This window comes from Vicugna pacos, unplaced genomic scaffold (genome assembly GCF_048564905.1).
Source record: "Vicugna pacos unplaced genomic scaffold, VicPac4 scaffold_20, whole genome shotgun sequence".
Taxonomy (NCBI): Eukaryota; Metazoa; Chordata; class Mammalia; order Artiodactyla; family Camelidae; genus Vicugna; species Vicugna pacos.
In genome coordinates this window covers 4545349-4617437 of record NW_027328741.1, presented here as the reverse complement: position 1 = coordinate 4617437, position 72089 = coordinate 4545349, and positions in this window count along the sequence as shown.

Here is a 72089-nt window from a genome sequence, read left to right as displayed (position 1 = left end):
AATCTGACCGAGGGATTTCTGTTCCCCTGTCTTCACAGTCATTCACGCGTCCCTCTGCAATATCTAGTCCGCTAAGGACTGAATTTTAGCCCTGATATTATCACATCCACTGAGTTTTCTGATATATTTTGGCTCATCTTTAGACTTTCTCTTCCCCTTTTCTGGTATTCTGCCTTTTGTGATTCTGAGACCCTTTTGTTCTTCAGTGTTTCCCTGACCTCCATTTTCAACACTTGAACTGCAAAGGGTTTTGCAGTCTAGTTGTTTGGAAGCTTATCTTTTGGGCCTTCAATATCTTTGGAACTGAAAATGGTACTTCCTATTTCTTTTACTGTACTTCTTCATCTCTACTGGTCAGGTAATATCAGGTATCTAATGTAGATTTTTAGGGCTATGTTAAGTGAAAATTTTAGACTCTTGTCTCTACGCAATTTCAAGGGATTTCTGTGAGGACAATTTCTCCTAGACATTGATGCCATATTCTGTTCCTGTGTGTGTTGTCTGGTATATCTCCAATTGCTGGTGTTGAATTTGATGTGATGAACATCCCATACTATTTCGATTAGCATAACTTCATTTTGATTACGCTTATCTCACAATTCTGAAAGTGCGCAGGACACGGCCTCTTGTGGAAATGAGGATTCTAAAGGTTCTCAGCTCTGCATTCTGCTCTATGTCATTTTGGAGTGTTTCCAAAACAGCAAACTGAGAGTGCGCTTGTGCTTTGTAGTGCCACGGGAATGTCCCAATGAAAGCAGTTCTTCCCAGAGCTTCTCTGTCTACTGAAACACCAGTGGAAGCACATCCATGGATGTCACAAATCAGGCCCTGCTGGAATGATCCCGCAGACCGACCTTGGTGTCCTCGCTGCCGTACCGTGCCGGTGCCATCCAAAATGTAGCATCCGATTTTGGGAGATAGTGCTGAAGGAAATGCTTCCTCTTCTCACGCTGTGGACTAGGACCACTCTACCTTGTCCTATCATCCTTGTGGCAAGGGTGCACGAAGGCCACCACAGAGCTGTTGCGCATCCTGTGCCTCAAACCAAACCATAATCCCAGCCCAGGTTATGAATGTAGCAGATCCTAAGTCTTTTCATTCTGATTTCAAACCCAAGGCCCCCTGGATCCCTCAGACCAGATGCACGATAGCTCTGATTCAGCCCCACACGTGCTCTATTGGCAAAATGCCCAATTGGTCCCTGGTCCTGCAGATGCACTGGGTGTGGCCATGGGACAGATCGGTAATCTCAACCGCGCGACCAGTGTGGTTGATTTATCATTGGTACACTGTTCGGTTTGCTCTCTTGATTAGACCCACCACATCCCACAACGCACTCTAGATCCCTGAGACTCAGCGTATGCCATCAACCGTAGCCCTATTCCTCACTTACCGATGCCCCTGCTGACTTTAATTTGGCATCACGGATCTTGGTCTCAGAATCAACTGTGGGGATATTTTGCGCTGGTTTCTTTGAGTTCTGTCAGCCAAGCATCTGCTGTGCACTCTTGTAAATCTCAGCACATCACCTTCAATCTCATGTCTCCTGTCCGCTTGAGAGGGTGCGTCCAAGTTAAACAGGGTTTCACCCTTGTTGGTCAGACCCTGCACTGGTTTCCATTCCCTGCATTGCCTTCTCCTGCTTCCAGGTGTCCTGAGGCCTCATCCTGTCTTTGGAAGTAACAGACCTCTCTTCGGCAAGTGTCCTGTGCCAAAGGCTGGGTGAGTGGACTTTTACATTTCTCTGTACTAAGGAGCGTGTGAGTGCAGGTTGCACTTCTTCTCTGCAAACTGGGCATCGATGAATCAACACTATCCAGATACGTTTCACAGAAATGTGATATTTGCTTAGCTCTTTGTTTCTATACAGCCGTGGTGGGAGGGGTTGTCCAAAGAAAACTCTTTTCACATTGTGTTGATATCTCATTTGCAGTCTTTAAGAATTTTAACAGAATTCATTTCCATGTTTTGGGAGTTATACGAAAATTAAGTTATTTTTTGAAACACACTAAATCGACCTAGAAGCCAGACTTGTCAATTTTGGTAAAATTTTGTCAGCTCTACGGAAAACCTAGACAGATAGAATGCAAACTAGCAGTCCAAACTGTTAAAGGGTTCATGTCAGCTCTTTACGGTTGAAGCCTCCGAGACCAACAGGAACCATGAAATAACTATTGGAAGCATGAAATAACCCCCAACCTTGGATACACTTGGGCATGTGGTGCCCTTTAGCCCTATTTGTCACCTACTGGCCAATGTTGGCATTTCAAGGGGTAACATCCCTCTCTAGGAAAATACAAGAGGAAACAAACCAAATATATACATTTAGGTTTGAATCCAAAAGCACCTAGTGGCATTATAGCTAGGAGAACCCTGCTGCACTTATGCTTGTCTATGGAGAACCAGGTGTTCTTCTATCAGTGATGAGAACAGTTAATCTTCCGATCATGTTGGGTAAAGCCATTTAACGCAACCAAGTCTGCACCCACATGATATAGTGCCCCCGGGGGCTTGACTCAAGTGAAAGACGATCCACATAAGCTGTGTCTTTAATGTCATTGGCGACTTTTACAGTACACTTCACTTTCTGACTTGTACTATTTACCTATGCTGTCTTGAAAAACTGAGGCCTAATACAGATTCAAGTTCAGTCAAAGATTCCCCTCACTTACCACACTCCCTTCACCCCAGGGAAGACATAAACACAACATTTGCTGAATCTAGTGGAAGGCCATCTTTTCTAGGTGTGAGCTAACTATTCAATTCCTATCTATTTCAGCCGAGAGTATTTGACTTTTAAGGAGCTCACTGTTGTTCACAGAGTGTGAAGCTGGAGGAAGTCTGATTCTAGGAGGGACTTGCCCTTCTCCTAATGGCTTCATTGCCGCTCAGGTACTGAACCTTCAAAATGGATGTGTGAGTGGAGGGGAGGGAAGGGCAAGTGCTTGCTAGCTAGGCCCAAACCTGGGAAAAGGCTTACCTGGGCTTGGTGAATTTTGGTCTGAATGGCTTGGGAAGGCCCCTTGGGACGTGTGGATCCTCACGACCTCTTCCAAGAACAGGAGCGTTTTGATCATCTCTGCCATCTCTTCTCTTGCACACGTCAGGGTCCTTGGACCCGTTCTTGGAGAAGAGAATTGAGGAATTTCCTCAAGTCCACGTTGGCACTCCGTATGTCTCTGCCAGTATCAGCGAGGTTCAATATGTCTCCTGAATGTCTTTTGAGCCTGGTATCCTCTACAGCTGTTTCCACGCCAGTATTCTCCATTGTAGCAGAACATCTTTCATCCATGTGTTCGCATCTCCCCTCAATCCGTGCAGCCAGCTCTTCGGCCAGCTTCTCTTCGTGACTCCCCTAAAGTCGACTTCACCAGGACTGGGCAAGTCTGAAAGTACCTCAGAGCCTCACCAGTAAGCTGATGAAAGGCAGATCTTCCACTGTCTGCCCTTTCAGGTTCTGGAAACTGACCTGTGAACTCAGGTCTTTGGGCAGCAGAAGTATCTCGAACTTACACAGCTTCCCGGACCAAACACCTAAGCCAAGCTCCACAGAGGCCTGCAGCCCCTCCATCACACTGATCCACCCACAGAACTCGGCCCGGTTACCTAGGATCCAACAGCCACAACAAGCCTCGTGGAACACACCAACATTCCACCTGGAATCCAACCGGTAACTGCCATCCCCAATGGCTGCTGCATCTTGTCAGTGTTTGGGGCGGGGCTGCATCCGACGAGAGGTTCCTAAAGTAAATGTGGTTCTGCCCACTAGCGTCCCATGGGCCTTTCTTCTTCCCTCTTTCCTTTTGTTCAGATCTGTATGCACAGTACCAATGGAGAGAAGTGTGTCCCTTTTCAGTTGAAGGTTTCACACGTCTTTAAACTTTCTAAGAGTTCACAGTACACAGAGACCCAGTAAAGGAGACTTATGTTCCTATAATATCCGTACAACCGGAATATATAGGCGTCGCATGATTTCTGCTGAAAAACCCACACTCTCAGGACATGGATCTATTGGTTTCATGGGGGCTGAATTTCCAAGAAATGAAACCAACCCCAATGTGCACTTTACTGTCTGTCTCTTTTGCTCTTAGTACACTTTGGCAGAGCTACTTGCCTTTGTTATAGGCTTCTTACAATTCTTCTCTACGTAGCATAGAATATGGCATTCCTTCATCCTGTTGGAAGACATACAAGACTACATCACGGACTAGGAATCCATTGGATTCCAAATCGGCATTTGGGTGAGGTCACGATATGCTCTTATGAATCTATATTTACGAATATGAATGCACGCCTCTGATTTCCGAATACAAGTGTGCTGAGTTCATGCAAGCCGCAATACTGGGTCGATGCGTGCTGAATGATCCTTGACATCACCTTGAGTATTTTCTTTTGAATAATCATGTTTCCCATGGTATATGTCAGCCAACCGTACCATTTTGGTGCATGTTTGTTGGTTTGATTCTTTGTTGGTCTGCTTCTCGCTTGTTTTGCAAACACGTCAGGACATGCATCTCTCCTTTCGCTTCAAACAGAGAGTCAAATAAGCTGATTCACTTAAGAGAGTGCTTCCAATCACCTATGATTTCCTGCTTCCCTCTCCAATCTTTAAGGTTTTGATGTCCTCCTTGCCTTCTTCTTGTTTCTTCTTTGCCACTCATGCTCTTCTTGCATTTCCAATAATGGTTTTCTTCTTTCCATTTCATCTTGCTGCTTTTCTATTCCGGGGAGTATTCTCAACCTTCCTTTTAGAAGAAGTTTTGAACTGCTGAATTCTTTTATGATATGCCGGTCTGTGGATTGCTCTAGCTCTGCCGTTATTAGAAATGGTGGTCATGTGGCATAGGCTACCCTAGGTGGCAGCATTTGGCCATTCAGGATATGGTCTGTGTCCTGGCACTCCTCCCTGTCCTGCAATATTGCTGCCGAGTTATAAGCTGAAACCCCTCTGGAGGTTCCCTTGTGACTATGTTGTTTCCTCCAGGTGCATTTTAAATCACTGTGATATTCGTGAACTTTGTTGATTGGAATCATACAGCTGCTGGTAGGTCTATTGGGATTCCACCTCCTTTGGATACTGTGTAATTCCTGAATTCGCATAGATGATTTTTTCTTGGCTTTCAACAAGTTTCAGTCTGATATTTCTACAGATAAATTTTCAGACACATTTTATTTCTTTATCTCTTGCTTTTCCATCTGGGACTCTTATGAATTCTAGTCTTTCATGCCCTGTCTTAACCAAGGATACAACAGCAATATTTTCATTGTTTTGCACTTGCTTTCCTATGTCCGAATCTGACCGAGGGATTTCTGTTCCCCTGACTTCACAGTCATTCACGCGTCCCTCTGCATTATCTAGTCTGCTAAGGACTGAATATTAGCCCGGATATTATCACATACACTGAGTTTTCTGATATCTTTTGGCTCGTCTTTAGACTTTCTCTTCCCCTTTTCTGGTATTCTGCCTTTTGTGATTCTGAGACCCTTTTGTTCTTCAGTGTTTTCCTGACCTCCATTTTCAACACTTGGACTGCATAGCGTTTTGCAGTCTAGTTGTTTGAAAGCTTATCTTTTGGGCCTTCAATATCTTTGGAACTGAAATTGGTACTTCCTATTTCTTTTACTGTACTTCTTCATCTCTACTTGTCAGGTAATATCAGGTATCTAATGTAGATTTTTAGGGCTATGTTAAGTGAAAATTTTAGACTCTTGTCTCTACGCAATTCCAAGGGATTGCTGTGAGGACAATTTCTCCTAGACATTGATGCCATATTCTGTTCCTGTGTGTGTTGTCTGGTATATCTCCAATTGCTGGTGTTGCATTTGTTGTGATGAACAACCCATACTATTTCGATTAGCATAACTTCATTTTGATTACGCTTATCTCACAATTCTGAAAGTGCGCAGGACACGGCCTCTTGTGGAAATGAGGATTCTAAAGGTTCTCAGCTCTGCATTCTGCTCTATGTCATTTTGGAGTGTTTCCAAAACAGCAAACTGAGAGTGCGCTTGTGCTTTGTAGTGCCACGGGAATGTCCCAATGAAAGCAGTTCTTCCCAGAGTATCTCTGTCTACTGAAACAACAGTGGAAGCACATCCATGGATGTCACACATCAGGGCCTGCTGGAATGATCCCGCAGACCGACCTTGGTGTCCTCGCTGCCGTACCGTGCCGGTGCCATCCAAAATGTAGCATCCGATTTTGGGAGATAGTGCTGAAGGAAATGCTTCCTCTTCTCACGCTGTGGACTTGGACCACTCTAATTTGTCCTATCATCCTTGTGGCACGGGTGCACGAAGGCCACCACAGAGCTGTTGCGCATCCTGTGCCTCAAACCAAACCATAATCCCAGCCCAGGTTATGAATGTAGCAGATCCTAAGGCTTTTCATTCTGATTTCAAACCCAAGGCCCCCTGGATCCCTCAGACGAGATGCAAGATAGCTCTGATTCAGCCCCACAAGTGCTCTATTGGCAAAATGCCCAATTGGTCATTGGTCCTGCAGATGCACTGTGTTTGGCCATGGGAAAGATCGGTAATCTCAACCGTGCGACCAGTGTGGTTGATTTATCATTGGTAAACTGTTCGGTTTGCTCTCTTGATTAGACCCACCACATCCCACAGCGCACTCCAGATCCCTGAGACTCAGCGTATGCCATCAACCGTAGCCCTATACCTCACTTACCGATGCTCCTGCTAACTGTAATTTGGCATCACGGATCTTGGTCTAAGAATCAACTGTGGGGATATTTTGCGCTGGTTTCTTTGAGTACTATCAGCCAAGCATCTGCTGTGCACTCTTGTAAATCTCAGCACATCACCTTCAATCACATGTTTCCTGTCCTCTTGAGATTTTGCGACCAAGTTAAACAGGGTTTCACCCTTGTTGGTCAGACCCTGCACTGGTTTCCATTCCCTGCTTTGCCTTCTCCTGCTTCCAGGTGTCCTGAGGCCTCATCCTGTCTTTGGAAGTAACAGACCTCTCTTCGGCAAGTGTTCTGTGCCAAAGGCTGGGTGAGTGGAGTTTTACATTTCTCTGTACAAGGGAGGGCGTGAGTGCAGGTTGCACTTCTTCTCTGCCAACTGGGCATCGATGAATCAACACTATCCAGATACATTTCACAGAAATGTGGTATTTGCTTAGCTCTTTGTTTCTATACAGCCGTGGTGGGAGGGGTTGTCCAAAGAAACCTGTTTTGACATTGTGTTGATATCTCATTTGCAGTCTTTAAGAATTTTAACAGAATTCATTTCCATGTTTTGGGAGTTATACGAAAATGAAGTTATTTTTTGAAACACACTAAATCGACCTAGAAGCCAGACTTGTCAATTTTGGTAACATTTTGTCAGCTCTACGGAAAACCTAGACAGATAGAATGCAAACTAGCAGTCCAAACTGTTAAAGGGGTCATGTCAGCTCTTTACGGTTGAAGCCTCCGAGACCAACAGGAACCATGAAATAACTATTGGAAACATGAAATAACCCCCAACCTTGGATACACTTGGGCATGTGGTGCCCTTTAGTCCTATTTGTCACCTACTGGCCAATGTTGGCATTTCAAGGGGTAACATCCCTCTCTAGGAAAATACAAGAGGAAACAAACCAAATATATACATTTAGGTTTGACTCCAAAAGCACATAGAGGCATTATAGCTAGGAGAACCCTGCTGCAGTTATGCTTGTCGATGGAGAACCAGGTGTTCTTCTATCAGTGATGAGAACAGTTAATCTTCCGATCATGTTGGGTAAAGCCATTTAACGCAACCAAGTCTGCACCCACATGATATAGTGCCCCCGGGGGCTTGACTCAAGTGAAAGACGATCCACATAAGCTGTGACTTTAATGTCATTGGTGACTTTTACAGTACACTTCACTTTCTGACTTGTACTATTTACCTATACTGTCTTGAAAAACTGAGGCCTAATACAGATTCAAGTTCAGTCAAAGATTCCCCTCACTTACCACACTCCCTTCACCCCAGGGAAGACATAAACACAACATTTGCTGAATCTAGCAGAAGGCCATCTTTTCTAGGTGTGAGCTAACTATTCAATTCCTATCTATTTCAGCCGAGACTATTTGACCTTTAAGGAGTTCACTGTTGTTCACAGAGTGTGAAGCTGGAGGAAATCTGATTCTAGGAGGGACTTGCCCTTCTCCTAATGGCTTCATTGCCACTCAGGTACTGAACCTTCAAAATGGATGCGTGAGTGGAGGGGAGGGAAGGGCAAGTGCTTGCTAGCTAGGCCCAAACCTGGGAAAAGGCTTACCTGGGCTTGGTGAATTTTGGTCTGAATGGCTTGGGAAGGCCCCTTGGGACGTGTGGATCCTCAAGACCTCTTCCAAGAACAGGAGCGTTTTGATCATCTCTGCCATCTCTTCTCTTGCACACGTCAGGGACCTTGGACCCGTTCTTGGAGAAGAGAATTGAGGAACTTCCTCAAGTCCACGTTGGCACTCCGTATGTTTCTGCCAGTATCAGCGAGGTTCAATATGTCTCCTGAATGTCTTTTGAGCCTGGTATCCTCTACAGCTGTCTCCAGGCCAGTATTCTCCATTGGAGCAGAACATCTCTCATCCATGTGTTCGCATCTCTCCTCAATAAGTGCAGCCAGCTTTTCGGCCAGCTTCTCCTCGTGACTCCCCTAAAGTCGACTTCACCAGGACTGGGCAAGTCTGAAAGTAACTCGGAGCCTCACCAGTAAGCTGATGACAGGCAGATCTTCCACTGTCTGCCCTTTCAGTTTCTGGAAACTGACCTGTGAACTCAGGTCTTTGGGCAGCAGAAGTATCTCGAACTTACACAGCTTCCCGGACCAAACACCTAAGCCAAGCTCCACAGAGGCCTGCAGTCCCTCCATCACACTGATTTACCCACAGAACTCGGCCCGGTTACCTAGGATCCAACAGCCACAACAAGCCTCGTGGAACACACCAACATTCCACCTGGAATCCAACCGGTAACTGCCATCCCCAATGGCTGCTGCATCTTGTCAGTGTTGGGGGAGGGGCTGCATCCGACGAGAGGTTCCTAAAGTTAATGTGGTTCTGCCCACTAGCGTCCCATGGGCCTTTCTTCTTCCCTCTTTCCTTTTGTTCAGATCTGAATGAACAGTACCAATGGAGAGAAGTGTGTCACTTTTCAGTTGAAGGTTTCACACGTCTTTAAACTTTCTAAGAGTTCACAGTACACAGAGACCCAGTAAAGGAGACTTATGTTCCTATAATATCCGTACAACCGGAATACATATGCGTCGCATGATTTCTGCTGAAAAACCCACACTCTCAGGACATGGATCTATAGGTTTCTTGGGGGCTGAATTTCCAAGAAATGAAACCAACCCCAATGTGCACTTTACTGTCTGTCTCTTTTGCTCTTAGTACACTTTGGCAGAGCTACTTGCCTTTGTTATAGGCTTCTTACAATTCTTCTCTACGTAGCGTAGAATATGGCATTCCTTCATCCTGTTGGAAGACATACAAGACTACATCACGGACTAGGAATCCAGTGGATTCCAAATCGGCATTTGGGTGAGGTCACGATATGCTCTTATGAATCTATATTTACGAATATGAATGCACGCCTCTGATTTCCGAATACAAGTGTGCTGAGTACATGCAAGCCGCAATACTGGGTCGATGCGTGCTGAATGATCCTTGACATCACCTTGAGTATTTTCTTTTGAATAATCATGTTTCCCATGGTATATGTCAGCCAACCGTACCATTTTGGTGCATGTTTGTTGGTTTGATTCTTTGTTGGTCTGCTTCTCGCTTGTTTTGCAAACACGTCACGACATGCATCTCTCCTTTCGCTTCAAACAGAGAGTCAAATAAGCTGATTCACTTAAGAGAGTGCTTCCAATCACCTATGATTTCCTGCTTCCCTCTCCAATCTTTAAGGTTTTGATGTCCTCCTTGCCTTCTTCTTGTTTCTTCTTTGCCACTCATGCTCTTCTTGCATTTCCAATAATGGTTTTCTTCTTTCCATTTCATCTTGCTGCTTTTCTATTCCGGGGAGTATTCTCAACCTTCCTTTTAGAAGAAGTTTTGAACTGCTGAATTCTTTTATGATTTGCCGGTCTGTGGATTGCTCTAGCTCTGCCGTTATTAGAAATGGTGGTCATGTGGCATAGGCTACCCTAGGTGGCAGCCTTTGGCCATTCAGGATATGGTCTGTGTCCTGGCACTCCTCCCTGTCCTGCAATATTGCTGCCGAGTTATAAGCTGAAACCCCTCTGGAGGTTCCCTTGTGACTATGTTGTTTCCTCCAGGTGCATTTTAAATCACTGTGATATTCGTGAACTTTGTTGATTGGAATCATACAGCTGCTGGTAGGTCTATTGGGATTCCACCTCCTTTGGATGCTGTGTAATTCCTGAATTCGCTTAGATGATTTTTTCTTGGCTTTCAACAAGTTTCAGTCTGATATTTCTACAGATAAATTTTCAGACATATTTTATTTCTTTGTCTCTTGCATTTCCATCTGGGACTCTTATGAATTCTAGTCTTTCATGCCCTGTCTTAACACAGGATACAACAGCAATATTTTCATTGTTTTGCACTTGCTTTCCTATGTCCGAATCTGACCGAGAGATTTCTGTTCCCCTGTCTTCACAGTCATTCACGCGTCCCTCTGCATTATCTAGTCTGCTAAGGACTGAATTTTAGCCCTGATATTATCACATCCACTGAGTTTTCTGATATCTTTTGGCTCGTCTTTAGACTTTCTCTTCCCCTTTTCTGGTATTCTGCCTTTTGTGATTCTGAGACCCTTTTGTTCTTCAGTGTTTTCCTGACCTCCATTTTCAACACTTGGACTGCATAGCGTTTTGCAGTCTAGTTGTTTGAAAGCTTATCTTTTGGGCCTTCAATATCTTTGGAACTGAAAATGGTACTTCCTATTTCTTTTACTGTACTTCTTCATCTCTACTGGTCAGGTAATATCAGGTATCTAATGTAGATTTTTAGGGCTATGTTAAGTGAAAATTTTAGACTCTTGACTCTACGCAATTCCAACGGATTTCTGTGAGGACAATTTCTCCTAGACATTGATGCCTTATTCTGTTCCTGTGTGTGTTGTCTGGTATATCTCCAATTGCTGGTGTTGCATTTGTTGTGATGAACAACACATACTATTTCGATTAGCATAACTTCATTTTGATTACGCTTATCTCACAATTCTGAAAGTGCGCAGGACACGGCCTCTTGTGGAAATGAGGATTCTAAAGGTTCTCAGCTCTGCATTCTGCTCTATGTCATTTTGGAGTGTTTCCAAAACAGCAAACTGAGAGTGCGCTTGTGCTTTGTAGTGCCACGGGAATGTCCCAATGAAAGTAGTTCTTCCCAGAGCTTCTCTGTCTACTGAAACACCAGTGGAAGCACATCCATGGATGTCACACATCAGGGCTTGCTTGAATGATCCCGCAGACCGACCTTGGTGTCCTCGCTGCCGTACCGTGCCGGTGCCATCCAAAATGTAGCATCCGATTTTGGGAGATAGTGCTGAAGGAAATGCTTCCTCTTCTCACGCTGTGGACTTGGACCACTCTACCTTGTCCTATCATCCTTGTGGCATGGGTGCACGAAGGCCACCACAGAGCTTTTGCGCATCCTGTGCCCCAAACCAAACCATAATCCCAGCCCAGGTTATGTATGTAGCAGGTCCTAAGGCTTTTCATTCTGATTTCAAACCCAAGGCCCCCTGGATCCCTCAGACCAGATGCACGATAGCTCTGATTCAGCCCCACATGTGCTCTATTGGCAAAATGCCCAATTGGTCCCTGGTCCTGCAGATGCACTGGGTGTGGCCATGGGACATATCGGTAATCTCAACCACGCGACAAGTGTGGTTGATTTATCATTGGTACACTGTTCGGTTTGCTCTCTTGATTAGACGCACCACATCCCACAACGCACTCCAGATCCCTGAGACTCAGCGTATGCCATCAACCGTAGCCCTATACATCACATACCGATGCTCCTGCTAACTGTAATTTGGCATCACGGAACTTGGTCTCAGAATCAACTGTGGGGATATTTTGCTCTGGTTTCTTTGAGTTCTGTCAGCCAAGCATCTGCTGTGCACTCTTGTAAATCTCAGCACATCACCTTCAATCTCATGTCTCCTGTCCGCTTGAGAGGGTGCGTCCAAGTTAAACAGGGTTTCACCCTTGTTGGTCAGACCCTGCCCTGGTTTCCATTCCCTGCTTTGCCTTCTCCTGCTTCCAGGTGTCCTGAGGCCTCATCCTGTCTTTGGAAGTAACAGACCTCTCTTCGGCAAGTGTCCTGTGCCAAAGGCTGGGTGAGTGGAGTTTTACATTTCTCTGTACAAGGGAGCACGTGAGTGCAGGTTGCACTTCTCCTCTGCCAACTGGGCATCGATGAATCAACACTATCCAGATACATTTCACAGAAATGTGATATTTGCTTAGCTCTTGGTTTCTATACAGCCGTGGTGGGAGGGGTTGTCCAAAGAAACCTGTTTTGACATTGTGTTGATATCTCATTTGCAGTCTTTAAGAATTTTAACAGAATTCATTTCCATGTTTTGGGAGTTATACGAAAATGAAGTTATTTTTTGAAACACACTAAATCGACCAAGAAGCCAGACTTGTCAATTTTGGTAACATTTTTTCAGCTCTACGGAAAACCTAGACAGATAGAATGCAAACTAGCAGTCCAAACTGTTAAAGGGGTCATGTCAGTTCTTTACGGTTGAAGACTCCGAGACCAACAGGAACCATGAAATAACTATTGGAAACATGAAATAACCCCCAACCTTGGATACACTTGGGCATGTGGTGCCCTTTATTCCTATTTGTCACCTACTGGCCAATGTTGGCATTTCAAGGGGTAACATCCCTCTCTAGGAAAATACAAGAGGAAACAAACCAAATATATACATTTAGGTTTGAATCCAAAAGCACCTAGAGGCATTATAGCTAGGAGAACCCTGCTGCACTTCTGCTTGTCTATGGAGAACCAGGTGTTCTTCTATCAGTGATGAGAACAGTTAATCTTCCGATCATGTTGGGTAAAGCCATTTAACGCAACCAAGTCTGCACCCACATGATATAGTGCCCCCGGGGGCTTGACTCAAGTGAAAGACGATCCACATAAGCTGTGTCTTTAATATCATTGGCGACTTTTACAGTACACTTCACTTTCTGACTTTTACTATTTACCTATACTGTCTTGAAAAACTGAGGCCTAATACAGATTCAAGTTCAGTCAAAGATTCCCCTCACTTACCACACTCCCTTCACCCCAGGGAAGACATAAACACAACATTTGCTGAATCTAGCGGAAGGCCATCGTTTCTAGGTGTGAGCTAAGTATTCAATTCCTATCTATTTCAGCCGAGACTATTTGACCTTTAAGGAGTTCACTGTTGTTCACAGAGTGTGAAGCTGGAGGAACTCTGATTCTAGGAGGGACTTGCCCTTCTCCTAATGGCTTCATTGCCGCTCAGGAACTGAACCTTCAAAATGGATGCGTGAGTGGAGGGGAGGGAAGGGCAAGTGCTTGCTAACTAGGCCCAAACCTGGGAAAAGGCTTACCTGGGCTTGGTGAATTTTGGTCTGAATGGCTTGGGAAGGCCACTTGGGACGTGTGGATTCTCACGACCTCTTCCAAGAACAGGAGCGTTTTGATCATCTCTGCCATCTCTTCTCTTGCACACGTCAGGGACCTTGGACCCGTTCTTGGAGAAGAGAATTGAGGAACTTCCTCAAGTCCACGTTGGCACTCCGTATGTTTCTGCCAGTATCAGCGAGGTTCAATATGTCTCCTGAATGTCTTTTGAGCCTGGTATCCTCTACAGCTGTCTCCACGCCAGTATTCTCCATTGTAGCAGAACATCTCTCATCCATGTGTTCGCATCTCTCCTCAATCCGTGCAGCCAGATTTTCGGCCAGCTTCTCTTCGTGACTCCCCTAAAGTCGACTTCACCAGGACTGGGCAAGTCTGAAAGTACCTCGGAGCCTCACCAGTAAGCTGATGACAGGCAGATCTTCCACTGTCTGCCCTTTCAGGTTCTGGAAACTGACCTGTGAACTCAGGTCTTTGGGCAGCAGAAGTATCTCGAACTTACACAGCTTCCCGGACCAAACACCTAAGCCAAGCTCCACAGAGGCCTGCAGCCCCTCCATCACACTGATCCACCCACAGAACTCGGCCCGGTTACCTAGGATCCAACAGCCACAACAAGCCTCGTGGAACACACCAACATTCCACCTGGAATCCAACCGGTAACTGCCATCCCCAATGGCTGCTGCATCTTGTCAGTGTTGGGGGAGGGGCTGCATCCGACGAGAGGTTCCTAAAGTAAATGTGGTTCTGCCCACTAGCATCCCATGGGGCTTTCTTCTTCCCTCTTTCCTTTTGTTCAGATCTGTATGCACAGTACCAATGGAGAGAAGTGTGTCCCTTTTCAGTTGAAGGTTTCACACGTCTTTAAACTTTCTAAGAGTTCACAGTACACAGAGACCCAGTAAAGGAGACTTATGTTCCTATAATATCCGTACAACCGGAATACATATGCGTCGCATGATTTCTGCTGAAAAACCCACACTCTCAGGACATGGATCTATTGGTTTCATGGGGGCTGAATTTCCAAGAAATGAAACCAACCCCAATGTGCACTTTACTGTCTGTCTCTTTTGCTCTTAGTACACTTTGGCAGAGCTACTTGCCTTTGTTATAGGCTTCTTACAATTCTTCTCTATGAAGCGTAGAATATGGCATTCCTTCATCCTGTTGGAAGACATACAAGACTACATCACGGAATAGGAAACCATTGGATTCCAAATCGGCATTTGGGTGAGGTCACGATATGCTCTTATGAATCTATATTTACGAATATGAATGCACGCCTCTGATTTCCGAATACAAGTGTGCTGAGTACATGCAAGCCGCAATACTGGGTCGATGCGTGCTGAATGATCCTTGACATCACCTTGAGTATTTTCTTTTGAATAATCATGTTTCCCATGGTATATGTCAGCCAACCGTACCATTTTGGTGCATGTTTGTTGGTTTGATTCTTTGTTGGTCTGCTTCTCGCTTGTTTTGCAAACACATCAGGACATGCATCTCTCCTTTCGCTTCAAACAGAGAGTCAAATAAGCTGATTCACTTAAGAGAGTGCTTCCAATCACCTATGATTTCCTGCTTCCCTCTCCAATCCTTAAGGTTTTGATGTCCTCCTTGCCTTCTTCTTGTTTCTTCTTTGCCACTCATGCTCTTCTTGCATTTCCAATAATGGTTTTCTTCTTTCCATTTCATCTTGCTGCTTTTCTATTCCGGGGAGTATTCTCAACCTTCCTTTTAGAAGAAGTTTTGAACTGCTGAATTCTTTTATGATTTGCCGGTCTGTGGATTGCTCTAGCTCTGCCGTTATTAGAAATGGTGGTCATGTGGCATAGGCTACCCTAGGTGGCAGCATTTGGCCATTCAGGATATGGTCTGTGTCCTGGCACTCCTCCCTGTCCTGCAATATTGCTGCCGAGTTATAAGCTGAAACCCCTCTGGAGGTTCCCTTGTGACTATGTTGTTTCCTCCAGGTGCATTTTAAATCACTGTGATATTCGTGAACTTTGTTGATTGGAATCATACAGCTGCTGGTAGGTCTATTGGGATTCCACCTCCTTTGGATGCTGTGTAATTCCTGAATTCGCATAGATGATTTTTTCTTGGCTTTCAACAAGTTTCAGTCTGATATTTCTACAGATAAATTTTCAGACATATTTTATTTCTTTATCTCTTGCTTTTCCATCTGGGACTCTTATGAATTCTAGTCTTTCATGCCCTGTCTTAACCCAGGATACAACAGCAATATTTTCATTGTTTTGCACTTGCTTTCCTATGTCCGAATCTGACCGAGGGATTTCTGTTCCCCTGTCTTCACAGTCATTCACGCGTCCCTCTGCATTATCTAGTCTGCTAAGGACTGAAATTTAGCCCTGATATTATCACATCCACTGAGTTTTCTGATATCTTTTGGCTCGTCTTTAGACTTTCTCTTCCCCTTTTCTGGTATTCTGCCTTTTGTGATTCTGAGACCCTTTTGTTCTTCAGTGTTTTCCTGACCTCCATTTTCAACACTTGGACTGCATAGCGTTTTGCAGTCTAGTTGTTTGAAAGCTTATCTTTTGGGCCTTCAATATCTTTGGAACTGAAAATGGTACTTCCTTTTTCTTTTACTGTACTTCTTCATCTCTACTGATCAGGTAATATCAGGTATGTAATGTAGATTTTTAGGGCTATGTTAAGTGAAAATTTTAGACTCTTGTCTCTACACAATTCCAAGGGATTTCTGTGAGGACAATTTCTCCTAGACATTGATGCCATATTCTGTTCCTGTGTGTTGTCTGGTATATCTCCAATTGCTGGTGTTGCATTTGTTGTGATGAACAACACATACTATTTCGATTAGCATAACTTCATTTTGATTACGCTTATCTCACAATTCTGAAAGTGCGCAGGACACGTCCTCTTGTGGAAATGAGGATTCTAAAGGTTCTCAGCTCTGCATTCTGCTCTATGTCATTTTGGAGTGTTTCCAAAACAGCAAACTGAGAGTGCGCTTGTGCTTTGTAGTGCCACGGGAATGTCCCAATGAAAGCAGTACTTCCCAGAGCTTCTCTGTCTACTGAAACACCAGTGGAAGCACATCCATGGATGTCACAAATCAGGGCCTGCTGGAATGATCCCGCAGACCGACCTTGGTGTCCTCGCTGCCGTACCGTGCCGGTGCCATCCAAAATGTAGCATCCGATTTTGGGAGATAGTGCTGAAGGAAATGCTTCCTCTTCTCACGCTGTGGACTTGGACCACTCTACCTTGTCCTATCATCCTTGTGGCACGGTTGCACGAAGGCCACCACAGAGCTGTTGCGCATCCTGTGCCTCAAACCAAACCATAATCCCAGCCCAGGTTATGAATGTAGCAGATCCTAAGGCTTTTCATTCTGATTTCAAACCCAAGGCCCCTGGATCCCTCAGACCAGATGCACGATAGCTCTGATTCAGCCCCACACGTGCTCTATTGGCAAAATGCCCAATTGGTCCCTGGTCCTGCAGATGCACTGGGTGTGGCCATGGGACATATCGGTATTCTCAACCGCGCGACCAGTGTGGTTGATTTATCATTGGTACACTGTTCGGTTTGCTCTCTTGATTAGACCCACCACATCCCACAATGCACTCCAGATCCCTGAGACTCAGCGTATGCCATCAACCGTAGCCCTATACCTCACTTTCCGATGCTCCTGCTAACTGTAATTTGGCATCACGGATCTTGGTCTCAGAATCAACTGTGGGGATATTTTGCGCTGGTTTCTTTGAGTTCTGTCAGCCAAGCATCTGCTGTGCACTCTTGTAAATCTCAGCACATCACCTTCAATCTCATGTCTCCTGTCCGCTTGAGAGGGTGCGTCCAAGTTAAACAGGGTTTCACAATTGTTGGTCAGACCCTGCACTGGTTTACATTCCCTGCTTTGCCTTCTCCTGCTTCCAGGTGTCCTGAGGCCTCATCCTGTCTTTGGAAGTAACAGACCTCTCTTCGGCAAGTGTCCTGTGCCAAAGGCTGGGTGAGTGGGGTTTTACATTTCTCTGTACAAGGGAGCGCGTGAGTGCAGGTTGCACTTCTTCTCTGCCAACTGGGCATCGATGAATCAACACTATCCAGATACATTTCACAGAAATGTGATATTTGCTTAGCTCTTGGTTTCTATACAGCCGTGGTGGGAGGGGTTGTCCAAAGAAACCTGTTTTGACATTGTGTTGATATCTCATTTGCAGTCTTTAAGAATTTTAACAGAATTCATTTCCATGTTTTGGGAGTTATACGAAAATGAAGTTATTTTTTGAAACACACTAAATCGACCTAGAAGCCAGACTTGTCAATTTTGGTAACATTGTGTCAGCTCTACGGAAAACCTAGACAGATAGAATGCAAACTAGCAGTCCAAACCTTTAAAGGGGTCATGTCAGCTCTTTACGGTTGAAGCCTCCGAGACCAACAGGAACCATGAAATAACTATTGGAAACATGAAATAACCCCCAACCTTGGATACACTTGGGCATGTGGTGCCCTTTAGTCCTATTTGTCACCGACTGGCCAATGTTGGCATTTCAAGGGGTAACATCCCTCTCTAGGAAAATACAAGAGGAAACAAACCAAATATATACATTTAGGTTTGAATCCAAAAGCACCTAGAGGCATTATAGCTAGGAGAACCCTGCTGCAGTTATGCTTGTCTATGGAGAACCAGGTGTTCTTCTATCAGTGATGAGAACAGTTAATCTTCCTATCATGTTGGGTAAAGCCATTTAACGCAACCAAGTCTGCACCCACATGATATAGTGCCCCCGGGGGCTTGACTCAAGTGAAAGACGATCCACATAAGCTGTGTCTTTAATGTCATTGGCGACTTTTACAGTACACTTCACTTTCTGACTTGTACTATTTACCTATACTGTCTTGAAAAACTGAGGCCTAATACAGATTCAAGTTCAGTCAAAGATTCCCCGCACTTACCACACTCCCTTCACCCCAGGGAAGACATAAACACAACATTTGCTGAATCTAGCGGAAGGCCATCGTTTCTAGGTGTGAGCTAAGTATTCAATTCCTATCTAATTCAGCCGAGACTATTTGACCTTTAAGGAGTTCACTGTTGTTCACAGAGTGTGAAGCTGGAGGAACTCTGATTCTAGGAGGGACTTGCCCTTCTCCTAATGGCTTCATTGCCGCTCAGGTACTGAACCTTCCAAATGGATGCGTGAGTGGAGGGGAGGGAAGGGCAAGTGCTTGCTAGCTAGGCCCAAACCTGGGAAAAGGCTTACCTGGGCTTGGTGAATTTTGGTCTGAATGGCTTGGGAAGGCCCCTTGGGACGTGTGGATCCTCAAGACCTCTTCCAAGAACAGGAGCGTTTTGATCATCTCTGCCATCTCTTCTCTTGCACACGTCAGGGACCTTGGACCCGTTCTTGGAGAAGAGAATTGAGGAACTTCCTCAAGTCCACGTTGGCACTCCGTATGTTTCTGCCAGTATCAGCGAGGTTCAATATGTCTCCTGAATGTCTTTTGAGCCTGGTATCCTCTACAGCTGTCTCCACGCCAGTATTCTCCATTGTAGCAGAACGTCTCTCATCCATGTGTTCGCATCTTTCCTCAATCCGTGCAGCCAGCTTTTCGGCCAGCTTCTCTTCGTGACTCCCCTAAAGTCGACTTCACCAGGACTGGGCAAGTCTGAAAGTACCTCGGAGCCTCACCAGTAAGCTGATGACAGGCAGATCTTCCACTGTCTGCCCTTTCAGGTTCTGGAAACTGACCTGTGAACTCAGGTCTTTGGGCAGCAGAAGTATCTCGAACTTACACAGCTTCCCAGACCAAACACCTAAGCCAAGCTCCACAGAGGCCTGCAGCCCCTCCATCACACTGATCCACCCACAGAACTCGGCCCAGTTACCTAGGATCCAACAGCCACAACAAGCCTCGTGGAACACACCAACATTCCACCTGGAATCCAACCGGTAACTGCCATCCCCAATGGCTGCTGCATCTTGTCAGTGTTGGGGGCGGGGCTGCATCCGACGAGAGGTTCCTAAAGTAAATGTGGTTCTGCCCACTAGCGTCCCATGGGCCTTTCTTCTTCCCTCTTTCCTTTTGTTCAGATCTGTATGCACAGTACCAATGGAGAGAAGTGTGTCCCTTTTCAGTTGAAGGTTTCACACGTCTTTAAACTTTCTAAGAGTTCACAGTACACAGAGACCCAGTAAAGGAGACTTATGTTCCTATAATATCCGTACAACCAGAATACATATGCGTCGCATGATTTCTGCTGAAAAACCCACACTCTCAGGACATGGATCTATTGGTTTCATGGGGGCTGAATTTCCAAGAAATTAAACCAACTCCAATGTGCACGTTACTGTCTGTCTCTTTTGTTCTTAGTACACTTTGGCAGAGCTACTTGCCTTTGTTATAGGCTTCTTACAATTCTTCTCTACGTAGCGTAGAATATGGCATTCCTTCATCCTGTTGGAAGACATACAAGACTACATCACGGACTAGGAATCCATTGGATTCCAAATCGGCATTTGGGTGAGGTCACGATATGCTCTTATGAATCTATATTTACGAATATGAATGCACGCCTCTGATTTCCGAATACAAGTGTGCTGAATACATGCAAGCCGCAATACTGGGTCGATGCGTGCTGAATGATCCTTGACATCACCTTGAGTATTTTCTTTTGAATAATCATGTTTCCCATGGTATATGTCAGCCAACCGTACCATTTTGGTGCATGTTTGTTGGTTTGATTCTTTGTTGGTCTGCTTCTCGCTTGTTTTGCAAACACGTCAGGACATGCATCTCTCCTTTCGCTTCATACAGAGAGTCAAATAAGCTGATTCACTTAAGAGAGTGCTTCCAATCACCTATGATTTCCTGCTTCCCTCTCCAATCTTTAAGGTTTTGATGTCCTCCTTGCCTTCTTCTTGTTTCTTCTTTGACACTCATGCTCTTCTTGCATTTCCAATAATGGTTTTCTTCTTTCCATTTCATCTTGCTGCTTTTCTATTCCGGGGAGTATTCTCAACCTTCCTTTTAGAAGAACTTTTAAACTGCTGAATTCTTTTATGATTTGCCGGTCTGTGGATTGCTCTAGCTCTGCCGTTATTAGAAATGGTGGTCATGTGGCATAGGCTACCCTAGGTGGCAGCATTTGGCCATTCAGGATATGGTTTTTGTCCTGGCACTCCTCCCTGTCCTGCAATATTGCTGCCGAGTTATAAGCTGAAACCCCTCTGGAGGTTCCCTTGTGACTATGTTGTTTCCTCCAGGTGCATTTTAAATCAATGTGATATTCGTGAACTTTGTTGAATGGAATCATACAGCTGCTGGTAAGTCTATTGGGATTCCACCTCCTTTGGATGCTGTGTAATTCCTGAATTCGCATACATGATTTTTTCTTGGATTTCAACAAGTTTCAGACTGATATTTCTACAGATAAATTTTCAGACATATTTTATTTCTTTATCTCTTGCTTTTCCATCTAGGACTGTTGTGAATTCTTGTCTTTCATGCCCTGTCTTAACCCAGGATACAACAGCAATATTTTCATTGTTTTGCACTTGCTTTCCTATGTCCGAATCTGACCGAGGGATTTCTGTTCCCCTGTCTTCACAGTCATTCACGCGTCCCTCTGCATTATCTAGTCTGCTAAGGACTGAATTTTAGCCCTGATATTATCACATCCACTGAGTGTTCTGATATTTTTTGGCTCGACTTTAGACTTTCTCTTCCCCTTTTCTGGTATTCTGCCTTTTGTGATTCTGAGACCCTTTTGTATTTCAGTGATTTCCTGACCTCCATTTTCAACACTTGTACTGCATAGCGTTTTGCAGTCTACTTGTTTGAAAGCTTATCTTTTGTGCCTTCAATATCTTTGGAACTGAAAATGGTACTTCCTATTTCTTTTACTGTACTTCTTCATCTCTACTTGTCAGGTAATATCAGGTATCTAATGTAGATTTTTAGGGCTATGTTAAGTGAAAATTTTAGACCCTTTTCTCTACAAAATTCCAAGGGATTTCTGTGAGGACAATTTCTCCTAGACATTGATGCCACATTCTGTTCCTGTGTGTGTTGTCTTGTATATCACCAATTGCTGGTGTTGCATTTGTTGTGATGAACAAACTATACTACTTCGATTAGCATAACTTCATTTTGATTACGCTTATCTCACAATTCTGAAAGTGCGCAGGACACGGCCTCTTGTGGAAATGAGGATTCTAAAGGTTCTCAGCTCTGCATTCTGCTCTATGTCATTTTGGAGTGTTTCCAAAACAGCAAACTGAGAGTGCGCTTGTGCTTTGTAGTGCCACGGGAATGTCCCAATGAAAGCAGTTCTTCCCAGAGCTTCTCTGTCTACTGAAACACCAGTGGAAGCACATCCATGGATGTCACACATCAGGGCCTGCTGGAATGATCCCGCAGACCGACCTTGGTGTCCTCGCTGCCGTACTGTGCCGGTGCCATCCAAAATGTAGCATCCGATTTTGGGAGATAGTGCTGAAGGAAATGCTTCCTCTTCTCACGCTGTGGACTTGGACCACTCTACCTTGTCCTATCATCCTTGTGGCACGGGTGCACGAAGGCCACCACAGAGCTGTTGCGCATCCTGTGCCTCAAACCAAACCATAATCCCAGCCCAGGTTTTGAATGTAGCAGATCCTAAGGCTTTTCATTCTGATTTCAAACCCAAGGCCCCCTGGATCCCTCAGACCAGATGCACGATAGCTCTGATTCAGCCCCACACGTGCTCTATTGGCAAAATGCCCAATTGGTCCCTGGTCCTGCAGATGCACTGGGTGTGGCCATGGGACATATCGGTAATCTCAACCGCGCGACCAGTGTGGTTGATTTATCATTGGTACACTGTACGGTTTGCTCTCTTGATTAGACCCACCACATCCCACAACGCACTCTAGATCCCTGAGACTCAGCGTATGCCATCAACCGTAGCCCTATACCTCACTTACCGATGCCCCTTCTAACTGTAATTTGGCATCACGGATCTTGGTCTCAGAATCAACTGTGGGGATATTTTTCGCTGGTTTCTTTGAGTTCTGTCAGCCAAGCATGTGCTGTGCACTCTTGTAAATCTCAGCACATCACCTTCAATCTCATGTCTCCTGTCCGCTTGAGAGGGTGCGTCCAAGTTAAACAGGGTTTCACCCTTGTTGGTCAGACCCTTCACTGGTTTACATTCCCTGATTTGCCTTCTCCTGCTTCCAGGTGTCCTGAGGCCTCATCATGTCTTTGGAAGTAACAGACCTCTCTTCGGCAAGTGTCCTGTGCCAAAGGCTGGGTGAGTGGAGTTTTACATTTCTCTGTACAAGGGAGTGCGTGAGTGCAGGTTGCACTACTTCTCTGCCAACTGGGCATCGATGAATCAACACTATCCAGATACATTTCACAGAAATGTGATATTTGCTTAGCTCTTGGTTTCTATACAGCCGTGGTGGGAGGGGTTGTCCAAAGAAACCTGTTTTGACATTGTGTTGATATCTCATTTGCAGTCTGTAAGAATTTTAACAGAATTCATTTCCATGTTTTGGGAGTTATACGAAAATGAAGTTATTTTTTGAAACACACTAAATCGACCTAGAAACCAGACTTGTCAATTTTGGTAACATTGTGTCAGCTCTACGGAAAACCTAGACAGATAGAATGCAAACTAGCAGTCCAAACTGTTAAAGGGGTCATGTCAGCTCTTTACGTTTGAAGCCTCCGAGACCAACATGAACCATGAAATAACTATTGGAAACATGAAATAACCCCCAAACTTGGATACACTTGGGCATGTGGTGCCCTTTAGTCCTATTTGTCACCTACTGGCCAATGTTGGCATTTCAAGGGGTAACATCCCTCTCTAGGAAAATACAAGAGGAAACAAACCAAATATATACATTAAGGTTTGAATCCAAAAGCACCTAGAGGCATTATAGCTAGGAGAACCCTGCTGCACTTATGCTTGTCTATGGAGAACCAGGTGTTCTTCTATCAGTGATGAGAACAGTTAATCTTCCGATCATGTTGGGTAAAGCCATTTAACGCAACCAAATCTGCACCCACATGATATTGTGCCCCCGGGGGCTTGACTCAAGTGAAAGACGATCCACATAAGCTATGTCTTTAATGTCATTGGCGACTTTTACAGTACACTTCACTTTCTGACTTGTACTATTTACCTATATTGTCTTGAAAAACTGAGGCCTAATACAGATTCAAGTTCAGTCAAAGATTCCCCTCACTTACCACACTCCCTTCACCCCAGGGAATACATAAACACAACATCTGCTGAATCTAGCGGAAGGCCATCGTTTCAAGGTTTGAGCTAAGTATTCAATTCCTATCTATTTCAGCCGAGACTATTTGACCTTTAAGGAGTTCACTGTTGTTCACAGAGTGTGAAGCTGGAGGAACTCTGATTCTAGGAGGGACTTGCCCTTCTCCTAATGGCTTCTTTGCCGCTCAGGTACTGAACCATCAAAATTGATGCGTGAGTGGAAGGGAGGGAAGGGCAAGTGCTTACTAGCAAGGCCCAAACCTGGGAAAAGGCTTACCTGGGCTTGGTGAATTTTGGTCTGAATGGCTTGGGAAGGCCCCTTGGGACGTGTGGATTCTCACGACCTCTTCCAAGAACAGGAGCGTTTTGATCATCTCTGCCATCTCTTCTCTTGCACACGTCAGGGACCTTGGACCCGTTCTTGTAGAAGAGAATTGAGGAACTTCCTCAAGTCCACGTTGGCACTCCGTATGTTTCTGCCAGTATCAGCGAGGTTCAATATGTCTCCTGAATGTCTTTTGAGCCTGGTATCCACTACAGCTGTCTCCACGCCAGTATTCTCCATTGTAGCAGAACATCTCTCATCCTTGTGTTCGCATCTCTCCTCAATCCGTGCAGCCAGATTTTCGGCCAGCTTCTCTTCGTGTCTCCCCTAAAGACGACTTCACCAGGACTGGGCAAGTCTGAAAGTACCTCGGAGCATCACCAGTAAGCTGATGACAGGCAAATCTTCCACTGTCTGCCCTTTCAGGTTCTGGAAACTGACCTGTGAACTCAGGTCTTTGGGCAGCAGAAGTATCTCGAACTTACACAGCTTCCCGGACCAAACACCTAAGCCAAGCTCCACAGAGGCCTGCAGCCCCTCCATCACACTGATCCACCCACAGAACTCGGCCCGGTTACCTAGGATCCAACAGCCACAACAAGCCTCGTGGAACACACCAACATTCCACCTGGAATCCAACCGGTAACTGCCATCCCCAATGGCTGCTGCATCTTGTCAGTGTTGGGGGAGGGACTGCATCCGACGAGAGGTTCCTAAAGTAAATGTGGTTCTGCCCACTAGCGTCCCATGGGCCTTTCTTCTTCCCTCTTTCCTTTTGTTCAGATCTGTATGCACAGTACCAATGGAGAGAAGTGTGTCCCTTTTCAGTTGAAGGTTTCACACGTCTTTAAACTTTCTAAGAGTTCACAGTACACAGAGACCCAGTAAAGGAGACTTATGTTCCTATAATATCCGTACAACCGGAATACATATGCGTCGCATGATTTCTGCTGAAAAACCCACACTCTCAGGACATGGATCTATTGGTTTCATGGGGGCTGAATTTCCAAGAAATGAAACCAACCCCAATGTGCACTTTACTGTCTGTCTCTTTTGCTCTTAGTACACTTTGGCAGAGCTACTTGCCTTTGTTATAGGCTTCTTACAGTTCTTCTCTACGTAGCGTAGAATATGGCATTCCTTCATCCTGTTGGAAGACATACAAGACTACATCACGGACTAGGAATCCAGTGGATTCCAAATCGGCATTTGGGTGAGGTCACGATATGCTCTTATGAATCTATATTTACGAATATGAATGCACGCCTCTGATTTCCGAATACAAGTGTGCTGAGTACATGCAAGCCGCAATACTGGGACGATGCGTGCTGAATGATCCTTGACATCACCTTGAGTATTTTCTTTTGAATAATCATGTTTCCCATGGTATATGTCAGCCAACCGTACCATTTTGTTGCATGTTTGTTGGTTTGATTCTTTGTTGGTCTGCTTCTCGCTTGTTTTGCAAACACGTCAGGACATGCATCTCTCCTTTCGCTTCAAACAGAGAGTCAAATAAGCTGATTCACTTAAGAGAGTGCTTCCAATCACCTATGATTTCCTGCTTCCCTCTCCAATCTTTAAGGTTTTGATGTCCTCCTTGCCTTCTTCTTGTTTCTTCTTTGCCACTCATGCTCTTCTTGCATTTCCAATAATGGTTTTCTTCTTTCCATTTCATCTTGCTGCTTTTCTATTCCGGGGAGTATTCTCAACCTTCCTTTTAGAAGAAGTTTTGAACTGCTGAATTCTTTTATGATTTGCCGGTCTGTGGATTGCTCTAGCTCTGCCATTATTAGAAATGGTGGTCATGTGACATAGGCTACCCTAGGTGGCAGCATTTGGCCATTCAGGGTATGGTCTGTGTCCTGGCACTCCTCCCTGTCCTGCAATATTGCTGCCGAGTTATAAGCTGAAACCCCTCTGGAGGTTCCCTTGTGACTATGTTGTTTCCTCCAGGTGCATTTTAAATCACTGTGATATTCGTGAACTTTGTTGATTGGAATCATACAGCTGCTTGTAGGTCTCTTGGGATTCCACCTCCTTTGGATGCTGTGTAATTCCTGAATTCGCATAGATGATTTTTTCTTGGCTTTCAACAAGTTTCAGTCTGATATTTCTACAGATAAATTTTCAGACATATTTTATTTCTTTATCTCTTGCTTTTCCATCTGGGACTCTTATGAATTCTAGTCTTTCATGCCCTGTCTTAACCCAGGATACAACAGCAATATTTTCATTGTTTTGCACTTGCTTTCCTATGTCCGAATCTGACCGAGGGATTTCTGTTCCCCTGTCTTCACAGTCATTCACGCGTCCCTCAGCATTATCTAGTCTGCTAAGGACTGAATTTTAGCCCTGATATTATCACATCCACTGAGTGTTCTGATATCTTTTGGCTCGTCTTTAGACTTTCTCTTCCCCTTTTCTGGTATTCTGCCTTTTGTGATTCTGAGACCCTTTGGTTCTTCAGTGTTTTCCTGACCTCCATTTTCAACACTTGGACTGCATAGCGTTTTGCAGTCTAGTTGTTTGAAAGCTTATCTTTTGGGCCTTCAATATCTTTGGAACTGAAAATGGTACTTCCTATTTCTTTTACTGTACTTCTTCATCTCTACTGGTCAGGTAATATCAGGTATCTAATGTAGATTTTTAGGGCTATGTTAAGTGAAACTTTTAGACTCTTGTCTCTACGCAATTCCAAGGGATTTCTGTGAGGACAATTTCTCCTAGACATCGATGCCATATTCTGTTCCTGTGTGTGTTGTCTGGTTTATCTCCAATTACTGGTGTTGCATTTGTTGTGATGAACAGCCCATACTATTTCGGTTAGCATAACTTTATTTTGATTACGCTTATCTCACAATTCTGAAAGTGCGCAGGACACGGCCTCTTGTGGAAATGAGGATTCTAAAGGTTCTCAGCTCTGCATTCTGCTCTATGTCATTTTGGAGTGTTTCCAAAACAGCAAACTGAGAGTGCGCTTGTGCTTTGTAGTGCCACGGGAATGTCCCAATGAAAGCAGTTCTTCCCAGAGCTTCTCTGTCTACTGAAACACCAGTGGAAGCACATCCATGGATGTCACACATCAGGGCCTGCTGGAATGATCCCGCAGACCGACCTTGGTGTCCTCGCTGCCGTACCGTGCCGGTGCCATCCAAAATGTAGCATCCGATTTTGGGAGATAGTGCTGAAGGAAATGCTTCCTCTTCTCACGCTGTGGACTTGGACCACTCTACCTTGTCCTATCATCCTTGTGGCACGGGTGCACGAAGGCCACCACAGAGCTGTTGCCCATCATGTGCCTCAAACCAAACCATAATCCCAGCCCAGGTTATGAATGTAGCAGATCCTAAGGCTTTTCATTCTGATTTCAAACCCAAGGCCCCCTGGATCCCTCAGACCAGATGCACGATAGCTCTGATTCAGCCCCACACGTGCTCTATTGGCAAAATGCCCAATTGGTCCCTGGTCCTGCAGATGCACTGGGTGTGGCCATGGGACATATCGGTAATCTCAACCGCGCGACCAGTTTGTTTGATTTATCATTGGTACACTGTTCGGTTTGCTCTCTTGATTAGACCCACCACATCCCACAACGCACTCTAGATCCCTGAGACTCAGCGTATGCCATCAACCGTAGCCCTAGACCTCACTTACCGATGCTCCTGCTAACTGTAATTTGGCATCACGGATCTTGGTCTCAGAATCAACTGTGGGGATACTTTGCGCTGGTTTCTTTGAGTTCTGTCAGCCAAGCATCTGCTGTGCACTCTTGTAAATCTCAGCACATCACCTTCAATCTCATGTCTCCAGTCCGCTTGGGAGGGTGCGTCCAAGTTAAACAGGGTTTCACCCTTGTTGGTCAGACCCTTCACTGGTTTACATTCCCTGCTTTGCGTTCTCCTGCTTCCAGGGGTCTTGAGGCCTCATCCTGTCTTTGGAAGTAACAGACCTCTCTTCGGCAAGTGTCCTGTGCCAAAGGCTGGGTGAGTGGAGTTTTACATTTCTCTGTACAAGGGAGCGCGTGAGTGCAGGTTGCACTTCTTCTCTGCCAACTGGGCATCGATGAATCAACACTATCCAGATACATTTCACAGAAATGTGATATTTGCTTAGCTCTTGGTTTCTATACAGCCGTGGTGGGAGGGGTTGTCCAAAGAAATCTCTTTTGACATTGTGTTGATATCTCATTTGCTGTCTTTAAGAATTTTAACAGAATTCATTTCCATGTTTTGGGAGTTATACGAAAATGAAGTTATTTTTTGAAACACACTAAATCGACCTAGAAGCCAGACTTGTCAATTTTGGTAACATTTGGTCAGCTCTACGGAAAACCTAGACAGATAGAATGCAAACTAGCAGTCCAAACTGTTAAAGGGGTCATGTCAGCTCTTTACGGTTGAAGCCTCCGAGACCAACAGGAACCATGAAATAACTATTGGAAACATGAAATAACCCCCAACCTTGGATACACTTGGGCATGTGGTGCCCTTTAGTCCTATTTGTCACCTACTGGCCAATGTTGGCATTTCAAGGGGTAACATCCCTCTCTAGGAAAATACAAGAGGAAACAAACCAAATATATATATTTTGGTTTGAATCCAAAGGCACCTAGAGGCATTATAGCTAGGAGAACCCTGCTGCAGTTATGTTTGTCTATGGAGAACCAGGTGTTCTTCTATCAGTGATGAGAAGAGTTAATCTTCCGATCATGTTGGGTAAAGCCATTTAACGCAACCAAGTCTGCACCCACATGATATAGTGCCCCCGGCGGCTTGAATCAAGTGAAAGACGATCCACATAAGCTGTGTCTTTAATGTCATTGGCGACTTTAACAGTACACTTCACTTTCTGACTTGTACTATTTACCTATACTGTCTTGAAAAACTGAGGCCTAATACAGATTCAAGTTCAGTCAAAGATTCCCCTCACTTACCACACTCCCTTCACCCCAGGGAAGACATAAACACAACATATGCTGAATCTAGCGGAAGGTCATCGTTTCAAGGTGTGAGATAAGTATTCAATTCCTATCTATTTCAGCCGAGACTATTTGACCTTTAAGGAGTTCACTGTTGTTCACAGAGTGTGAAGCTGGAGGAACTCTGATTCTAGGAGGGACTTGCCCTTCTCCTAATGGCTTCATTGCCGCTCAGGTACTGAACCTACACAATGGATGCGTGAGTGGATGGGAGGGAAGGGCAAGTGCTTGCTAGCTAGGCCCAAACCTGGGAAAAGGCTTACCTGGGCTTGGTGAATTTTGGTCTGAATGGCTTGGGAAGGCCCCTTGGGACGTGTGGATCCTCACGGCCTCTTCCAAGTACAGGAGCGTTTTGATCATCTCTGCCATCTCTTCTCTTGCACACGTCAGGGACCTTGGACCCGTTCTTGGAGAAGAGAATTGAGGAACTTCCTCAAGTCCAAGTTGGCACTCCGTATGTTTCTGCCAGTATCAGCGAGGTTCAATATGTCTCCTGAATGTCTTTTGAGCCTGGTATTCTCTACAGCTGTCTCCACGCCAGTATTCTCCATTGGAGCAGAACATCTCTCATCCATGTGTTCGCATCTCTCCTCAATCCGTGCAGCCAGCTTTTCGGCCAGCTTCTCTTCGTGACTCCCCTAAAGTCGACTTCACCAGGACTGGGCAAGTCTGAAAGTACCTCGGAGCCTCACCAGTAAGCTGATGACAGGCAGATCTTCCACTGTCTGCCCTTTCAGGTTCTGGAAACTGACCTGTGAACTCAGGTCTTAGGGCAGCAGAAGTATCTCGAACTTACACAGCTTCCCGGACCAAACAACTAAGCCAAGCTCCACAGAGGCCTGCAGCCCCTCCATCACACTGATCCACCCACAGAACTCGGCCCGGTTACCTAGGATCCAACAGCCACAACAAGCCTCGTGGAACACACCAACATTCCACCTGGAATCCAACCGGTAACTGCCATCCCCAATGGCTGCTGCATCTTGTCAGTGTTGGGGGAGGGGCTGCATCCGACGAGAGGTTCCTAAAGTAAATGTGGTTCTGACCACTAGCGTCCCATGGGCCTTTTTCTTCCCTCTTTATTATGTTCAGATCTGTATGCACATTACCAATGGAGAGAAGTGTGTCCCTTTTCAGTTGAAGGTTTCAAACATCTTTAAACTTTCTAAGAGTTCACAGTACACAGAGACCCAGTAAAGGAGACTTATGTTCCTATAATATCCGTACAACCGGAATACATATGCGTCGCATGATTTCTGCTGAAAAACCCACACTCTCAGGACATGGATCTATTGGTTTCATGGGGGCTGAATTTCCAAGAAATGAAACCAACCCCAATGTGCACTTTACTGTCTGTCTCTTTTGCTCTTAGTACACTTTGGCAGAGCTACTTGCCTTTGTTATAGGCTTCTTACAATTCTTCTCTACGTAGCGTAGAATATGGCATTCCTTCATCCTGTTGGAAGACATACAAGACTACATCACGGACTAGGAATCCATTGGATTCCAAATCGGCATTTGGGTGAGGTCACGATATGCTCTTATGAATCTATATTTACGAATATGAATGCACGCCTCTGATTTCCGAATACAAGTGTGCTGAGTACATGCAAGCCGCAATACTGGGTCGATGCGTGCTGAATGATCCTTGACATCACCTTGAGTATTTTCTTTTGAATAATCATGTTTCCCATGGTATATGTCAGCCAACCGTACCATTTTGGTGCATGTTTGTTGGTTTGATTCTTTGTTGGTCTGCTTCTCGCTTGTTTTGCAAACACGTCAGGACATGCATCTCTCCTTTCGTTTCAAACAGAGAGTCAAATAAGCTGATTCACTTAAGAGAGTGCTTCCAATCACCTATGATTTCCTGCTTCCCTCTCCAATCTTTAAGGTTTTGATGTCCTCCTTGCCTTCTTCTTGTTTCTTCTTTGCCACTCATGCTCTTCTTGCATTTCCAATAATGGTTTTCTTCTTTCCATTTCATCTTGCTGCTTTTCTATTCCGGGGAGTGTTCTCAACCTTCCTTTTAGAAGAAGTATTCAACTGCTGAATTCTTTTATGATTTGCCGGTCTGTGGATTGCTCTAGCTCTGCCGTTATTAGAAATGGTGGTCATGTGGCATAGGCTACCCTAGGTGGCAGCATTTGGCCATTCAGGATATGGTCTTTGTCCTGGCACTCCTCCCTGCCTGCAATATTGCTGCCAAGTTATAAGCTGAAACCCCTCTGGAGGTTCCCTTGTGACTATGTTGTTTCCTCCAGGTGCATTTTAAATCACTGTGATATTCGTGAACTTTGTTGATTGGAATCATACAGCTGCTTGTAGGTCTATTGGGATTCCACCTCCTTTGGATGCTGTGTAATTCCTGAATTCGCATAGATGATATTTCTTGGCTTTCAACAAGTTTCAGTCTGATATATCTACAGATAAATTTTCAGACATATTTTATTTCTTTATCTCTTGCTTTTCCATCTGGGACTCTTATGAATTCTAGTCTTTCATGCCCTGTCTTAACCCAGGATACAACAGCAATATTTTCATTGTTTTGCACTTGCTTTCCTATGTCCGAATCTGACCGAGGGATTTCTGTTCCCCTGACTTCACAGTCATTCACGCGTCCCTCTGCATTATCTAGTCTGCTAAGGACTGAATTTTAGCCCTGATATTATCACATCCACTGAGTTTTCTGATATTTTTTGGCTCGTCTTTAGACTTTCTCTTCCCCTTTTCTGGTATTCTGCCTTTTGTGATTCTTAGACCCTTTTGTTCTTCAGTGTTTTCCTGACCTCCATTTTCAACACTTGGACTGCATAGCGTTTTGCAGTCTAGTTGTTTGAAAGCTTATCTTTTGGGCCTTCAATATCTTTGGAACTGAAAATGGTACTTCCTATTTCTTTTACTGTACTTCTTCATCTCTACTGGTCAGGTAATATCAGGTATCTAATGTAGATTTTTAGGGCTATGTTAAGTGAAAATTTTAGACTCTTGTCTCTACGCAATTCCAAGGGATTTCTGTGAGGACAATTTCTCCTAGACATTGGTGCCATATTCTGTTCCTGTGTGTGTTGTCTGGTATATCTCCAATTGCTGGTGTTGCATTTGTTGTGATGAACAACCCATACTATTTCGATTAGCATAACTTCATTTTGATTACGCATATCTCACAATTCTGAAAGTGCGCAGGACACGGCCTCTTGTGGAAATGAGGATTCTAAAGGTTCTCAGCTCTGCATTCTGCTCTATGTCATTTTGGAGTGTTTCCAAAACAGCAAACTGAGAGTGCGCTTGTGCTTTGTAGTGCCACGGGAATGTCCCAATGAAAGCAGTTCTTCCCAGAGCTTCTCTGTCTACTGAAACACCAGTGGAAGCACATCCATGGTTGTCACAAATCAGGGCCTGCTGGAATGATCCCGCAGACCGACCTTGGTGTCCTCGCTGCCGTACCGTGCCGGTGCCATCCAAAATGTAGCATCCGATTTTGGGAGATAGTGCTGAAGGAAATGCTTCCTCTTCTCACGCTGTGGACTTGGACCACTCTACCTTGTCCTATCTTCCTTGTGGCACGGGTGCACGAAGGCCACCACAGAGCTGTTGCGCATCCTGTGCCTCAAACCAAACCATAATCCCAGCCCAGGTTATGAATTTAGCAGATCCTAAGGCTTTTCATTCTGATTTCAAACCCAAGGCCCCCTGGATCCCTCAGACCAGATGCACGATAGCTCTGATTCAGCCCCACACGTGCTCTATTGGCAAAATGCCCAATTGGTCCCTGGTCCTGCAGATGCACTGGGTGTGGCCAAGGGACATATCAGTAATCTCAACCGCACGACCAGTGTGGATGATTTATCATTGATACACTGTTCGGTTTGCTCTCTTGATTAGACCCACCACATCCCACAACGCACTCCAGATCCCTGAGACTCAGCATATGCCATCAACCGTAGCCCTATATCTCACTTACCGATGCTCCTGCTAACTGTAATTTGGCATCACGGATCTTGGTCTCAGAATCAACTGTGGGGATATTTTGCGCTGGTTTCTTTGAGTTCTGTCAGGCAAGCATCTGCTGTGCACTCTTGTAAATCTCAGCACATCACCTTCAATCTCATGTCTCCTGTCTGCTTGAGAGGGTGCGTCCAAGTTAAACAGGGTTTCACCCTTGTTGGTCAGATCCTGCCCTGGTTTACATTCCCTGCTTTGCCTTCTCCTGCTTCCAGGTGTCCTGAGGCCTCATCCTGTCTTTGGAAGTAACAGACCTCTCTTCGGCAAGTGTCCTGTGCCAAAGGCTGGGTGAGTGGAGTTTTACATTTCTCTGTACAAGGGAGCGCGTGAGTGCAGGTTGCACTTCTTCTCTGCCAACTGGGCATCGATGAATCAACACTATCCAGATACATTTCACAGAAATGTGATATTTGCTTAGCTCTTGGTTTCTATACAGCTGTGGTGGGAGGGGTTGTCCAAAGAAACCTCTTTTGACATTGTGTTGATATCTCATTTGCAGTCTGTAAGAATTTTAACAGAATTCATTTCCATGTTTTGGGAGTTATACGAAAATGAAGTTATTTTTTGAAACACACTAAATCGACCTAGAAGCCAGACTTGTCAATTTTGGTAACATTGTGTCAGCTCTACGGAAAACCTAGACAGATAGAATGCAAACTAGCAGTCCAAACTGTTAAAGGGGTCATGTCAGCTCTTTACGGTTGAAGCCTCCGAGACCAACAGGAACCATGAAATAACTATTGGAAACATGATATAACCCCCAAACTTGGATACACTTGGGCATGTGGTGCCATTTAGCCCTATTTGTCACCTACTGGCCAATGTTGGCATTTCAAGGGGTAACATCCCTCTCTAGGAAAATACAAGAGGAAACAAACCAAATATATACATTTAGGTTTGAATCCAAAAGCACCTAGAGGCATTATAGCTAGGAGAACCCTGCTGCACTTATGCTTGTCTATGGAGAACCAGGTGTTCTTCTATCAGTGATGAGAACAGTTAATCTTCCGATCATGTTGGCTAAAGCCATTTAACGCAACCAAGTCTGCACCCACATGATATAGTGCCCCCGGGGGCTTGACTCAAGTGAAAGACGATCCACATAAGCTGTTTCTTTAATGTCATTGGCGACTTTTACTGTACACTTCACTTTCTGACTTGTACTATTTACCTATACTGTCTTGAAAAACTGAGGCCTAATACAGATTCAAGTTCAGTCAAAGATTCCCCTCACTTACCACACTCCCTTCACCCCAGGGAAGACATAAACACAACATTTGCTGAATCTAGCGGAAGGCCATCGTTTCTAGGTGTGAGCTAAGTATTCAATTCCTATCTATTTCAGCCGAGACTATTTGACCTTTAAGGAGTTCACTGTTGTTCACAGAGTGTGAAGCTGGAGGAACTCTGATTCTAGGAGGGACTTGCCCTTCTCCTAATGGCTTCATTGCCACTCAGGTACTGAACCTTCAAAATGGATGCGTGAGTGGAGGGGAGGGAAGGGCAAGTGCTTGCTAGCTAGGCCCAAACCTGGGAAAAGGCTTACCTGGGCTTGGTGAATTTTGGTCTGAATGGCTTGGGAAGGCCCCTTGGGACGTGTGGATTCTCACGACCTCTTCCAAGAACAGGAGCGTTTTGATCATCTCTGCCATCTCTTCTCTTGCACACGTCAGGGACCTTGGACCCGTTCTTGGAGAAGAGAATTGAGGAACTTCCTCAAGTCCACGTTGGCACTCCGTATGTTTCTGCCAGTATCAGCGAGGTTCAATATGTCTCCTGAATGTCTTTTGAGCCTGGTATCCTCTACAGCTGTCTCCACGCCAGTATTCTCCATTGTAGCAGAACATCTCTCATCCATGTGTTCGCATCTCTCCTCAATCCGTGCAGCCAGCTTTTCGGCCAGCTTCTCTTCGTGACTCCCCTAAAGTCGATTTCACCAGGACTGGGCAAGTCTGAAAGTACCTCGGAGCCTCACTAGTAACCTGATAACAGGCAGATCTTCCACTGTCTGCCCTTTCAGGTTCTGGAAACTGACCTGTGAACTCAGGTCTTTGGGCAGCAGAAGTATCTCGAACTTACACAGCTTCCCGGACCAAACACCTAAGCCAAGCTCCACAGAGGCCTGCAGCCCCTACATCACACTGATCCACCCACAGAACTCGGCCCGGTTACCTAGGATCCAACAGCCACAACAAGCCTCGTGGAACACACCAACATTCCACCTGGAATCCAACCGGTAACTGCCATCCCCAATGGCTGCTGCATCTTGTCAGTGTTGGGGGAGGGGCTGCATCCGAAGAGAGGTTCCTAAAGTAAATGTGGTTCTGCCCACTAGCGTCCCATGGGCCTTTCTTCTTCCCTCTTTCCTTTTGTTCAGATCTGTATGCACAGTACCAATGGAGAGAAGTGTGTCCCTTTTCAGTTGAAGGTTTCACACGTCTTTAAACTTTCTAAGAGTTCACAGTACACAGAGACCCAGTAAAGGATACTTATGTTCCTATAATATCCGTACAACTGGAATACATATGCGTCGCATGATTTCTGCTGAAAAACCCACACTCTCAGGACATGGATCTATTGGTTTCATGGGGGCTGAATTTCCAAGAAATGAAACCAACCTAAATGTGCACTTTACTGTCTGTCTCTTTTGCTCTTAGTACACTTTGGCAGAGCTACTTGCCTTTGTTATAGGCTTCTTACAATTCTTCTCAACGTAACGTAGAATATGGCATTCCTTCATCCTTTTGGAAGACATACAAGACTACATCACGGACTAGGAATCCAGTGGATTCCAAATCGGCATTTGGGTGAGGTCACGATATGCTCTTATGAATCTATATTTACGAATATGAATGCACGCCTCTGATTTCCGAATACAAGTGTGCTGAGTACATGCAAGCCGCAATACTGGGTCGATGCGTGCTGAATGATCCTTGACATCACCTTGAGTATTTTCTTTTGAATAATCATGTTTCCCATGGTATATGTCAGCCAACCGTACCATTTTGGTGCATGTTTGTTGGTTTGATTCTTTGTTGGTCTGCTTCTCGCTTGTTTTGCAAACACGTCAGGACATGCATCTCTCCTTTCGCTTCAAACAGAGAGTCAAATAAGCTGATTCACTTAAGAGAGTGCTTCCAATCACCTATGATTTCCTGCTTCCCTCTCCAATCTTTAAGGTTTTGATGTCCTCCTTGCCTTCTTCTTGTTTCTTCTTTGCCACTCATGCTCTTCTTGCATTTCCAATAATGGTTTTCTTCTTTCCATTTCATCTTGCTGCTTTTCTATTCCGGGGAGTATTCTCAACCTTCCTTTTAGAAGAAGTTTTGAACTGCTGAATTCTTTTATGATTTGCCGGTCTGTGGATTGCTCTAGCTCTGCCGTTATTAGAAATGGTGGTCATGTGGCATAGGCTACCCTAGGTGTCAGCATTTGGCCATTCAGGATATGGTCTGTGTCCTGGCACTCCTCCCTGTCCTGCAATATTGCTGCCGAGTTATAAGCTGAAACCCCTCTGGAGGTTCCCTTGTGACTATGTTGTTTCCTCCAGGTGCATTTTAAATCACTGTGATATTCGTGAACTTTGTTGATTGGAATCATACAGCTGCTTGTAGGTCTATTGGGATTCCACCTCCTTTGGATGCTGTGTAATTCCTGAATTCGCATAGATGATTTTTTCTTGGCTTTCAACAAGCTTCAGTCTGATATTTCTACAGATAAATTTTCAGACATATTTTATTTCTTTATCTCTTGCTTTTCCATCTGGGACTCTTATGAATTCTAGTCTTTCATGCCCTGTCTTAACCCAGGATACAACAGCAATATTTTCATTGTTTTGCACTTGCTTTCCTATGTCCGAATCTGACCGAGGGATTTCTGTTCCCCTGTCTTCACAGTCATTCACGCATCCTTCTGCATTAGCTAGTCTGCTATGGACTGAATTTTAGCCCTGATATTATCACATCCACTGAGTTTTCTGATATTTTTTGGCTCGTCTTTAGACTTTCTCTTCCCCTTTTCTGGTATCCTGCCTTTTGTGATTCTGAGACCCTTTGGTCCTTCAGTGTTTTCCTGACCTCCATTTTCAACACTTGGACTGCATAGCGTTTTGCAGTCTAGTTGTTTGAAAGCTTATCTTTTGGGCCTTCAATATCTTTGGAACTGAAAATGGTACTTCCTATTTCTTTTACTGTACTTCTTCATCTCTACTGGTCAGGTAATATCAGGTATCTAATGTAGATTTTTAGGGCTATGTTAAGTGAAAATTTTAGACTCTTGTCTCTACGCAATTCCAAGGGATTTCTGTGAGGACAATTTCTCCTAGACATTGATGCCATATTCTGTTCCTGTGTGTGTTGTCTGGTATATCTCCAATTGCTGGTGTTGCATTGGTTGTGATGAACAACTCATACTACTTCGATTAGCATAACTTCATTTTGATTACGCTTATCTCACAATTCTGAAAGTGCGCAGGACACGGCCTCTTGTGGAAATGAGGATTCAAAAGGTTGTCAGATCTGCATTCTTCTCTATGTCATTTTGGAGTGTTTCCAAAACAGCAAACTGAGAGTGCGCTTGTGCTTTGTAGTGCCACGGGAATGTCCCAATGAAATCAGTTCTTTCCAGAGCTTCTCTGTCTACTGAAACACCAGTGGAAGCACATCCATGGATGTCACACATCAGGGCCTGCGGGAATGATCCCGCAGACCGACCTTGGTGTCCTCGCTGCCGTACCGTGCCGGTGCCATCCAAAATGTAGCATCCGATTTTGGGAGATAGTGCTGAAGGAAATGCTTCCTCTTCTCACGCTGTGGACTTGGACCACTCTACCTTGTCCTATCATCCTTGTGGCACGGATGCACGAAGGCCACCACAGAGCTGTTGCGCATCCTGTGCCTCAAACCAAACCATAATCCCAGCCCAGGTTATGAATGTAGCAGATCCTAAAGCTTTTCAATCTGATTTCAAACCCAAGGCCCCCTGGATCCCTCAGACCAGATGCACGATAGCTCTGATTCAGCCCCACACGTGCTCTATTGGCAAAATGCCCAATTGGTCCCTGGTCCTGCAGATGCACAGGGTGTGGCCATGGGACATATCGGTAATCTCAACCGCGCGACCAGTGTGGTTGATTTATCATTGGTAAACTGTTCGGTTTGCTCTCTTGATTAGACCCACCACATCCCACAACGCACTCCAGATCCCTGAGACTCAATGTATGCCATCAACTGTAGCCCTATACCTCAATTACCGATGCTCCTGCTAACTGTAATTTGGCATCACGGATCTTGGTCTCAGAATCAACTGTGGGGATAATTTGCGCTGGTATCTTTGAGTTCTGTCAGCCAAGCATCTGCTCTGCACTCTTGTAAATCTCAGCACATCACCTTCAATCTCATGTCTCCTGTTCGCTTGAGAGGGTGCGTCCAATTTAAACAGGGTTTCACCCTTGTTGGTCAGACCCTGCCCTGGTTTCCATTCCCTGCTTTGCCTTCTCCTGCTTCCAGGTGTCCTGAGGCCTCATCCTGTCTTTGGAAGTAACAGACCTCTCTTCGGCAAGTGTCCTGTGCCAAAGGCTGGGTGAGTGGAGTTTTACATTTCTCTGTACAAGGGAGCGCGTGAGTGCAGGTTGCACTTCTTCTCTGCCAACTGGGCATCGATGAATCAACACTATCCAGATACATTTCACAGAACTGTGATATTTGCTTAGCTCTTTGTTTCTATACAGCCGTGGTGGGAGGGGTTGTCCAAAGAAACCTGTTTTGACATTGTGTTGATATCTCATTTGCAGTCTTTTATAATTTTAACAGAATTATTTTCCATGTTTTGGGAGTTATACGAAAATGAAGTTATTTTTTGAAACACACTAAATCGACCTAGAAGCCAGACTTGTCAATTTTGGTAACATTGTGTCAGCTCTACGGAAACCTAGACAGATAGAATGCAAACTAGCAGTCCAAACTGTTAAAGGGGTCATGTCAGCTCTTTACGTTTGAAGCCTCCGAGACCAACAGGAACCATGGAATAACTATTAGAAACATGAAATAACCCCCAACCTTGGATACACTTGGGCATGTGGTGCCCTTTAGTCCTATTTTTCACCTACTGGCCAATGTTGGCATTTCAAGGGGTAACATCCCTCTCTAGGAAAATACAAGAGGAAACAAACCAAATATATACATTTAGGTTTGAATCCAAAAGCACCTAGAGGCATTATAGCTAGGAGAACCCTGCTGCACTTATGCTTGTCTATGGAGAACCAGGTGTTCTTCTATCAGTGATGAGAACAGTTAATCTTCCGATCATGTTGGGTAAAGCCATTTAACGCAACCAAGTCTGCACCCACATGATATAGTGCCCCCGGCGGCTTGACTCAAGTGAAAGACGATCCAAATAAGCTGTGTCTTTAATGTCATTGGCGACTTTTACAGTACACTTCACTTTCTGACTTGTACTATTTACCTATACTGTCTTGAAAAACTGAGGCCTAATACAGATTCAAGTTCAGTCAAAGATTCCCCTCACTTACCACACTCCCTTCACCCCAGGGAAGACATAAACACAACATTTGCTGAATCTAGCGGAAGGCCATCGTTTCTAGGTGTGAGCTAAGTATTCAATTCCTATCTATTTCAGCCGAGACTATTTGACCTTTAAGGAGTTCACTGATGTTCACAGAGTGTGAAGCTGGAGGAACTCTGATTCTAGGAGGGACTTGCCCTTCTCCTAATGGCTTCATTGCCACTCAGGTACTGAACCTTCAAAATGGATGCGTGAGTGGAGGGGAGGGAAGGGCAAGTGCTTGCTAGCTAGGCCCAAACCTGGGAAAAGGCTTACCTGGGCTTGGTGAATTTTGGTCTGAATGGCTTGGGAAGGCCCCTTGGGACGTGTGGATTCTCAGGACCTCTTCCAAGAACAGGAGCGTTTTGATCATCTCTGCCATCTCTTCTCTTGCACACGTCAGGGACCTTGGACCCGTTCTTGGAGAAGAGAATTGAGGAACTTCCTCAAGTCCACGTTGGCACTCCATATGTTTCTGCCAGTATCAGCGAGGTTCAATATGTCTCCTGAATGTCTTTTGAGCCTGGTATCCTCTACAGCTGTCTCCACGCCAGTATTCTCCATTGGAGCAGAACATCTCTCATCCATGTGTTCGCATCTCTCCTCAATGCGTGCAGCCAGCTTTTCGGCCAGGTTCTCTTCGTGACTCCCCTAAAGTCGACTTCACCAGGACTGGGCAAGTCTGAAAGTACCTCGGAGCCTCACCAGTAAGCTGATGACAGGCAGATCTTCCACTGTCTGCCCTTTCAGGTTCTGGAAACTCACCTGTGAACTCAGGTCTTTGGGCAGCAGAAGTATCTCGAACTTACACAGCTTCCCGGACCAAACACCTAAGCCAAGCTCCACAGAGGCCTGCAGCCCCTCCATCACACTGATCCACCCACAGAACTCGGCCCGGTTACCTAGGATCCAACAGCCACAACAAGCCTCGTGGAACACACCAACATTCCACCTGGAATCCAACCGGTAACTGCCATCCCCAATGGCTGCTGCATCTTGTCAGTGTTGGGGGAGGGGCTGCATCCGAAGAGAGGTTCCTAAAGTAAATGTGGTTCTGCCCACTAGCGTCCCATGGGCCTTTCTTCTTCCCTCTTTCCTTTTGTTCAGATCTGTATGCACAGTACCAATGGAGAGAAGTGTGTCCCTTTTCAGTTGAAGGTTTCACACGTCTTTAAACTTTCTAAGAGTTCACAGTACACAGAGACCCAGTAAAGGGGACTTATATTCCTATAATATCCATACAACCGGAACACATATGCGTCGCATGATTTCTGCTGAAAAACCCACACTCTCAGGACATGGATCTATTGGTTTCATGGGGGCTGAAATTCCAAGAAATGAAACCAACCACAATGTGCACTTTACAGTCTGTCTCTTTTGCTCTTAGTACACTTTGGCAGAGCTACTTGCCTTTGTTATAGGCTTCTTACAATTCTTCTCTACGTAGCGTAGAATATGGCATTCCTTCATCCTGTTGGAAGACATACAAGACTACATCACGGACTAGGAATCCATTGGATTCCAAATAGGCATTTGGGTGAGGTCACGATATGCTCTTATGAATCTATATTTACGAATGTGAATGCACGCTTCTGATTTCCGAATACAAGTGTGCTGAGTACATGCAAGCCGCAATACTGGGTCGATGCGTGCTGAATGATCCTTGACATCACCTTGAGTATTTTCTTTTGTATAATCATGTTTCCCATGGTATATGTCAGCCAACCGTACCATTTTGGTGCATGTTTGTTGGTTTGATTCTTTGTTGGTCTGCTTCTCGCTTGTTTTGCAAACACTTCAGGACATGCATCTCTCCTTTCGCTTCAAACAGAGAGTCAAATAAGCTGATTCACTTAAGAGAGTGCTTCCAATCACCTATGATTTCCTGCTTCCCTCTCCAATCTTTAAGGTTTTGATGTCCTCCTTGCCTTCTTCTTGTTTCTTCTTTGCCACTCATGCTCTTCTTGCATTTCCAATAATGGTTTTCTTCTTTCCATTTCATCTTGCTGCTTTTCTATTCCGGGGAGTGTTCTCAACCTTCCTTTTAGAAAAAGTTTTGAACTGCTGAATTCTTTTATGATTTGCCGGTCTGTGGATTGCTCTAGCTCTACCGTTATTAGAAATGGTGGTCATGTGGTATAGGCTACCCTAGGTGGCAGCATTTGGCCATTCAGTATATGGTCTGTGTCCTGGCACTCCTCCCTGTCCTGCAATATTGCTGCCGATTTATAAGCTGAAACCCCTCTGGAGGTTCCCTTGTGACTATGTTGTTTCCTCCAGGTGCATTTTAAATCACTGTGATATTCGTGAACTTTGTTGATTGGAATCATACAGCTGCTTGTAGGTCTATTGGGATTCCACCTCCTTTGGATGCTGTGTAATTCCTGAATTCGCATAGATGATTTTGTCTTGGCTTTCAACAAGTTTCAGTCTGATATTTCTACAGATAAATTTTCAGACATATTTTATTTCTTTATCTCTTGCTTTTCCATCTGGGACTCTTATGAATTCTAGTCTTTCATGCCCTGTCTTAACCCAGGATACAACAGCAATATTTTCATTGTTTTGCACTTGCTTTCCTATGTCCGAATCTGACCGAGGGATTTCTGTTCCCCTGTCTTCACAGTCATTCACGCGTCCCTCTGCATTATCTAGTCTGCTAAGGACTGAATTTTAGCCCTGATATTTTCACATCCACTGAGTTTTCTGATATCTTTTGGCTCGTCTTTAGACTTTCTCTTCCCCTTTTCTGGTATTCTGCCTTTTGTGATTCTGAGACCCTTTTGTTCTTCAGTGTTTTCCTGACCTCCATTTTCAACACTTGGACTGCATAGCGTTTTGCAGTCTAGTTGTTTGAAAGCTTATCTTTTGGGCCTTCAATATCTTTGGAACTGAAAATGGTACTTCCTATTTCTTTTACTGTACTTCTTCATCTCTACTGGTCAGGTAATATCAGGTATCTAATGTAGATTTTTAGGGCTAAGTTAAGTGAAAATTTTAGACTCTTTTCTCTACGCAATTCCAAGGGATTTCTGTGAGGACAATTTCTCCTAGACATTGATGCCATATTCTGTTCCTGTGTGTGTTGTCTGGTATATCTCCAATTGCTGGTGTTGCATTTGTTGTGATGAACAACCCATACTATTTCGATTAGCATAACTTCATTTTGATTACGCTTATCTCACAATTCTGAAAGTGCGCAGGACACGGCCTCTTGTGGAAATGAGGATTCTAAAGGTTCTCAGCTCTGCATTCTGCTCTATGTCATTTTGGAGTGTTTCCAAAACAGCAAACTGAGAGTGCGCTTGTGCTTTGTAGTGCCACGGGAATGTCCCAATGAAAGCAGTTCTTCCCAGAGCTTCTCTGTCTACTGAAACACCAGTGGAAGCACATCCATGGATGTCACACATCAGGGCCTGCTGGAATGATCCCGCAGACCGACCTTGGTGTCCTCGCTGCCATACCGTGCCGGTGCCATCCAAAATGTAGCATCCGATTTTGGGAGATAGTGCTGAAGGAACTGCTTCCTCTTCTCACGCTGTGGACTTGGACAACTCTACCTTGTCCTATCATCCTTGTGGCACGGGTGCACGAAGGCCACCACAGAGCTGTTGCGCATCATGTGCCTCAAACCAAACCATAATCCCAGCCCAGGTTATGAATGTAGCAGATCCTAAGGCTTTTCATTCTGATTTCAAACCCAAGGCCCCCTGGATCCCTCAGACCAGATGCACGATAGCTCTGATTCAGCCCCACACGTGCTCTATTGGCAAAATGCCCAATTGGTCCCTGGTCCTGCAGATGCACTTGGTGTGGCCATGGGACATATCGGTAATCTCAACCGCGCGACAAGTGTGGTTGATTTATCATTGGTACACTGTTCGGTTTGCTCTCTTGATTAGACCCACCACATCCCACAACGCACTCCAGATCCCTGAGACTCAGCGTATGCCATCAACTGTAGCCCTATACCTCACTTACCGATGCCCCTGCTAACGGTAATTTGGCATCACGGATCTTGGTCTCAGAATCAACTGTGGGGATAATTTGCGCTGGTTTCTTTGAGTTCTGTCAGCCAAGCATCTGCTGTGCACTCTTGTAAATCTCAGCACATCACCTTCAATCTCATGCCTCCTGTCAGCTTGAGAGTGTGCGTCCAAGTTAAACAGGGTTTCAACCTTGTTGGTCAGAACCTGCACTGGTTTCCATTCCCTGCTTTGCCTTCTCCTGCTTCCAGGTGTCCTGAGGCCTCATCCTGTCTTTGGAAGTAACAGACCTCTCTTCGGCAAGTGTCCTGTGCCAAAGGCTGAGTGAGTGGAGTTTTACATTTCTCTGTACAAGGGAGCGTGTGAGTGCAGGTTGCACTTCTTCTCTGCCAACTGGGCATCGATGAATCAACACTATCCAGATACATTTCACAGAAATGTGATATTTGCTTAGCTCTTGGTTTCTATACAGCCGTGGTGGGAGGGGTTGTCCAAAGAAACCTCTTTTGACATTGTGTTGATATCTCATTTGCAGTCTTTAAGAATTTTAACAGAATTCATTTCCATGTTTTGGGAGTTATACGAAAATGAAGTTATTTTTTGAAACACACTAAATCGACATAGAAGCCAGACTTGTAAATTTTGGTAACATTTTGTCAGCTCTACGGAAAACCTAGACAGATAGAATGCAAACTAGCAGTCCAAACTGTTAAAGGGGTCATGTCAGCTCTTTACGGTTGAAGCCTCCGAGACCAACAGGAACCATGAAATAACTATTGGAAACATGAAATAACCCCCAACCTTGGATACACTTGGGCATGTGTTGCCCTTTAGTCCTATTTGTCACCTACTGGCCAATGTTGGCATTTCAAGGGGTAACATCCCTCTCTAGGAAAATACAAGAGGAAACAAACCAAATATATACATTTAGGTTTGAATCCAAAAGCACCTAGAGGCATTATAGCTAGGAGAACCCTGCTGCACTTATGCTTGTCTATGGAGAACCAGGTGTTTTTCTATCAGTGATGAGAACCGTTAATCTTCCGATCATGATGAGTAAAGCCATTTAACGCAACCAAGTCTGCACCCACATGATATAGTGCCCCTGGGGGCTTGACTCAAGTGAAAGACGATCCACATAAGCTGTGTCTTTAATGTCTTTGGCGACTTTTACAGTACACTTCACTTTCTGACTTGTACTATTTACCTATACTGTCTTGAAAAACTGAGGCCTAATATAGATTCAAGTTCAGTCAAAGATTCCCCTCACTTACCACACTCCCTTCACCCCAGGGAAGACATAAACACAACATTTGCTGAATCTAGCGGAAGGCCATCGTTTGTAGGTGTGAGCTAAGTATTCATTTCCTATCTATTTCAGCCGAGACTATTTGACCTTTAAGGAGTTCACTGTTGTTCACAGAGTGTGAAGCTGGAGGAACTCTGATTCTAGGAGGGACTTGCCCTTCTCCTAATGGCTTCATTGCCGCTCAGGTACTGAACCTTCAAAATGGATGCGTGAGTGGAGGGGAGGGAAGGGCAAGTGCTTGCTAGCTAGGCCCAAACCTGGGAAAAGGCTTACCTGGGCTTGGTGAATTTTGGTCTGAATGGCTTGGGAAGGCCCCTTGGGACGTGTGGATTCTCACGACCTCTTCCAAGAACAGGAGCGTTTTGATCATCTCTGCCATCTCTTCTCTTTCACACGTCAGGGACCTTGGACCCGTTCTTGGAGAAGAGAATTGAGGAACTTCCTCAAGTCCACGTTGGCACTCCGTATGTTTCTGCCAGTATCAGCGAGGTTCAATATGTCTCCAGAATAACTTTTGAGCCTGGTATCCTCTACAGCTGTCTCCACGCCAGTATTCTCCATTGTAGCAGAACATCTCTCATCCATGTGTTCGCATCTCTCCTCAATCCGTGCAGCCAGCTTTTCGGCCAGCTTCTCTTCGTGACTCTCCTAAAGTCGACTTCACCAGGACTGGGCAAGTCTGAAAGTACCTCGGAGCCTCACCAGTAAGCTGATGACAGGCAGATCTTCCACTGTCTGCCCTTTCAGGTTCTGGAAACTGACCTGTGAACTCAGGTCTTTGGGCAGCAGAAGTATCTCGAACTTACACAGCTTCCCGGACCAAACACCTAAGCCAAGCTCCACAGAGGCCTGCAGCCCCTCCATCACACTGATCCACCCACAGAACTCGGCCCGGTTTCATAGGATCCAACAGCCACAACAAGCCTCGTGGAACACACCAACATTCCACCTGGAATCCAACCGGTAACTGCCATCCCCAATGGCTGCTGCATCTTGTCAGTGTTGGGGGAGGGGCTGCATCCGACGAGAGGTTCCTAAAGTAAATGTGGTTCTGCCCACTAGCGTCCCATGGGCCTTTCTTCTTCCCTCTTTCCTTTGGTTCAGATCTGTATGCACAGTACCAATGGAGAGAAGTGTGTCCCTTTTCAGTTGAAGGTTTCACACGTCTTTAAACTTTCTAAGAGTTCACAGTACACAGAGACCAATAAAGGAGACTTATGTTCCTATAATATCCGTACAACCGGAATACATATGCGTCGCATGATTTCTGCTGAAAAACCCACACTCTCAGGACATGGATCTATTGGTTTCATGGGGGCTGAATTTCCAAGAAATGAAACCAACCCCAATGTGCACTTTACTGTCTGTCTCTTTTGCTCTTAGTACACTTTGGCAGAGCTACTTGCCTTTGTTATAGGCTTCTTACAATTCTTCTCTACGTAGCATAGAATATGGCATTCCTTCATCCTGTTGGAAGACATACAAGACTACATCACGGACTAGGAATCCATTGGATTCCAAATCGGCATTTGGGTGAGGTCACGATATGCTCTTATGAATCTATATTTACGAATATGAATGCATGCCTCTGATTTCCGAATACAAGTGTGCTGAGTACATGCAAGCCGCAATACTGGGTCGATGCGTGCTGAATGATCCTTGACATCACCTTGAGTATTTTCTTTTGAATAATCATGTTTCCCATGGTATATGTCAGCCAACCGTACCATTTTGGTGCATGTTTGTTGGTTTGATTCTTTGTTGGTCTGCTTCTCGCTTGTTTTGCAAACACGTCAGGACATGCATCTCTCCTTTCGCTTCAAACAGAGAGTCAAATAAGCTGATTCACTTAAGAGAGTGCTTCCAATCACCTATGATTTCCTGCTTCCCTCTCCAATCTTTAAGGTTTTGATGTCCTCCTTGCCTTCTTCTTGTTTCTTCTTTGCCACTCATGCTCTTCTTGCATTTCCAATAATGGTTTTCTTCTTTCCATTTCATCTTGCTGCTTTTCTATTCCGGGGAGTATTCTCAACCTTCCTTTTAGAAGAAGTTTTGAACTGCTGAATTCTTTTATGATTTGCCGGTCTGTGGATTGCTCTAGCTCTGCCGTTATTAGAAATGGTGGTCATGTGGCATAGGCTACCCTAGGTGGCAGCCTTTGGCCACTCAGGATATGGTCTGTGTCCTGGCACTCCTCCCTGTCCTGCAATATTGCTGCCGAGTTATAAGCTGAAACCCCTCTGGAGGTTCCCTTGTGACTATGTTGTTTCCTCCAGGTGCATTTTAAATCACTGTGATATTCGTGAACTTTGTTGATTGGAATCATACAGCTGCTTGTAGGTCTATTGGGATTCCACCTCCTTTGGATGCTGTGTAATTCCTGAATTCGCATAGATGATTTTTTCTTGGCTTTCAACAAGTTTCAGTCTGATATTTCTACAGATAAATTTTCAGACACATTTTATTTCTTTATCTTTTGCTTTTCCATCTGGGACTCTTATGAATTCTAGTCTTTCATGCCCTGTCTTAAGCCAGGATACAACAGCAATATTTTCATTGTTTTGCACTTGCTTTCCTATGTCCGAATCTGACCGAGGGATTTCTGTTCCCCGGACTTCACAGTCATTCACGCGTCCCTCTGCATTATCTAGTCTGCTAAGGACTGAATATTAGCCCTGATATTATCACATCCACTGAGTTTTCTGATATCTATTGGCTCGTCTTTAGACTTTCTCTTCCCCTTTTCTGGTATTCTGCCTTTTGTGATTCTGAGACCCTTTTGTTCTTCAGTGTTTTCCTGACCTCCATTTTCAACACTTGGACTGCATAGCGTTTTGCAGTCTAGTTGTTTGAAAGCTTATCTTTTGGGCCTTCAATATCTTTGGAACTGAAAATGGTACTTCCTATTTATTTTACTGTACTTCTTCATCTCTTCTGGTCAGGTAATATCAGGTATCTAATGTAGATTTTTAGGGCTATGTTAAGTGAAAATTTTAGACTCTTGTCTCTACGCAATTCCAAGGGATTTCTGTGAGGACAATTTCTCCTAGACATTGATGCCATATTCTCTTCCTGTGTGTGTTGTCTGGTATATTTCCAATTGCTGTTGTTGCATTTGTTGTGATGAACAACCCATACTATTTCGATTAGCATAACTTCATTTTGATTACGCTTATCTTACAATTCTGAAAGTGCGCAGGACACGGCCTCTTGTGGAAATGAGGATTCTAAAGGTTCTCAGCTCTGCATTCTGCTCTATGTCATTTTGGAGTGTTTCCAAAACAGCAAACTGAGAGTGCGCTTGTGCTTTGTAGTGCCACGGGAATGTCCCAATGAAAGCAGTTCTTCCCAGAGCTTCTCTGTCTACTGAAACATCAGTGGAAGCACATCCATGGATGTCACACATCAGGGCCTGCTGGAATGATCCCGCAGACCGACCTTGGTGTCCTCGCTGCCGTACCGTGCCGGTGCCATCCAAAATGTAGCATCCGATTTTGGGAGATAGTGCTGAAGGAAATGCTTCCTCTTCTCACGCTGTGGACTTGGACCACTATAACTTGTCCTATCATCCTTGTGGCACGGGTGCACGAAGGCCACCACAGAGCTGTTGCGCATCCTGTGCCTCAAACCAAACCATAATCCCAGCCCAGGTTATGAATGTAGCAGATCCTAAGGCTTTTCATTCTGATTTCAAACCAAAGGCCCCCTGGATCCCTCAGACCAGATGCACGATAGCTCTGATTCAGCCCCACACGTGCTCTATTGGCAAAATGCCCAATTGGTCCCTGGTCCTGCAGATGCACTGGGTGTGGCCATGGGACAGATCGGTAATCTCAAACGCGCGACCAGTGTGGTTGATTTATCATTGGTACACTGTTCGGTTTGCTCTCTTGATTAGACCCACCACATCCCACAACGCACTCCAGATCCCTGAGACTCAGCGTATGCCATCAACCGTAGCCCTATACCTCACTTACCGATGCCCCTGCTAAATGTAATTTGGCATCACGGATCTTGGTCTCAGAATCAACTGTGGGGATATTTTGCGCTGGTTTCTTTGAGTTCTGTCAGCCAAGCATCTGCTGTGCACTCTTGTAAATCTCAGCACATCACTTTCAATCTCATGTCTCCAGTCCGCTTGGGAGGGTGCGTCCAAGGTAAACAGGGTTTCACCCTTGTTGGTCAGACCCTGCACTGGTTTCCATTCCCTGCTTTGCCTTCTCCTGCTTCCAGGTGTCCTGAGGCCTAATCCTGTCTTTGGAAGTAACAGACCTCTCTTCAGCAAGTGTCCTGTGCCAAAGGCTGAGTGAGTGGAGTTTTACATTTCTCTGTACAAGGGAGCGCGTGAGTGCAGGTTGCACTTCTTCTCTGCCAACTGGGCATCGATGAATCAACACTATCCAGATACATTTCACAGAAATGTGATATTTGCTTAGCTCTTGGTTTCTATACAGCCGTGGTGGGAGGGGTTGTCCAAAGAAAACTGTTTTGACATTGGGTTGATATCTCATTTGCAGTCTTTAAGAATTTTAACAGAATTCATTTCCATGTTTTGGGAGTTATACGAAAATGAAGTTATTTTTTGAAACACACTAAATCGACCTAGAAGCCAGACTTGTCAATTTTGGTAACATTTTGTCAGCTCTACGGAAAACCTAGACAGATAGAATGCAAACTAGCAGTCCAAACTGTTAAAGGGGTCATGTCAGCTCTTTACGGTTGAAGCCTCCGAGACCAACAGGAACCATGAAATAACTATTGGAAACATGAAATAACCCCCAACCTTGGATACACTTGGGCATATGGTGCCCTTTAGTCCTATTTGACACCTACTGGCCAATGTTGGCATTTCAAGGGGTAACATCCCTCTCTAGGAAAATACAAGAGAAAACAAACCAAATATATACATTTTGGTTTGAATCCAAAAGCACCTAGAGGCATTATAGCTAGGAGAACCCTGCTGCAGTTATGCTTCTCTATGGAGAACCAGGTGTTCTTCTATCAGTGATGAGAACAGTTAATCTTCCGATCATGTTGGGTAAAGACATTTAACGCAACCAAATCTGCCATCACATGATATAGTGCCCCCGGGGGCTTGACTCAAGTGAAAGACGATCCACATAAGCTGTGTCTTTAATGTCATTGGCGACTTTTACAGTACACTTCACTTTCTGACTTGTACTATTTACCTATACTGTCTTGAAAAACTGAGGCCTAATACAGATTCAAGTTCAGTCAAAGATTCCCCTCACTTACCACACTCCCTTCACCCCAGGGAAGACATAAACACAACATTTGCTGAATCTAGCGGAAGGCCATCGTTTCTAGGTGTGAGCTAAGTATTCAATTCCTATCTATTTCAGCCGAGACTATTTGACCTTTAAGGCTTTCACTGTTGTTCACAGAGTGTGAAGCTGGAGGAACTCTGATTCTAGGAGGGACTTGCCCTTCTCCTAATGGCTTCATTGCTGCTCAGGTACTGAACCTTCAAAATGGATGCGTGAGTGGACGGGAGGGAAGGGCAAGTGCTTGCTATCTAGGCCCAAACCTGGGAAAAGGCTTACCTGGGCTTGGTGAATTTTGGTCTGAATGGCTTGGGAAGGCCCCTTGGGACGTGTGGATTCTCACGACCTCTTCCAAGAACAGGAGCGTTTTGATCATCTCTGCCATCTCTTCTCTTGCACACGTCAGGGACCTTGGACCCGTTCTTGGAGAAGAGAATTGAGGAACTTCCTCAAGTCCACGTTGGCACTCCGTATGTTTCTGCCAGTATCAGCGAGGTTCAATATGTCTCCTGAATGTATTTTGAGCCTGGTATCCTCTACAGCTGTCTCCACGCCAGTATTCTCCATTGTAGCAGAACATCTCTCATCCATGTGTTCGCATCTCTCCTCAATCCGTGCAGCCAGCTTTTCGGCCAGCTTCTCTTCGTGACTCCCCTAAAGTCGACTTCACCAGGACTGGGCAAGTCTGAAAGTACCTCGGAGCCTCACCAGTAAGCTGATGACAGGCAGATCTTCCACTGTCTGCCCTTTCAGGTTCTGGAAACTGACCTGTGAACTCAGGTCTTTGGGCAGCAGAAGTATCTCGAACTTACACAGCTTCCCGGACCAAACACCTAAGCCAAGCTCCAAAGAGGCCTGCAGCCCCTCCATCACACTGATCCACCCACAGAACTCGGCCCGGTTACCTAGGATCCAACAGCCACAACAAGCCTCGTGGAACACACCAACATTCCACCTGGAATCCAACCGGTAACTGCCATCCCCAATGGCTGCTGCATCTTGTCAGTGTTGGGGGAGGGGCTGCATCCGACGAGAGGTTTCTAAAGTAAATGTGGTTCTGCCCACTAGTGTCCCATGGGACTTTCTTCTTCCCTCTTTCCTTTTGTTCAGATCTGTATGCACAGTACCAATGGAGAGAAGTGTGTCCCTTTTCAGTTGAAGGTTTCACACGTCTTTAAACTTTCTAAGAGTCCACAGTACACAGAGACCCAGTAAAGGAGACTTCTGTTCCTATAATATCCGTACAACCGGAATACATATGCATCGCATGATTTCTGCTGAAAAACCCACACTCTCAGGACATGGATCTATTGGTTTCATGGGGGCTGAATTTCCAAGAAATGAAACCAACCCCAATGTGCACTTTACTGTCTGTCTCTTTTGCTCTTAGTACACTTTGGCAGAGCTACTTGCCTTTGTTATAGGTTTCTTACAATTCTTCTCTACGTATCGTAGAATATGGCATTCCTTCGTCCTGTTGGAAGACATACAAGACTACATCACGGACTAGGAATCCATTGGATTCCAAATCGGCATTTGGGTGAGGTCACGATATGCTCTTATGAATCTATATTTACGAATATGAATGCACGCCTCTGATTTCCGAATACAAGTGTGCTGAGTACATGCAAGCCGCAATACTGGGTCGATGCGTGCTGAATGATCCTTGACATCACCTTGAGTATTTTCTTTTGAATAATCATGTTTCCCATGGTATATGTCAGCCAACCGTACCATTTTGGTGCATGTTTGTTGGTTTGATTCTTTGTTGGTCTGCTTCTCGCTTGTTTTGCAAACACGTCAGGACATGCATCTCTCCTTTCGCTTCAAACAGAGAGTCAAATAAGCTGATTCACTTAAGAGAGTGCTTCCAATCACCTATGATTTCCTGCTTCCCTCTCCAATCTTTAAGGTTTTGATGTCCTCCTTGCCTTCTTCTTGTTTCTTCTTTGCCACTCATGCTCTTCTTGCATTTCCAATAATGGTTTTCTTCTTTCCATTTCATCTTGCTGCTTTTCTATTCCGGGGAGTATTCTCAACCTTCCTTTTAGAAGAAGTTTTGAACTGCTGAATTCTTTTATGATTTGCCGGTCTGTGGATTGCTCTAGCTCTGCCGTTATTAGAAACGGTGGTCATGTGGCATAGGCTACCCTAGGTGGCAGCCTTTGGCCATTCAGGATATGGTCTGTGTCCTGGCACTCCTCCCTATCCTGCAATATTGCTGCCGAGTTATAAGCTGAAACCCCTCTGGAGGTTCCCTTGTGACTATGTTGTTTCCTCCAGGTGCATTTTAAATCACTGTGATATTCGTGAACTTTGTTGATTGGAATCATACAGCTGCTTGTAGGTCTATTGGGATTCCACCTCCTTTGGATGCTGTGTAATTCCTGAATTCGCATAGATGATTTTTTCTTGGCTTTCAACAAGTTTCAGTCTGATATTTCTACAGATAAATTTTCAGACATATTTTATTTCTTTATCTCTTGCTTTTCCATCTGGGACTCTTATGAATTCTAGTCTTTCATGCCCTGTCTTAACCCAGGATACAACAGCAATATTTTCATTGTTTTGCACTTGCTTTCCTATGTCCGAATCTGACCGAGGGATTTCTGTTCCCCTGTCTTCACAGTCATTCACGCGTCCCTCTGCATTATCTAGTCTGCTATGGACTGAATTTTAGCCCTGATATTATCACATCCACTGAGTTTTCTGATATCTTTTGGCTCGTCTTTAGACTTTCTCTTCCCCTTTTCTGGTATTCTGCCTTTTGTGATTCTGAGACCCTTTTGTTCTTCAGTGTTTTCCTGACCTCCATTTTCAACACTTGGTCTGCATAGCATTTTGCAGTCTAGTTGTTTGAAAGCTTATCTTTTGGGCCTTCAATATCTTTGGAACTGAAAATGGTACTTCCTATTTCTTTTACTGTACTTCTTCATCTCTACTGGTCAGGTAATATCAGGTATCTAATGTAGATTTTTAGGGCTATGTTAAGTGAAAATTTTAGACTCTTGTCTCTACGCAATTCCAAGGGATTTCTGTGAGGACAATTTCTCCTAGACATTGATGCCATATTCTCTTCCTTTGTGTGTTGTCTGGTATATCTCCAATTGCTGGTGTTGCATTTGTTGTGATGAAAAACCCATACTATTTCGATTAGCATAACTTCATTATGATTACGCTTATCTCACAATTCTGAAAGTGTGCAGGACACGGCCTCTTGTGGAAATGAGGATTCTAAAGGTTCTCAGCTCTGCATTCTGCTCTATGTCATTTTGGAGTGTTTCCAAAACAGCAAACTGAGAGTGCGCTTGTGCTTTGTAGTGCCACGGGAATGTCCCAATGAAAGCAGTTCTTCCCAGAGCTTCTCTGTCTACTGAAACACCAGTGGAAGCACATCCATGGATGTCACACATCAGGGCCTGCGGGAATGATCCCGCAGACCGACCTTGGTGTCCTCGCTGCCGTACCGTGCCGGTGCCATCCAAAATGTAGCATCCGATTTTGGGAGATTGTGCTGAAGGAAATGCTTCCTCTTCTCACGCTGTAGACTTGGACCACTCTACCTTGTCCTATCATCCTTGTGGCACGTGTGCACGAAGGCCACCACAGAGCTGTTGCGCATCCTGTGCCTCAAACCAAACCATAATCCCAGCCCAGGTTTTGAATGTAGCAGATCCTAAGGCTTTTCATTCTGATTTCAAACCCAAGGCCCCCTGGATCCCTCAGACCAGATGCACGATAGCTCTGATTCAGCCCCACACGTGCTCTATTGGCAAAATGCCCAATTGGTCCCTGGTCCTGCAGATGCACTGGGTGTGGCCATGGGACATATCGGTAATCTCAACCGTGCGACCAGTGTGGTTGATTTATCATTGGTACACTGTTCGGTTTGCTCTCTTGATTAGACCCACCACATCCCACAACGCACTCCAGATCCCTGAGACTCAGCGTATGCCATCAACCGTAGCCCTATACCTCACTTACCGATGCTCCTGCTAACTGTAATTTGGCATCACGGGTCTTGGTCTCAGAATCAACTGTGGGGATATTTTGCGCTGGTTTCTTTGAGTTCTGTCAGCCAAGCATCTGCTGTGCACTCTTGTAAATCTCAGCACATCACCTTCAATCTCATGTCTCCTGTCCGCTTGAGAGGGTGCGTCCAAGTCAAACAGGGTTTCACCCTTGTTGGTCAGACCCTGCACTGGTTTCCATTCCCTGCTTTGCCTTCTCCTGCTTCCAGGTGTCCTGAGGCCTCATCCTGTCTTTGGAAGTAACAGACCTCTCTTCGGCAAGTGTCCTGTGCTAAAGGCTGGGTGAGTGGAGTTTTACATTTCTCTGTACAAGGGAGCACGGGAGTGCAGGTTGCACTTCTTCTCTGCCAACTGGGCATCGATGAATCAACACTATCCAGATACATTTCACAGAAATGTGATATTTGCTTAGCTCTTGGTTTCTATACAGCCGTGGTGGGAGGGGTTGTCCAAAGAAACCTGTTTTGACATTGTGTTGATATCTCATTTGCAGTCTTTAAGAATTTTAACAGAATTCATTTCCATGTTTTGGGAGTTATACGAAAATGAAGTTATTTTTTGAAACACACTAAATCGACCTAGAAGCCAGACTTGTCAATTTTGGTAACATTTTGTCAGCTCTACGGAAAACCTAGACAGATAGAATGCAAACTAGCAGTCCAAACTGTTAAAGGGGTCATGTCAGCTCTTTACGGTTGAAGCCTCCGAGACCAACAGGAACCATGAAATAACTATTGGAAACATGAAATAACCCCCAACCTTGGATACACTTGGGCATGTGGTGCCCTTTAGTCTTATTTGTCACCTACTGGCCAATGTTGGCATTTCAAGGGGTAACATCCCTCTCTAGGAAAATACAAGAGGAAACAAACCAAATATATACATTTAGGTTTGAATCCAAAAGCACCTAGAGGCATTATAGCTAGGAGAACCTTGCTGCACTTATGCTTGTCTATGGAGAACCAGGTGTTCTTCTATCAGTGATGAGAACAGTTAATCTTCCGATCATGTTGGGTAAAGCCATTTAACGCAACCAAGTCTGCACCCACATGATATAGTCCCCCCGGCGGCTTGACTCAAGTGAAAGACGATCCACATAAGCTGTGTCTTTAATGTCATTGGCGACTTTTACAGTACACTTCACATTCTGACTTGTACTATTTACCTATACTGTCTTGAAAAACTGAGGCCTAATACAGATTCAAGTTCAGTCAAAGATTCCCCTCACTTACCACACTCCCTTCACCCCAGGGAAGACATAAACACAACATTTGCTGAATCTAGCGGAAGGCCATCGTTTGTAGGTGTGAGCTAAGTATTCAATTCCTATCTATTTCAGCCGAGACTATTTGACCTTTAAGGAGTTCACTGTTGTTCACAGAGTGTGAAGCTGGAGGAACTCTGATTCTAGGAGGGACTTGCCCTTCTCCTAATGGCTTCATTGCCGCTCAGGTACTGAACCTTCAAAATGGATGCGTGAGTGGAGGGGAGGGAAGGGCAAGTGCTTGCTAGCTAGGCCCAAACCTGGGAAAAGGCTTACCTGGGCTTGGTGAATTTTGGTCTGAATGGCTTGGGAAGGCCCCTTGGGACGTTTGGATCCTCACGACCTCTTCCAAGAACAGGAGCGTTTTGATCATCTCTGCCATCTCTTCTCTTGCACACGTCAGGGACCTTGGACCCGTTCTTGGAGAAGAGAATTGAGGAACTTCCTCAAGTCCACGTTGGCACTCCGTATGTTTCTGCCAGTATCAGCGAGGTTCAATATGTCTCCTGAATGTCTTTTGAGCCTGGTATCCTCTACAGCTGTCTCCACGCCTGTATTCTCCATTGTAGCAGAACATCTCTCATCCATGTGTTCGCATCTCTCCTCAATCCGTGCAGCCAGCTTTTCGGCCAGCTTCTCTTCGTGACTCCCCTAAAGTCGACTTCACCAGGACTGGGCAAGTCTGAAAGTACCTCGGAGCCTCACCAGTAAGCTGATGACAGGCAGATCTTCCACTGTCTGCCCTTTCAGGTTCTGGAAACTGACCTGTGAACTCAGGTCTTTGGGCAGCAGAAGTATCTCGAACTTACACAGCTTCCCGGACCAAACACCTAAGCCAAGCTCCACAGAGGCCTGCAGCCCCTCCATCACACTGATCCACCCACAGAACTCGGCCCGGTTACCTAGGATCCAACAGCCACAACAAGCCTCGTGGAACACACCAACATTCCACCTGGAATCCAACCGGTAACTGCCATCCCCAATGGCTGCTGCATCTTGTCAGTGTTGGGGGAGGGGCTGCATCCGACGAGAGGTTCCTAAAGTTAATGTGGTTCTGCCCACTAGCGTCCCATGGGCCTTTCTTCTTCCCTCTTTCCTTTTGTTCAGATCTGAATGAACAGTACCAATGGAGAGAAGTGTGTCCCTTTTCAGTTGAAGGTTTCACACGTCTTTAAACTTTCTAAGAGTTCACAGTACACAGAGACCCAGTAAAGGAGACTTATGTTCCTATAATATCCGTACAACCGGAATACATATGCGTCGCATGATTTCTGCTGAAAAACCCACACTTTCAGGACATGGATCTATTGGTTTCATGGGGACTGAATTTCCAAGAAATGAAACCAACCCCAATGTGCACTTTACTGTCTGTCTCTTTTGCTCTTAGTACACTTTGGCAGAGCTACTTGCCTTTGTTATAGGCTTCTTACAATTCTTCTCTACGTAGCGTAGAATATGGCATTCCTTCATCCTGTTGGAAGACATACAAGACTACATCACGGACTAGGAATCCAGTGGATTCCAAATCGGCATTTGGGTGAAGTCACGATATGCACTTATGAATCTATATTTACGAATATGAATGTACGCCTCTGATTTCCGAATACAAGTGTGCTGAGTACATGCAAGCCGCAATACTGGGTCGATGCGTGCTGAATGATCCTTGACATCACCTTGAGTATTTTCTTTTGAATAATCATGTTTCCCATGGTATATGTCAGCCAACCGTACCATTTTGGTGCATGTTTGTTGGTTTGATTCTTTGTTGGTCTGCTTCTCGCTTGTTTTGCAAACACGTCAGGACATGCATCTCTCCTTTCGCTTCAAACAGAGAGTCAAATAAGCTGATTCACTTAAGAGAGTGCTTCCAATCACCTATGATTTCCTGCTTCCCTCTCCAATCTTTAAGGTTTTGATGTCCTCCTTGCCTTCTTCTTGTTTCTTCTTTGCCACTCATGCTCTTCTTGCATTTCCAATAATGGTTTCCTTCTTTCCATTTCATCTTGCTGCTTTTCTATTCCGGGGAGTATTCTCAACCTTCCTTTTAGAAGAAGTTTTGAACTGCTGAATTCTTTTATGATTTGCCGGTCTGTGGATTGCTCTAGCTCTGCCGTTATTAGAAATGGTGGTCATGTGGCATAGGCTACCCTAGGTGGCAGCATTTGGCCATTCAGGATATGGTCTGTGTCCTGGCACTCCTCCCTATCCTGCAATATTGCTGCCGAGTTATAAGCTGAAACCCCTCTGGAGGTTCCCTTGTGACTATGTTGTTTCCTCCAGGTGCATTTTAAATCACTGTGATATTCGTGAACTTTGTTGATTGGAATCATACAGCTGCTTGTAGGTCTATTGGGATTCCACCTCCTTTGGATGCTGTGTAATTCCTGAATTCGCATAGATGATTTTTTCTTGGCTTTCAACAAGTTTCAGTCTGATATTTCTACAGATAAATTTTCAGACATATTTTATTTCTTTATCTCTTGCTTTTCCATCTGGGACTCTTATGAATTCTAGTCTTTCATGCCCTGTCTTAACCCAGGATACAACAGTAATATTTTCATTGTTTTGCACTTGCTTTCCTATGTCCGAATCTGACCGAGGGATTTCTGTTCCCCTGTCTTCACAGTCATTCACGCGTCCTTCTGCATTATCTAGTCTGCTATGGACTGAATTTTAGCCCTGATATTATCACATCCACTGAGTTTTCTGATATCTTTTGGCTCGTCTTTAGACTTTCTCTTCCCCTTTTCTGGTATTCTGCCTTTTGTGATTCTGAGACCCTTTTGTTCTTCAGTGTTTTCCTGACCTCCATTTTCAACACTTGGTCTGCATAGCATTTTGCAGTCTAGTTGTTTGAAAGCTTATCTTTTGGGCCTTCAATATCTTTGGAACTGAAAATGGTACTTCCTATTTCTTTTACTGTACTTCTTCATCTCTACTGGTCAGGTAATATCAGGTATCTAATGTAGATTTTTAGGGCTATGTTAAGTGAAAATTTTAGACTCTTGTCTCTACGCAATTCCAAGGGATTTCTGTGAGGACAATTTCTCCTAGACATTGATGCCATATTCTCTTCCTTTGTGTGTTGTCTGGTATATCTCCAATTGCTGGTGTTGCATTTGTTGTGATGAAAAACCCATACTATTTCGATTAGCATAACTTCATTATGATTACGCTTATCTCACAATTCTGAAAGTGTGCAGGACACGGCCTCTTGTGGAAATGAGGATTCTAAAGGTTCTCAGCTCTGCATTCTGCTCTATGTCATTTTGGAGTGTTTCCAAAACAGCAAACTGAGAGTGCGCTTGTGCTTTGTAGTGCCACGGGAATGTCCCAATGAAAGCAGTTCTTCCCAGAGCTTCTCTGTCTACTGAAACACCAGTGGAAGCACATCCATGGATGTCACACATCAGGGCCTGCGGGAATGATCCCGCAGACCGACCTTGGTGTCCTCGCTGCCGTACCGTGCCGGTGCCATCCAAAATGTAGCATCCGATTTTGGGAGATTGTGCTGAAGGAAATGCTTCCTCTTCTCACGCTGTAGACTTGGACCACTCTACCTTGTCCTATCATCCTTGTGGCACGTGTGCACGAAGGCCACCACAGAGCTGTTGCGCATCCTGTGCCTCAAACCAAACCATAATCCCAGCCCAGGTTATGAATGTAGCAGATCCTAAGGCTTTTCATTCTGATTTCAAACCCAAGGCCCCCTGGATCCCTCAGACCAGATGCACGATAGCTCTGATTCAGCCCCACACGTGCTCTATTGGCAAAATGCCCAATTGGTCCCTGGTCCTGCAGATGCACTGGGTGTGGCCATGGGACATATCGGTAATCTCAACCGTGCGACCAGTGTGGTTGATTTATCATTGGTACACTGTTCGGTTTGCTCTCTTGATTAGACCCACCACATCCCACAACGCACTCCAGATCCCTGAGACTCAGCGTATGCCATCAACCGTAGCCCTATACCTCACTTACCGATGCTCCTGCTAACTGTAATTTGGCATCACGGATCTTGGTCTCAGAATCAACTGTGGGGATATTTTGCGCTGGTTTCTTTGAGTTCTGTCAGCCAAGCATCTGCTGTGCACTCTTGTAAATCTCAGCACATCACCTTCAATCTCATGCCTCCTGTCCGCTTGAGAGGGTGCGTCCAATTCAAACAGGGTTTCACCCTTGTTGGTCAGACCCTGCACTGGTTTCCATTCCCTGCTTTGCCTTCTCCTGCTTCCAGGTGTCCTGAGGCCTCATCCTGTCTTTGGAAGTAACAGACCTCTCTTCGGCAAGTGTCCTGTGGCAAAGGCTGGGTGAGTGGAGTTTTACATTTCTCTGTACAAGGGAGCACGGGAGTGCAGGTTACACTTCTTCTCTGCCAACTGGGCATCGATGAATCAACACTATCCAGATACATTTCACAGAAATGTGATATTTGCTTAGCTCTTGGTTTCTATACAGCCGTGGTGGGAGGGGTTGTCCAAAGAAATCTGTTTTGACATTGTGTTGATATCTCATTTGCAGTCTTTAAGAATTTTAACAGAATTCATTTCCATGTTTTGGGAGTTATACGAAAATGAAGTTATTTTTTGAAACACACTAAATCGACCTAGAAGCCAGACTTGTCAATTTTGGTAACATTTTGTCAGCTCTACGGAAAACCTAGACAGATAGAATGCAAACTAGCAGTCCAAACTGTTAAAGGGGTCATGTCAGCTCTTTACGGTTGAAGCCTCCGAGACCAACAGGAACCATGAAATAACTATTGGAAACATGAAATAACCCCCAACCTTGGATACACTTGGGCATGTGGTGCCCTTTAGTCCTATTTGTCACCGACTGGCCAATGTTGGCATTTCAAGGGGTAACATCCCTCTCTAGGAAAATACAAGAGGAAACAAACCAAATATATACATTTAGGTTTGAATCCAAAAGCACCTAGAGGCATTATAGCTAGGAGAACCCTGCTGCACTTATGCTTGTCTATGGAGAACCAGGTGTTCTTCTATCAGTGATGAGAACAGTTAATCTTCCGATCATGTTGGGTAAAGCCATTTAACGCAACCAAGTCTGCACCCACATGATATAGTCCCCCCGGCGGCTTGACTCAAGTGAAAGACGATCCACATAAGCTGTGTCTTTAATGTCATTGGCGACTTTTACAGTACACTTCACTTTCTGACTTGTACTATTTACATATACTGTCTTGAAAAAGTGAGGCCTAATACAGATTCAAGTTCAGTCAAAGATTCCCCTCACTTACCACACTCCCTTCACCCCAGGGAAGACATAAACACAACATTTGCTGAATCTAGCGGAAGGCCATCGTTTGTAGGTGAGAGCTAAGTATTCAATTCCTATCTATTTCAGCCGAGACTATTTGACCTTTAAGGAGTTCACTGTTGTTCACAGAGTGTGAAGCTGGAGGAACTCTGATTCTAGGAGGGACTTGCCCTTCTCCTAATGGCTTCATTGCCGCTCAGGTACTGAACCTTCAAAATGGATGCGTGAGTGGAGGGGAGGGAAGGGCAAGTGCTTGCTAGCTAGGCCCAAACCTGGGAAAAGGCTTACCTGGGCTTGGTGAATTTTGGTCTGAATGGCTTTGGAAGGCCCCTTGGGACGTGTGGATTCTCACGACCTCTTCCAAGAACAGGAGCGTTTTGATCATCTCTGCCATCTCTTCTCTTGCACACGTCAGGGACTTTGGACCCGTTCTTGGAGAAGAGAATTGAGGAACTTCCTCAAGTCCACGTTGGCACTCCGTATGTTTCTGCCAGTATCAGCGAGGTTCAATATGTCTCCTGAATGTCTTTTGAGCCTGGTATCCTCTACACCTGTCTCCACGCCAGTATTCTCCATTGTAGCAGAACATCTCTCATCCATTTGTTCGCATCTCTCCTCAATCCGTGCAGCCAGCTTTTCGGCCAGCTTCTCTTCGTGACTCCCCTAAAGTCGACTTCACCAGGACTGGGCAAGTCTGAAAGTACCTCGGAGCCTCACCAGTAAGCTGATGACAGGCAGATCTTCCACTGTCTGCCCTTTCAGGTTCTGGAAACTGATCTGTGAACTCAGGTCTTTGGGCAGCAGAAGTATCTCGAACTTACACAGCTTCCCGGAACAAACACCTAAGCCAAGCTCCACAGAGGCCTGCAGCCCCTCCATCACACTGATCCACCCACAGAACTCGGCCCGGTTACCTAGGATCCAACAGCCACAACAAGCCTCGTGGAACACACCAACATTCCACCTGGAATCCAACCGGTAACTGCCATCCCCAATGGCTGCTGCATCTTGTCAGTGTTGGGGGAGGGGCTGCATCCGACGAGAGGTTCCTAAAGTAAATGTAGTTCTGCCCACTAGCGTCCCATGGGCCTTTCTTCTTCCCTCTTTCCTTTTGTTCAGATCTGTATGAACAGTACCAATGGAAAGAAGTGTGTCCCTTTTCAGTTGAAGGTTTCACACGTCTATAAACTTTCTAAGAGTTCACAGTACACAGAGACCCAGTAAAGGAGACTTATGTTCCTATAATATCCGTACAACCGGAATACATATGCGTCGCATGATTTCTGCTGAAAAACCCACACTCTCAGGACATGGATCTAGTGGTTTCATGGGGGCTGAATTTCGAAGAAACGAAACCAACCCCAATGTGCACTTTACTGTCTGTCTCTTTTGCTCTTAGTACACATTGGCAGAGCTACTTGCCTTTGTTATAGGCTTCTTACAATTCTTCTCTACGTAGCGTAGAATATGGCATTCCTTCATCCTGTTGGAAGACATACAAGACTACATCACGGACTAGGAATCTAGTGGATTCCAAATCGGCATTTGGGTGAGGTCACGATATGCTCTTATGAATCTATATTTACGAATATGAATGCACGCCTCTGATTTCCGAATACAAGTGTGCTGAGTACATGCAAGCCGCAATACTGGGTCGATGCGTGCTGAATGATCCTTGACATCACCTTGAGTATTTTCTTTTGAATAATCATGTTTCCCATGTTATATGTCAGCCAACCGTACCATTTTGGTGCATGTTTGTTGGTTTGATTCTTTGTTGGTCTGCTTCTCGCTTGTTTTGCAAACACGTCAGGACATGCATCTCTCCTTTCGCTTCAAACAGAGAGTGAAATAAGCTGACTCACTTAAGAGAGTGCTTCCAATCACCTATGATTTCCTGCTTCCCTCTCCAATCTTTAAGGTTTTGATGTCCTCCTTGCCTTCTTCTTGTTTCTTCTTTGCCACTCATGCTCTTCTTGCATTTCCAATAATGGTTTTCTTCTTTCCATTTCATCTTGCTGCTTTTCTATTCCGGGGAGTATTCTCAACCTTCCTTTTAGAAGAAGTTTTGAACTGCTGAATTCTTTTATGATTTGCCGGTCTGTGGATTGCTCTAGCTCTGCCGTTATTAGAAATGGTGGTCATGTGGCATAGGCTACCCTAGGTGGCAGCCTTTGGCCATTCAGGATATGGTCTGTGTCCTGGCACTCCTCCCTGTCCTGCAATATTGCTGCCGAGTTATAAGCTGAAACCCCTCTGGAGGTTCCCTTGTGACTATGTTGTTTCCTCCAGGTGCATTTTAAATCACTGTGATATTCGTGAACTTTGTTGATTGGAATCATACAGCTGCTTGTAGGTCTATTGGGATTCCACCTCCTTTGGATGCTGTGTAATTCCTGAATTCGCATAGATGATTTTTTCTTGGCTTTCAACAAGTTTCAGTCTGATATTTCTACAGATAAATTTTCAGACATATTTTATTTCTTTATCTCTTGCTTTTCCATCTGGGACTCTTATGAATTCTAGTCTTTCATGCCGTGTCTTGACCCAGGATACAACAGCAATATTTTCATTGTTTTGCACTTGCTTTCCTATGTCCGAATCTGACCGAGGGATTTCTGTTCCCCTGTCTTCACAGTCATTCACGCGTCCCTCTGCATTATCTAGTCTGCTAAGGACTGAATTTTAGCCCTGATATTATCACATCCACTGAGTTTTCTGATATCTTTTGGCTCGACTTTAGACTTTCTCTTCCCCTTTTCTAGTATTCTGCCTTTTGTGATTCTGAGACCCTTTTGTTCTTCAGTGTTTTCCTGACCTCCATTTTCAACACTTGGACTGCATAGCGTTTTGCAGTCTAGTTGTTTGAAAGCTTATCTTTTGGGCCTTCAATATCTTTGGAACTGAAAATGGTACTTCCTATTTCTTTTACTGTACTTCTTCATCTCTTCTGGTCAGGTAATATCAGGTATCTAATGTAGATTTTTAGGGCTATGTTAAGTGAAAATTTTAGACCCTTGTCTCTACGCAATTCCAAGGGATTTCTGTGAGGACAATTTCTCCTAGACATTGATGCCATATTCTCTTCCTGTGTGTGTTGTCTGGTATATTTCCAATTGCTGTTGTTGCATTTGTTGTGATGAACAACCCATACTATTTCGATTAGCATAACTTCATTTTGATTACGCTTATCTTACAATTCTGAAAGTGCGCAGGACACGGCCTCTTGTGGAAATGAGGATTCTAAAGGTTCTCAGCTCTGCATTCTGCTCTATGTCATTTTGGAGTGTTTCCAAAACAGCAAACTGAGAGTGCGCTTGTGCTTTGTAGTGCCACGGGAATGTCCCAATGAAAGCAGTTCTTCCCAGAGCTTCTCTGTCTACTGAAACACCAGTGGAAGCACATCCATGGATGTCACACCTCAGGGCCTGCTGGAATGATCCCACAGACCGACCTTGGTGTCCTCGCTGCCGTACCGTGCCGGTGCCATCCAAAATGTAGCATCCGATTTTGGGAGATAGTGCTGAAGGAAATGCTTCCTCTTCTCACGCTGTGGACTTGGACCACTATAACTTGTCCTATCATCCTTGTGGCACGGGTGCACGAAGGCCACCACAGAGCTGTTGCGCATCCTGTGCCTCAAACCAAACCATAATCCCAGCCCAGGTTATGAATGTAGCAGATCCTAAGGCTTTTCATTCTGATTTCAAACCAAAGGCCCCCTGGATCCCTCAGACCAGATGCACGATAGCTCTGATTCAGCCCCACACGTGCTCTATTGGCAAAATGCCCAATTGGTCCCTGGTCCTGCAGATGCACTGGGTGTGGCCATGGGACAGATCGGTAATCTCAAACGCGCGACCAGTGTGGTTGATTTATCATTGGTACACTGTTCGGTTTGCTCTCTTGATTAGACCCACCACATCCCACAACGCACTCCAGATCCCTGAGACTCAGCGTATGCCATCAACCGTAGCCCTATACCTCACTTACCGATGCCCCTGCTAAATGTAATTTGGCATCACGGATCTTGGTCTCAGAATCAACTGTGGGGATATTTTGCGCTGGTTTCTTTGAGTTCTGTCAGCCAAGCATCTGCTGTGCACTCTTGTAAATCTCAGCACATCACTTTCAATCTCATGTCTCCAGTCCGCTTGGGAGGGTGCGTCCAAGGTAAACAGGGTTTCACCCTTGTTGGTCAGACCCTGCACTGGTTTCCATTCCCTGCTTTGCCTTCTCCTGCTTCCAGGTGTCCTGAGGCCTAATCCTGTCTTTGGAAGTAACAGACCTCTCTTCAGCAAGTGTCCTGTGCCAAAGGCTGAGTGAGTGGAGTTTTACATTTCTCTGTACAAGGGAGCGCGTGAGTGCAGGTTGCACTTCTTCTCTGCCAACTGGGCATCGATGAATCAACACTATCCAGATACATTTCACAGAAATGTGATATTTGCTTAGCTCTTGGTTTCTATACAGCCGTGGTGGGAGGGGTTGTCCAAAGAAAACTGTTTTGACATTGGGTTGATATCTCATTTGCAGTCTTTAAGAATTTTAACAGAATTCATTTCCATGTTTTGGGAGTTATACGAAAATGAAGTTATTTTTTGAAACACACTAAATCGACCTAGAAGCCAGACTTGTCAATTTTGGTAACATTTTGTCAGCTCTACGGAAAACCTAGACAGATAGAATGCAAACTAGCAGTCCAAACTGTTAAAGGGGTCATGTCAGCTCTTTACGGTTGAAGCCTTCGAGACCAACAGGAACCATGAAATAACTATTGGAAACATGAAATCACCCCCAACCTTGGATACACTTGGGCATATGGTGCCCTTTAGTCCTATTTGACACCTACTGGCCAATGTTGGCATTTCAAGGGGTAACATCCCTCTCTAGGAAAATACAAGAGAAAACAAACCAAATATATACATTTTGGTTTGAATCCAAAAGCACCTAGAGGCATTATAGCTAGGAGAACCCTGCTGCAGTTATGCTTGTCTATGGAGAACCAGGTGTTCTTCTATCAGTGATGAGAACAGTTAATCTTCCGATCATGTTGGGTAAAGCCATTTAACGCAACCAAATCTGCCATCACATGATATAGTGCCCCCGGGGGCTTGACTCAAGTGAAAGACGATCCACATAAGCTGTGTCTTTAATGTCATTGGCGACTTTTACAGTACACTTCACTTTCTGACTTGTACTATTTACCTATACTGTCTTGAAAAACTGAGGCCTAATACAGATTCAAGTTCAGTCAAAGATTCCCCTCACTTACCACACTCCCTTCACCCCAGGGAAGACATAAACACAACATTTGCTGAATCTAGCGGAAGGCCATCGTTTGTAGGTGTGAGCTAAGTATTCAATTCCTATCTATTTCTGCCGAGACTATTTGACCTTTAAGGAGTTCACTGTTGTTCACAGAGTGTGAAGCTGGAGGAACTCTGATTCTAGGAGGGACTTGCCCTTCTCCTAATGGCTTCATTTCCGCTCAGGTACTGAACCTTCAAAATGGATGCGTGAGTGGAGGGGAGGGAAGGGCAAGTGCATGCTAGCTAGGCCCAAACCTGGGAAAAGGCTTACCTGGGCTTGGTGAATTTTGGTCTGAATGGCTTGGGAAGGCCCCTTGGGACGTGTGGATTCTCACGACCTCTTCCAAGAACAGGAGCGTTTTGATCATCTCTGCCATCTCTTCTCTTGCACACGTCAGGGACCTTGGACCCGTTCTTGGAGAAGAGAATTGAGGAACTTCCTCAAGTCCACGTTGGCACTCCGTATGTTTCTGCCAGTATCAGCGAGGTTCAATATGTCTCCTGAATGTCTTTTGAGCCTGGTATCCTCTACAGCTGTCTCCACGCCAGTATTCTCCATTGTAGCAGAACATCTCTCATCCATGTGTTCGCATCTCTCCTCAATCCGTGCAGCCAGCTTTTCGGCCAGCTTCTCCTCGTGACTCCCCTAAAGTCGACTTCACCAGGACTGGGCAAGTCTGAAAGTACCTCGGAGCCTCACCAGTAAGCTGATGACAGGCAGATCTTCCACTGTCTGCCCTTTCAGGTTCTGGAAACTGACCTGTGAACTCAGGTCTTTGGGCAGCAGAAGTATCTCGAACTTACACAGCTTCCCGGACCAAACACCTAAGCCAAGCTCCACAGAGGCCTGCAGCCCCTCCATCACACTGATCCACCCACAGAACTCGGCCCGGTTACCTAGGATCCAACAGCCACAACAAGCCTCGTGGAACACACCAACATTCCACCTGGAATCCAACCGGTAACTGCCATCCCCAATGGCTGCTGCATCTTGTCAGTGTTGGGGGAGGGGCTGCATCCGACGAGAGGTTTCTAAAGTAAATGTGGTTCTGCCCACTAGCGTCCCATGGGACTTTCTTCTTCCCTCTTTCCTTTTGTTCAGATCTGTATGCACAGTACCAATGGAGAGAAGTGTGTCCCTTTTCAGTTGAAGGTTTCACACGTCTTTAAACTTTCTAAGAGTCCACAGTACACAGAGACCCAGTAAAGGAGACTTCTGTTCCTATAATATCCGTACAACCGGAATACATATGCATCGCATGATTTCTGCTGAAAAACCCACACTCTCAGGACATGGATCTATTGGTTTCATGGGGGCTGAATTTCCAAGAAATGAAACCAACACCAATGTGCACTTTACTGTCTGTCTCTTTTGCTCTTAGTACACTTTGGCAGAGCTACTTGCCTTTGTTATAGGTTTCTTACAATTCTTCTCTACGTATCGTAGAATATGGCATTCCTTCGTCCTGTTGGAAGACATACAAGACTACATCACGGACTAGGAATCCATTGGATTCCAAATCGGCATTTGGGTGAGGTCACGATATGCTCTTATGAATCTATATTTACGAATATGAATGCACGCCTCTGATTTCCGAATACAAGTGTGCTGAGTACATGCAAGCCGCAATACTGGGTCGATGCGTGCTGAATGATCCTTGACATCACCTTTAGTATTTTCTTTTGAATAATCATGTTTCCCATGGTATATGTCAGCCAACCGTACCATTTTGGTGCATGTTTGTTGGTTTGATTCTTTGTTGGTCTGCTTCTCGCTTGTTTTGCAAACACGTCAGGACATGCATCTCTCCTTTCGCTTCAAACAGAGAGTCAAATAAGCTGATTCACTTAAGAGAGTGCTTCCAATCACCTATGATTTCCTGCTTCCCTCTCCAATCTTTAAGGTTTTGATGTCCTCCTTGCCTTCTTCTTGTTTCTTCTTTGCCACTCATGCTCTTCTTGCATTTCCAATAATGGTTTTCTTCTTTCCATTTCATCTTGCTGCTTTTCTATTCCGGGGAGTATTCTCAACCTTCCTTTTAGAAGAAGTTTTGAACTGCTGAATTCTTTTATGATTTGCCGGTCTGTGGATTGCTCTAGCTCTGCCGTTATTAGAAACGGTGGTCATGTGGCATAGGCTACCCTAGGTGGCAGCCTTTGGCCATTCAGGATATGGTCTGTGTCCTGGCACTCCTCCCTATCCTGCAATATTGCTGCCGAGTTATAAGCTGAAACCCCTCTGGAGGTTCCCTTGTGACTATGTTGTTTCCTCCAGGTGCATTTTAAATCACTGTGATATTCGTGAACTTTGTTGATTGGAATCATACAGCTGCTTGTAGGTCTATTGGGATTCCACCTCCTTTGGATGCTGTGTAATTCCTGAATTCGCATAGATGATTTTTTCTTGGCTTTCAACAAGTTTCAGTCTGATATTTCTACAGATAAATTTTCAGACATATTTTATTTCTTTATCTCTTGCTTTTCCATCTGGGACTCTTATGAATTCTAGTCTTTCATGCCCTGTCTTAACCCAGGATACAACAGCAATATTTTCATTGTTTTGCACTTGCTTTCCTATGTCCGAATCTGACCGAGGGATTTCTGTTCCCCTGTCTTCACAGTCATTCACGCGTCCCTCTGCATTATCTAGTCTGCTATGGACTGAATTTTAGCCCTGATATTATCACATCCACTGAGTTTTCTGATATCTTTTGGCTCGTCTTTAGACTTTCTCTTCCCCTTTTCTGGTATTCTGCCTTTTGTGATTCTGAGACCCTTTTGTTCTTCAGTGATTTCCTGACCTCCATTTTCAACACTTGGTCTGCATAGCATTTTGCAGTCTAGTTGTTTGAAAGCTTATCTTTTGGGCCTTCAATATCTTTGGAACTGAAAATGGTACTTCCTATTTCTTTTACTGTACTTCTTCATCTCTACTGGTCAGGTAATATCAGGTATCTAATGTAGATTTTTAGGGCTATGTTAAGTGAAAATTTTAGACTCTTGTCTCTACGCAATTCCAAGGGATTTCTGTGAGGACAATTTCTCCTAGACATTGATGCCATATTCTTTTCCTTTGTGTGTTGTCTGGTATATCTCCAATTGCTGGTGTTGCATTTGTTGTGATGAAAAACCCATACTATTTCGATTAGCATAACTTCATTATGATTACGCTTATCTCACAATTCTGAAAGTGTGCAGGACACGGCCTCTTGTGGAAATGAGGATTCTAAAGGTTCTCAGCTCTGCATTCTGCTCTATGTCATTTTGGAGTGTTTCCAAAACAGCAAACTGAGAGTGCGCTTGTGCTTTGTAGTGCCACGGGAATGTCCCAATGAAAGCAGTTCTTCCCAGAGCTTCTCTGTCTACTGAAACTCCAGTGGAAGCACATCCATGGATGTCACACATCAGGGCCTGCGGGAATGATCCCGCAGACCGACCTTGGTGTCCTCGCTGCCGTACCGTGCCGGTGCCATCCAAAATGTAGCATCCGATTTTGGGAGATTGTGCTGAAGGAAATGCTTCCTCTTCTCACGCTGTAGACTTGGACCACTCTACCTTGTCCTATCATCCTTGTGGCACGTGTGCACGAAGGCCACCACAGAGCTGTTGCGCATCCTGTGCCTCAAACCAAACCATAATCCCAGCCCAGGTTATGAATGTAGCAGATCCTAAGGCTTTTCATTCTGATTTCAAACCCAAGGCCCCCTGGATCCCTCAGACCAGATGCACGATAGCTCTGATTCAGCCCCACACGTGCTCTATTGGCAAAATGCCCAATTGGTCCCTGGTCCTGCAGATGCACTGGGTGTGGCCATGGGACATATCGGTAATCTCAACCGTGCGACCAGTGTGGTTGATTTATCATTGGCACACTGTTCGGTTTGCTCTCTTGATTAGACCCACCACATCCCACAACGCACTCCAGATCCCTGAGACTCAGCGTATGCCATCAACCGTAGCCCTATACCTCACTTACCGATGCTCCTGCTAACTGTAATTTGGCATCACGGATCTTGGTCTCAGAATCAACTGTGGGGATATTTTGCGCTGGTTTCTTTGAGTTCTGTCAGCCAAGCATCTGCTGTGCACTCTTGTAAATCTCAGCACATCACCTTCAATCTCATGCCTCCTGTCCGCTTGAGAGGGTGCGTCCAAGTCAAACAGGGTTTCACCCTTGTTGGTCAGACCCTGCACTGGTTTCCATTCCCTGCTTTGCCTTCTCCTGCTTCCAGGTGTCCTGAGGCCTCATCCTGTCTTTGGAAGTAACAGACCTCTCTTCGGCAAGTGTCCTGTGGCAAAGGCTGGGTGAGTGGAGTTTTACATTTCTCTGTACAAGGGAGCACGGGAGTGCAGGTTGCACTTCTTCTCTGCCAACTGGTCATCGATGAATCAACACTATCCAGATACATTTCACAGAAATGTGATATTTGCTTAGCTCTTGGTTTCTATACAGCCGTGGTGGGAGGGGTTGTCCAAAGAAATCTGTTTTGACATTGTGTTGATATCTCATTTGCAGTCTTTAAGAATTTTAACAGAATTCATTTCCATGTTTTGGGAGTTATACGAAAATGAAGTTATTTTTTGAAACACACTAAATCGACCTAGAAGCCAGACTTGTCAATTTTGGTAACATTTTGTCAGCTCTACGGAAAACCTAGACAGATAGAATGCAAACTAGCAGTCCAAACTGTTAAAGGGGTCATGTCAGCTCTTTACGGTTGAAGCCTCCGAGACCAACAGGAACCATGAAATAACTATTGGAAACATGAAATAACCCCCAACCTTGGATACACTTGGGCATGTGGTGCCCTTTAGTCCTATTTGTCACCGACTGGCCAATGTTGGCATTTCAAGGGGTAACATCCCTCTCTAGGAAAATACAAGAGGAAACAAACCAAATATATACATTTAGGTTTGAATCCAAAAGCACCTAGAGGCATTATAGCTAGGAGAACCCTGCTGCACTTATGCTTGTCTATGGAGAACCAGGTGTTCTTCTATCAGTGATGAGAACAGTTAATCTTCCGATCATGTTGGGTAAAGCCATTTAACGCAACCAAGTCTGCACCCACATGATATAGTCCCCCCGGCGGCTTGACTCAAGTGAAAGACGATCCACATAAGCTGTGTCTTTAATGTCATTGGCGACTTTTACAGTACACTTCACATTCTGACTTGTACTATTTACCTATACTGTCTTGAAAAAGTGAGGCCTAATACAGATTCAAGTTCAGTCAAAGATTCCCCTCACTTACCACACTCCCTTCACCCCAGGGAAGACATAAACACAACATTTGCTGAATCTAGCGGAAGGCCATCGTTTGTAGGTGTGAGCTAAGTATTCAATTCCTATCTATTTCAGCCGAGACTATTTGACCTTTAAGGAGTTCACTGTTGTTCACAGAGTGTGAAGCTGGAGGAACTCTGATTCTAGGAGGGACTTGCCCTTCTCCTAATGGCTTCATTGCCGCTCAGGAACTGAACCTTCAAAATGGATGCGTGAGTGGAGGGGAGGGAAGGGCAAGTGCTTGCTAGCTAGGCCCAAACCTGGGAAAAGGCTTACCTGGGCTTGGTGAATTTTGGTCTGAATGGCTTTGGAAGGCCCCTTGGGACGTGTGGATTCTCACGACCTCTTCCAAGAACAGGAGCGTTTTGATCATCTCTGCCATCTCTTCTCTTGCACACGTCAGGGACTTTGGACCCGTTCTTGGAGAAGAGAATTGAGGAACTTCCTCAAGTCCACGTTGGCACTCCGTAAGTTTCTGCCAGTATCAGCGAGGTTCAATATGTCTCCTGAATGTCTTTTGAGCCTGGTATTCTCTACACCTGTTTCCACGCCAGTATTCTCCATTGTAGCAGAACATCTCTCATCCATTTGTTCGCAT